A 72,089-nucleotide genomic window follows, 5' to 3' on the forward strand; every position below is an offset into this window, starting at 1 on the left:
TACACATTCCGCAGAAGACCACTAAAGATGGTCACAAGGAATTGCAAAGGACCCACCACCAAACAAAGTTTGTAGCGTATACACCAGAGTCGATCCAAGAGCTTAATACACCTAAGAAATTCACAATAAAATGTGTACCCAAAGTCTCTTCATAAGTAAGAGTAATAGTACCTAGAGAATATACCAAAATATAAAGAAATAGTTAAAAAAGGAAAGAAGGATAGTAGAGAGCATTCTCCCAATGGACCTAATGGGATACACACCATGAGGGCTAGTAAATATCAGTCCCCCTATTAACCCATTGGTCCTAGGCAAAGGGTTATACCACATTGTGCACAAGACATGGAACAGTGCAAGAGAAAAAGTAGCATGTAGATCATGGAAAAATGGCATGAAAAATCAATGCAAACCTGTATGGCTCAATAGGACAAAAAAACCAATAGAAGATTCAATAATGACGTGCATGGGGGCGCCTGAACATACCAGGCGTACACAACCTGACAAAAAAAGAGAAAACAAATGGATATAAACTAGTCAAACATGGAGTGGTATCCAGACATGCAACACATACCAAACAGCTCCCATCGAAAAAAGACTATATACAGCGTGGTGACTTCAGGGGACCTAAATTAATAAATCCCTGTCGCTAAAATATAACCCATGCTCATGAAAGGTAAAAGATTGGGATACGACCTCATATGTAATGGCATAGAGGTCCACGCATTTTTGCAAGTGGACACATGCCCATAGGAGGTTAAAGGTTAGGATATGACCTCATGTATGATGGCATAGGAGTCCACGCTATTTCATTGGTGGTCGCCTATATAGTCCATACACTAAATGTAAAATACATACGTGTGTAGTAGCACACTCAATCAAAGGTATTTCACCATATATATAAAGTCCACACAATGTGTGTAAAATACATGTAGGGCACCAAGGTCCGCATAGTGCATACAAGACATCTCAGTGCTAAATAAGGCTAAGTATCTCACCTGACCGGAGTAAACAAGGAAGCAATATCTCTAAAATTCAGCAGCATAATTCAGAGTACATAAGATGTGTCAATGAGCGGCTGACATATGAAAATAATAAAGTTTTGCAACTCACCTTCCCAACTGCAAAGAGAACGCTAAAGCGTGGGAACCCAAACAAGAATAGCAACGGACATGTTTTAAATATCCCTTACAGCCCTGCCTCCCAAGGAGATTAACCAATCAGAAGCTTGCCAGGGCAGAACCACGTGAGAGCACGTCTCGTCTATGGGCAAACAGTCCGTATAGCGGAGTCTAATGGCGGAAATAATGTCAACAAGTGGGCTATCACCTCTTACAGAGGAAAACTTGCAATCTGGTAGTATCTCCATTTTTTCATATCTGGATGAAGATATCAAACGTATACTAAGTAATGTGGAAGGCTGTTGTAAAATCCTAGATGACATAGACAGCACCACTGTTGATTGGAAAGATCTGGATAAAATTGAAAAATACATCATTGATTTGGAACTCCATGGACAGACTCTAGCTGAGTATTACAAAAACAAGAAAATCCCGAGGGGTATAAGGTCACATATCCGTCCTAGCCTTTTCACTGATGATCGTGAATTTTTGTGTCGATTTGAGGGCATTCTCAACAAGTCATCTTTTGATATTATTTTACTATATGTAGAATGGATCTATAAGAAATTACCAGGTTTCAAAACTGAGGCGAGTGAAATCAGGAGGAAAATCTCTGAAAAAACAAATAAAGAGGCATTTGACTTTCAAATAGCATTATTGGAGGATAGTCTAGAAAAATATAAGAAGGAAATCTTGCTAAATAAAAAAGAGAAATTCCAGAGAGATTGCCGAGACTACACTACTGGCTACGTATACAGATGGCAACAAAAAGGTGCCCCAGGTACCCCAGGAGGGGGGAGGGGTCCACGAAAACCACGACGCAGATTTCCAAGACAAGGCGCAGAGCCCTCAAATTCTCCAGCACCATCCTCCGGCTCCTCTTTGTCGGAGTCGTCTTCTTCTTTTTTAGGGGCAGCAGAGCCTCTGCCTTGTCGGCCCCCCAAGAGACGGCAACCCAAACAGATGCAGAGACGAGAATATTACTTCCGGGATCGTACATAGCTCCTGAACTACCAACTGGAAAACCTGACCTTTCACCAGTGATTAATATTTCGGACTATCAGTTGACCCCTGATGAACTGTCTGTATTATCAAAGGGACTTTATTTTAGCCCTACGGCTATTCCTGATTTCTTTTCTTTAGATATTGAGTTTGAAAAATTCTTTAATCAACTGAGATGGAAGAGCTTCTTTTCTAAACAGCCTACGATCACAAGAACTGTACCTAATGTAGCATTGTATGATGCAAAAACACTTAACCTTTCTGTTTCCACAGGTAACAGAGCACCTGAGGGTAATGAACATGTGGAGGCATATATTAAATCTGTTAAAAAAGATCTTGCCAAGTTGGAGGTAGATTTTAAAAAAGGCATTATGCCATATGTTCAACACAACCTCAGCCGGGCTGAAAAGGAAGCGCTGTTCAACCTTAAGAAAAACTCTTCCATTGTAGTGAAACCAGCGGATAAGGGTGGAGCGGTTGTAGTTTTGAACAAAAGCGATTATACATCAGAAATTCTGCGACAGCTTAACGATGAGGGGGTCTATAGAAAATTGGATGTGAACCCTACCTGTATGTTTCTGGAAGAGCTCAAAAGCATTTTGTGTGATGCACTGGATAGTAACATTATTGATCAAAAACTTTTTGAGTATCTGTATATCGACAAACCGGTTACACCAGTCATTTATTGTTTGCCGAAGATACACAAAAGGCTGGATCAGCCACCCGGGAGACCTATTGTGGCTGGTTGCGACTCTGTTTTTAGCCATACTGCTATTTTTTTGGACAAGGTCCTTAGAAAGTATATGCTCAACCAGAAGTCATACATTAGAGACCCATTGGATTTTATCAATCAGATGAGTACGTTAGTTTTACCCCATGAGAATTGTTTATTAATTACATTGGACATAGAGTCATTATATACGTGTATTCCACACACTGAGGGTAAGGCGGCAGTTCGACAGTCACTGTTAGGTGACTTAACAGTGGATGGATTACAGATTGAATTTATCATGTCCCTCCTTGAGTTAGTCCTTGAGAGGATTTTTTTTCTCTTTCAGGACACTTTCTATCTTCAAAAAAGAGGATCCTCTATGGGTTCTAACGTGGCCCCTGTATACGCCAATTTATTCGTGGAGGGGTTTGAGGAGGACTGGGTATACCACAATGACCTTTTTAAGAAACACGCTTGTATTTGGCGTAGATATATTGACGACATTTTTTTGGTCTGGGCGGGGTCCCGGTCATCCTTTGACCTCTTCTACGCAGAACTACAAGGAGCATCTGCTGCATTGAAGTTTACCTTCAGTGCTGACATGACACATATCGCTTTCCTTGACGTTACTGTGTCCAAAAAGGGTCGATTGTTGACCTTTGACCTATTTTCGAAACCTACAGATCGCAATACCCTCCTGGACTTTAACAGTTTCCATCCTAGGGCCCTTCGAGAATCCCTACCTAAATCACAACTCATTCGAGTACGTAGAATTGTTAGTGAGGAACAACAGGTTGAAGGACGCATGTCCGGGATGACAACAAAGTTTGTGGACAGACATTACCCTAAAAAATTGGTCGAACGTATAAAAAGAGATGTTATGAAATGTGAGCGAAGTGATCTGTTGGGAAAGACTCGAAAGAAAGGGGGTAACAACAATCAGGACCGTATGATCTTGGCCACGTCCTTTAGTACACTATCATCTAAAGTTACTGATGTGGTCAGACGACATTGGCCAATTTTGCGCTCCATTAGCTCAGAAATACCTGCATTTAAACAGATGCCTATGGTCGCTTTCAAAAGGGCACAGTCAATACGAGATCATTTGATTAGGGCGGATATAGGCTCCTGTAAAGCTGGAGCTCAGAGAACCCTGGCTCCGGTACGCAGGGGCACGTTCCCCTGCTTACATTGCTCATGTTGTCAATTAGTCTTAAAGGGGAAAAGTATTGACCACCCCATGAGGGGATTTCCAGTTAAATTTTTCCATTATGCCACATGTGATACTGAATATGTAGTTTATGGCATCAAGTGTCCCTGTGGCAAAATGTATGTAGGTGAAACAACTAGAGCGGTCAAGGAACGCATTATTGAGCATAGGTCTAAAATTAATGTGGCCCTGAGACGTGGACTTGATCCATCCCAAATAGACTCCCCGGTTGCCCAACATTTTATTATGGCAGGTCACTCAGCTAACCAACTGAGATTCTGTGTATTGGATGTTGTCCTTCCCCCAACAAGGGGTGGTGATAGGGAACTTATTCTGTTACACAAAGAGGCCCGCTGGATCAGATTTCTACAAACTCTGACTCCAGCTGGACTTAATATTGAATATAGACCACAATAGGTGTTTAATGTTAATGTTTTTCCCTTCTTTCTTTTGTTCCCCTGTAGTGTCCTCTTCTGGTATCTTTTGGAGGTCCTACTTTGGAATGGCCTGAGATCTCTGCTCCCTGGTGGCTCATATCAGAAACATTGGTAATTTTAATTTTGGGGTGGTTTCTGGATGTGTGACACTATATATCTGATGGCTCCCATGTATTCTTGTGTTCTATATTCTCCCAGACCAAGGGCATTTTTAGGATCTTCATGGTATTTTCCCTTTTTTCTTGTAATCCGTGGGCATCCTCATCTATTTCCAGTAGGGGGCATTAAGATATCCTATTAAGTTATTTTTATTGGTATATATAAATATACCTTCTGTGCGGATTATTCCGCATATTGGAGGTGTTTATCTGTATTCAACCCCCTGATGTGGCCCTTTTTTGTATATATTTTGTATATATATCATAGTTGGACTTTGTCCTATTCTATTGCAGCTAATGTAAATATGTCCGTGCTGTATACATACCTTTGTTTGCGCTCCAGCGTTGCTGTTCGCTTCCTGTATAGCCCAGTCTGTTGAGTTGCGCAAGCGTAGGGGTCCTCGGAGACCCAGCGTCACTTCCGGCTGGCGGAGGTGACGCACTTCCGGGGTATTTCCGCCATTAGACTCCGCTATACGGACTGTTTGCCCATAGACGAGACGTGCTCTCACGTGGTTCTGCCCTGGCAAGCTTCTGGTTGGTTAATCTCCTTGGGAGGCAGGGCTGTAAGGGATATTTAAAACATGTCCGTTGCTATTCTTGTTTGGGTTCCCACGCTTTAGCGTTCTCTTTGCAGTTGGGAAGGTGAGTTGCAAAACTTTATTATTTTCATATGTCAGCCGCTCATTGACACATCTTATGTACTCTGAACTATGCTGCTGAATTTTAGAGATATTGCTTCCTTGTTTACTCCGGTCAGGTGAGATACTTAGCCTTATTTAGCACTGAGATGTCTTGTATGCACTATGCGGACCTTGGTGCCCTACATGTATTTTACACACATTGTGTGGACTTTATATATATGGTGAAATACCTTTGATTGAGTGTGCTACTACACACGTATGTATTTTACATTTAGTGTATGGACTATATAGGCGACCACCAATGAAATAGCGTGGACTCCTATGCCATCATACATGAGGTCATATCCTAACCTTTAACCTCCTATGGGCATGTGTCCACTTGCAAAAATGCGTGGACCTCTATGCCATTACATATGAGGTCGTATCCCAATCTTTTACCTTTCATGAGCATGGGTTATATTTTAGCGACAGGGATTTATTAATTTAGGTCCCCTGAAGTCACCACGCTGTATATAGTCTTTTTTCGATGGGAGCTGTTTGGTATGCGTTGCATGTCTGGATACCACTCCATGTTTGACTAGTTTATATCCATTTGTTTTCTCTTTTTTTGTCAGGTTGTGTACGCCTGGTATGTTCAGGCGCCCCCATGCACGTCATTATTGAATCTTCTATTGGTTTTTTTGTCCTATTGAGCCATACAGGTTTGCATTGATTTTTCATGCCATTTTTCCATGATCTACATGCTACTTTTTCTCTTGCACTGTTCCATGTCTTGTGCACAATGTGGTATAACCCTTTGCCTAGGACCAATGGGTTAATAGGGGGACTGATATTTACTAGCCCTCATGGTGTGTATCCCATTAGGTCCATTGGGAGAATGCTCTCTACTATCCTTCTTTCCTTTTTTAACTATTTCTTTATATTTTGGTATATTCTCTAGGTACTATTACTCTTACTTATGAAGAGACTTTGGGTACACATTTTATTGTGAATTTCTTAGGTGTATTAAGCTCTTGGATCGACTCTGGTGTATACGCTACAAACTTTGTTTGGTGGTGGGTCCTTTGCAATTCCTTGTGACCATCTTTAGTGGTCTTCTGAGGAATGTGTATGGTCTAACTTTTAATGTGTTGTTGTTTGCTTCTTTATAGAATTGGGTATCTTGGCCTGATGAAGGGCAGATTCACTGTTACAAAAGCCCGAAACGAACGTGTGTCGTTGCCTTGGAAAAAAACAAATACCCACAAAGTTTCAATTACTCTCTAAGTCAAATTAAGATTTTGTCCATATTTTTGGCTCTATGAGGACCCACTGTCTGATATTCAAGAATCGTGTTTTTATACATTTTCTACTTTTTGATATACCTGTTTTGTATATGTGTCAATAAAGCTTTTTTCATAAGGAACTTTTGGTGATTTTGAGATTGCATCAACTATATAAGTCCTTTTTTTAGAGCAATATGGAAGAGTTAAACATCAGGTATGCAAGTGACAGTTTGCCGGGGTCATGCCTGTGTCAGACTATAGCATAGCCCTCACTGATAAGTAATTACAGCCATAAAACACCTTCCTGTCAATAAATAGCTTCTGAGAGCAGGAAAGAGATAAAAGGGATTAATCGTTAATAGAGTTGAGGTCTGGCATACTGCAATGAAGGTGTCATTGAGCAGAGACAATGAAACTGTAAAAACAAGATTTAAATATAAAATAAAACTGTGAGCTAACAAAAAAATAGTAATTTTTAGGAGGAGGATAGATACAGTTGTTTATTTCATCACATTATTTTCACCTCTGATGTCTTTTAAATGGCTGTGCACCGAAGCTTACCATCCAACCTGATGGAGCTCGAGAGTTGCTGCAAAGAGGAATGGCGGAATCTGGCCAAGGAGAGGTGAGCCAAGGAATCTGGCCAAGGAAAGGTGAGCCAAGGAGAGGTGTGCCAAGGAGAGGTGAGCCAAGGAATCTGGCCAAGGAGAGGTGTGCCAAGGAATCTGGCCAAGGAGAGGTGTGCCAAGGAATCTGGGCAAGGAGAGGTGAGCCAAGGAATCTGGCCAAGGAGAGGTGTGCCAAGGAGAGGTGAGCCAAGGAATCTGGCCAAGGAGAGGTGAGCCAAGGAGAGGTGAGCCAAGGAGAGGTGTGCCAAGGAGAGGTGAGCCAAGGAGAGGTGAGCCAAGGAATCTGGCCAAGTAGAGGTGTGCCAAGGAATCTGGCCAAGGAGAGGTGAGCCAAGGAATCTGGCCAAGGAGAGGTGTGCCAAGGAATCTGGCCAAGGAGAGGTGAGCCAAGGAATCTGGCCAAGGAGAGGTGTGCCAAGGAATCTGGCCAAGGAGAGGTGTGCCAAGGAATCTGGCCAAGGAGAGGTGAGCCAAGGAATCTGGCCAAGGAGAGGTGAGCCAAGGAATCTGGCCAAGGAGGGGTGTGCCAAGGAATCTGGCCAAGGAGGGGTGTGCCAAGGAATCTGGCCAAGGAGAAGTGAGCCAAGGAATCTGGCCAAGGAGAGGTGTGCCAAGGAATCTGGCCAAGGAGAGGTGAGCCAAGGAATCTGGCCAAGGAGAGGTGTGCCAAGGAATCTGGCCAAGGAGAGGTGTGCCAAGGAATCTGGCCAAGGAGAGGTGTGCCAAGGAATCTGGCCAAGGAGAGGTGTGCCAAGGAATCTGGCCAAGGAGAGGTGTGCCAAGGAGAGGTGTGCCAAGGAATCTGGCCAAGGAGAGGTGAGCCAAGGAATCTGGCCAAGGAGGGGTGTGCCAAGGAATCTGGACAAGGAGGGGTGTGCCAAGGAATCTGGCCAAGGAGGGGTGTGCCAAGGAATCTGGCCAAGGAGAGGTGAGCCAAGGAATCTGGCCAAGGAGAGGTGAGCCAAGGAATCTGGCCAAGGAGAGGTGTGCCAAGGAATCTGGCCAAGGAGAGGTGAGCCAAGGAGTCTGGCCAAGGAGAGGTGTGCCAAGGAATCTGGCCAAGGAGAGGTGAGCCAAGGAATCTGGCCAAGGAGAGGTGTGCCAAGGAATCTGGCCAAGGAGAGGTGTGCCAAGGAGAGGTGTGCCAAGGAATCTGGCCAAGGAGAGGTGAGCCAAGCAATCTGGCCAAGAAGAGGTGAGTCAAGGAATCTGGCCAAGGAGAGGTGAGCCAAGGAATCTGGCCAAGTAGAGGTGTGCCAAGGAATCTGGCCAAGGAGAGGTGAGCCAAGGAATCTGGCCAAGGAGAGGTGTGCCAAGGAATCTGGCCAAGGAGAGGTGAGCCAAGGAATCTGGCCAAGGAGAGGTGTGCCAAGGAATCTGGCCAAGGAGAGGTGTGCCAAGGAATCTGGCCAAGGAGAGGTGAGCCAAGGAATCTGGCCAAGGAGAGGTGAGCCAAGGAATCTGGCCAAGGAGGGGTGTGCCAAGGAATCTGGCCAAGGAGGGGTGTGCCAAGGAATCTGGCCAAGGAGAAGTGAGCCAAGGAATCTGGCCAAGGAGAGGTGTGCCAAGGAATCTGGCCAAGGAGAGGTGAGCCAAGGAATCTGGCCAAGGAGAGGTGTGCCAAGGAATCTGGCCAAGGAGAGGTGTGCAAAGGAATCTGGCCAAGGAGAGGTGTGCCAAGGAATCTGGCCAAGGAGAGGTGTGCCAAGGAATCTGGCCAAGGAGAGGTGTGCCAAGGAGAGGTGTGCCAAGGAATCTGGCCAAGAAGAGGTGAGCCAAGGAATCTGGCCAAGGAGGGGTGTGCCAAGGAATCTGGCCAAGGAGGGGTGTGCCAAGGAATCTGGCCAAGGAGGGGTGTGCCAAGGAATCTGGCCAAGGAGAGGTGAGCCAAGGAATCTGGCCAAGGAGAGGTGAGCCAAGGAATCTGGCCAAGGAGAGGTGTGCCAAGGAATCTGGCCAAGGAGAGGTGAGCCAAGGAGTCTGGCCAAGGAGAGGTGTGCCAAGGAATCTGGCCAAGGAGAGGTGAGCCAAGGAATCTGGCCAAGGAGAGGTGTGCCAAGGAATCTGGCCAAGGAGAGGTGTGCCAAGGAGAGGTGTGCCAAGGAATCTGGCCAAGGAGAGGTGAGCCAAGGAATCTGGCCAAGGAGAGGTGAGCCAAGGAATCTGGCCAAGGAGAGGTGAGCCAAGGAATCTGGCCAAGGAGAGGTGTGCTAAGGAATCTGGCCAAGGAGAGGTGAGCCAAGGAATCTGGCCAAGGAGAGGTGAGCCAAGGAATCTGGCCAAGGAGAGGTGAGCCAAGGAATCTGGCCAAGGAGAGGTGAGCCAAGGAATCTGGCCAAGGAGAGGTGAGCCAAGGAATCTGGCCAAGGAGAGGTGTGCCAAGGAATCTGGCCAAGGAGAGGTGAGCCAGGGAATCTGGCCAAGGAGAGGTGAGCCAGGGAATCTGGCCAAGGAGAGGTGAGCCAAGAAATCTGGCCAAGGAGAGGTGAGCCAGGGAATCTGGCCAAGGAGAGGTGAGCCAGGGAATCTGGCCAAGGAGAGGTGAGCCAGGGAATCTGGCCAAGGAAAGGTGAGCCAGGGAATCTGGCCAAGGAGAGGTGAGCCAAGGAATCTGGCCAAGGAGAGGTGAGCCAAGGAATCTGGCCAAGGAGAGGTGAGCCAAGGAATCTGGCCAAGGAGAGGTGTGCCAAGGAATCTGGCCAAGGAGAGGTGAGCCAGGGAATCTGGCCAAGGAGAGGTGAGCCAGGGAATCTGGCCAAGGAGAGGTGAGCCAAGAAATCTGGCCAAGGAGAGGTGAGCCAGGAAATCTGGCCAAGGAGAGGTGAGCCAGGGAATCTGGCCAAGGAGAGGTGAGCCAGGGAATCTGGCCAAGGAGAGGTGAGCCAGGGAATCTGGCCAAGGAGAGGTGAGCCAAGGAATCTGGCCAAGGAGGGGTGAGCCAAGGAATCTGGCCAAGGAGAGGTGAGCCAGGCTTGTGGCATCAGAGTCGCAAACACTTCAGGCTGAAATTGCTGACAAAGTATTGAGCAAAGGCTGCGAATACTTTTTTTTTTTTTATTACTAATAAATAAGCTGTAAGGAAACTTTCATGTTGTCATTATGGGGTGTTGCGTGTGGAATTCTGAGGGAAAAAATGATGGAAGCCATTTTGGAAAAAGAGAAACATAAAACATGGGAAGAGTGATGCGTTGTGAATACATTCCGGACGCACTGCATCGGTTACTACAGCTTCCTGTTCCCGATGAGAGAGGCAATGTCTGTGTATGGTTCCTCATGTCATTACCTAGCTACTGCCCTGTTACTGCATCCAGTTACTACAGCTTCCTGTTCCCGATGAGAGATGCAATGTCTGTGTATGGTTCCTCATGTCATTACCTAGCTACTGCCCTGTTACTGCATCGGTTACTACAGCTTCCTGTTCCCGATGAGAGATGCAATGTCTGTGTATGGTTCCTCATGTCATTACCTAGCTACTGCCCTGTTACTGCATCCAGTTACTACAGGTTCCTGTTCCCGATGAGAGATGCATTGTCTGTGTATGGTTCCTCATTTCATTACCCAGCTACTGCCCTGTTACTGCATCCAGTTACTACAGCTTCCTGTTCCCGATGAGAGATGCAATGTCTGTGTATGGTTCCTCATGTCATTACCTAGCTACTGCCCTGTTACTGCATCGGTTACTACAGCTTCCTGTTCCCGATGAGAGATGCAATGTCTGTGTATGGTTCCTCATGTCATTACCCAGCTACTGCCCTGTTACTGCATCCAGTTACTACAGGTTCCTGTTCCCGATGAGAGATGCAATGTCTGTGTATGGTTCCTCATGTCATTACCTAGCTACTGCCCTGTTACTGCATCCAGTTACTACAGCTTCCTGTTCCTGATGAGAGATGCAATGTCTGTGTATGGTTCCTCATATCATTACCTAGCTACTGCCCTGTTACTGCATCCAGTTACTACAGGTTCCTGTTCCTGATGAGAGATGCAATGTCTGTGTATGGTTCCTCATATCATTACCTAGCTACTGCCCTGTTACTGCATCCAGTTACTACAGCTTCCTGTTCCTGATGAGAGATGCAATGTCTGTGTATGGTTCCTCATGTCATTACCTAGCTACTGCCCTGTTACTGCATCCAGTTACTACAGGTTCCTGTTCCTGATGAGAGATGCAATGTCTGTGTATAGTTCCTCATGTCATTACCTAGCTACTGCCCTGTTACTGCATCGGTTACTACAGCTTCCTGTTCCCGATGAGAGAGGCAATGTCTGTGTATGGTTCCTCATGTCATTACCTAGCTACTGCCCTGTTACTGCATCCAGTTACTACAGCTTCCTGTTCCTGATGAGAGATGCAATGTCTGTGTATGGTTCCTCATGTCATTACCTAGCTACTGCCCTGTTACTGCATCCAGTTACTACAGGTTCCTGTTCCTGATGAGAGATGCAATGTCTGTGTATGGTTCCTCATGTCATTACCTAGCTACTGCCCTGTTACTGCATCCAGTTACTACAGGTTCCTGTTCCTGATGAGAGAGCAATGTCTGTGTATGGTTCCTCATGTCATTACCTAGCTACTGCCCTGTTACTGCATCCAGTTACTACAGCTTCCTGTTCCTGATGAGAGATGCAATGTCTGTGTATGGTTCCTCATGTCATTACCTAGCTACTGCCCTGTTACTGCATCCAGTTACTACAGGTTCCTGTTCCTGATGAGAGATGCAATGTCTGTGTATGGTTCCTCATGTCATTACCTAGCTACTGCCCCGTTACTGCATCCAGTTACTACAGGTTCCTGTTCCTGATGAGAGATGCAATGTCTGTGTATGGTTCCTCATGTCATTACCTAGCTACTGCCCTGTTACTGCATCCAGTTACTACAGCTTCCTGTTCCTGATGAGAGATGCAATGTCTGTGTATGGTTCCTCATGTCATTACCTAGCTACTGCCCTGTTACTGCATCCAGTTACTACAGCTTCCTGTTCCTGATGAGAGATGCAATGTCTGTGTATGGTTCCTCATGTCATTACCTAGCTACTGCCCTGTTACTGCATCCAGTTACTACAGCTTCCTGTTCCCGATGAGAGATGCAATGTCTGTGTATGGTTCCTCATGTCATTACCTAGCTACTGCCCTGTTACTGCATCCAGTTACTACAGGTTCCTGTTCCTGATGAGAGATGCAATGTCTGTGTATGGTTCCTCATGTCATTATCTAGCTACTGCCCTGTTACTGCATCCGGTTACTACAGCTTCCTGTTCCTGATGAGAGATGCAATGTCTGTGTATGGTTCCTCAAGTCATTACCTAGCTACTGCCCTGTTACTGCATCCAGTTACTACAGGTTCCTGTTCCTGATGAGAGATGCAATGTCTGTGTATGGTTCCTCATATCATTACCTAGCTACTGCCCTGTTACTGCATCCAGTTACTACAGGTTCCTGTTCCTGATGAGAGATGCAATGTCTGTGTATGGTTCCTCATATCATTACCTAGCTACTGCCCTGTTACTGCATCCAGTTACTACAGCTTCCTGTTCCCAATGAGAGATGCAATGTCTGTGTATGGTTCCTCATGTCATTACCTAGCTACTGCCCTGTTACTGCATCCAGTTACTACAGCTTCCTGTTCCTGATGAGAGATGCAATGTCTGTGTATGGTTCCTCATGTCATTACCTAGCTACTGCCCTGTTACTGCATCCAGTTACTACAGGTTCCTGTTCCTGATGAGAGAGCAATGTCTGTGTATGGTTCCTCATGTCATTACCTAGCTACTGCCCTGTTACTGCATCCAGTTACTACAGGTTCCTGTTCCTGATGAGAGAGCAATGTCTGTGTATGGTTCCTCATGTCATTACCTAGCTACTGCCCTGTTACTGCATCCAGTTACTACAGCTTCCTGTTCCTGATGAGAGATGCAATGTCTGTGTATGGTTCCTCAAGTCATTACCTAGCTACTGCCCTGTTACTGCATCCAGTTACTACAGGTTCCTGTTCCAGATGAGAGATGCAATGTCTGTGTATGGTTCCTCATGTCATTACCTAGCTACTGCCCTGTTACTGCATCCAGTTACTACAGGTTCCTGTTCCCGATGAGAGATGCAATGTCTGTGTATGGTTCCTCATGTCATTACCTAGCTACTGCCCTGTTACTGCATCCAGTTACTACAGGTTCCTGTTCCTGATGAGAGATGCAATGTCTGTGTATGGTTCCTCATGTCATTACCTAGCTACTGCCCTGTTACTGCATCGGTTACTACAGGTTCCTGTTCCCGATGAGAGATGCAATGTCTGTGTATGGTTCCTCATGTCATTACCTAGCTACTGCCCTGTTACTGCATCCAGTTACTACAGGTTCCTGTTCCTGATGAGAGAGCAATGTCTGTGTATGGTTCCTCATGTCATTACCTAGCTACTGCCCTGTTACTGCATCCAGTTACTACAGCTTCCTGTTCCTGATGAGAGATGCAATGTCTATGTATGGTTCCTCGTGTCAGTACCTAGCTACTGCCCTGTTACTGCATCCAGTTACTACAGGTTCCTGTTCCTGATGAGAGATGCAATGTCTGTGTATGGTTCCTCATGTCATTACCTAGCTACTGCCCTGTTACTGCATCGGTTACTACAGGTTCCTGTTCCCGATGAGAGATGCAATGTCTGTGTATGGTTCCTCATGTCATTACCTAGCTACTGCCCTGTTACTGCATCCAGTTACTACAGCTTCCTGTTCCTGATGAGAGATGCAATGTCTGTGTATGGTTCCTCATGTCATTACCTAGCTACTGCCCTGTTACTGCATCCAGTTACTACAGCTTCCTGTTCCTGATGAGAGATGCAATGTCTGTGTATGGTTCCTCATGTCATTACCTAGCTACTGCCCTGTTACTGCATCCAGTTACTACAGGTTCCTGTTCCCGATGAGAGAGGCAATGTCTGTGTATGGTTCCTCATGTCATTACCTAGCTGCTGCCCTGTTACTGCATCCAGTTACTACAGGTTCCTGTTCCTGATGAGAGATGCAATGTCTGTGTATGGTTCCTCATGTCATTACCTAGCTACTGCCCTGTTACTGCATCCAGTTACTACAGCTTCCTGTTCCTGATGAGAGATGCAATGTCTGTGTATGGTTCCTCATGTCATTACCTAGCCACTGCCCTGTTACTGCATCCAGTTACTACAGCTTCCTGTTCCCGATGAGAGATGCAATGTCTGTGTATGGTTCCTCATGTCATTACCTAGTTACTGCCCTGTTACTGCATCCAGTTACTACAGCTTCCTGTTCCTGCTGAAGGATGCAATGTCTGTGTATGGTTCCTCATGTCATTACCTAGCTACTGCCCTGTTACTGCATCCAGTTACTACAGCTTCCTGTTCCTGATGAGAGATGCATTGTCTGTGTATGGTTCCTCATGTCATTACCTAGCTACTGCCCTGTTACTGCATCCAGTTACTACAGGTTCCTGTTCCCGATGAGAGATGCAATGTCTGTGTATGGTTCCTCATGTCATTACCCAGCTACTGCCCTGTTACTGCATCCAGTTACTACAGGTTCCTGTTCCCGATGAGAAATGCAATGTCTGTGTATGGTTCCTCATGTCATTACCAAGCTACTGCCCTGTTACTGCATCCAGTTACTACAGCTTCCTGTTCCCGATGAGAAATGCAATGTCTGTGTATGGTTCCTCATGTCATTACCCAGCTACTGCCCTGTTACTGCATCCAGTTACTACAGGTTCCTGTTCCCGATGAGAGGTGCAATGTCTGTGTATGGTTCCTCATATCATTACCTAGCTACTGCCCTGTTACTGCATCCGGTTACTACAGGTTCCTGTTCCCGATGAGAGATGCAATGTCTGTGTATGGTTCCTCATGTCATTACCTAGCTACTGCCCTGTTACTACATCCAGTTACTATAGCTTCCTTTTTCTGATGAGAGATGCAATGTCTGTGTATGGTTCCTCATGTCATTACCTAGCTACTGCCCTGTTACTGCATCCAGTTACTACAGCTTCCTGTTCCTGATGAGAGAGCAATGTCTGTGTATGGTTCCTCATGTCATTACCTAGCTACTGCCCTGTTACTGCATCCAGTTACTACAGGTTCCTGTTCCTGATGAGAGATGCAATGTCTGTGTATGGTTCCTCATGTCATTACCTAGCTACTGTCCTGTTACTGCATCGGTTACTACAGCTTCCTGTTCCTGATGAGAGATGCAATGTCTGTGTATGGTTCCTCATGTCATTACCTAGCTACTGCCCTGTTACTGCATCCAGTTACTACAGCTTCCTGTTACTGATGAGAGATGCATTGTCTGTGTATGGTTCCCCATGTCATTACCTAGCTACTGCCCTGTTACTGCATCGGTTACTAAAGGTTCCTGTTCCCGATGAGAGATGCAATGTCTGTGTATGGTTCCTCATGTCATTACCTAGCTACTGCCCTGTTACTGCATCCAGTTACTACAGGTTCCTGTTCCTGATGAGAGATGCAATGTCTGTGTATGATTCCTCATGTCATTACCTAGCTACTGCCCTGTTACTGCATCCAGTTACTACAGCTTCCTGTTCCTGATGAGAGAGCAATGTCTGTGTATGGTTCCTCATGTCATTACCTAGCTACTGCCCTGTTACTGCATCCAGTTACTACAGCTTCCTGTTCCCGATGAGAGATGCAATGTCTGTGTATGGTTCCTCATGTCATTACCTAGCTACTGCCCTGTTACTGCATCCAGTTACTACAGGTTCCTGTTCCTGATGAGAGATGCAATGTCTGTGTATGGTTCCTCATGTCATTACCTAGCTACTGCCCTGTTACTGCATCCAGTTACTACAGGTTCCTGTTCCTGATGAGAGATGCAATGTCTGTGTATGGTTCCTCATGTCATTACCTAGCTACTGCCCTGTTACTGCATCCAGTTACTACAGGTTCCTGTTCCTGATGAGAGATGCATTGTCTGTGTATGGTTCCTCATGTCATTACCTAGCTACTGTCCTGTTACTGCATCGGTTACTACAGCTTCCTGTTCCTGATGAGAGATGCAATGTCTGTGTATGGTTCCTCATGTCATTACCTAGCTACTGCCCTGTTACTGCATCGGTTACTACAGGTTCCTGTTCCTGCTGAAGGATGCAATGTCTGTGTATGGTTCCTCATGTCATTACCTAGCTACTGCCCTGTTACTGCATCGGTTACTACAGGTTCCTGTTCCTGCTGAAGGATGCAATGTCTGTGTATGGTTCCTCATGTCATTACCTAGCTATTGCCCTGTTACTGCATCCAGTTACTACAGCTTCCTGTTCCCGATGAGAGATGCAATGTCGGTGTATGGTTCCTCATGTCATTACCTAGCTACTGCCCTGTTACTGCATCGGTTACTACAGCTTCCTGTTCCCGATGAGAGAGGCAATGTCGGTGTATGGTTCCTCATGTCATTACCTAGCTACTGCCCTGTTACTGCATCCAGTTACTACAGGTTCCTGTTCCTGATGAGAGATGCAATGTCTGTGTATGGTTCCTCATGTCATTACCTAGCTACTGCCCTGTTACTGCATCGGTTACTACAGCTTCCTGTTCCTGATGAGAGATGCAATGTCTGTGTATGGTTCCTCATGTCATTACCTAGCTACTGCCCTGTTACTGCATCCAGTTACTACAGGTTTCTGTTCCTGATGAGAGATGCATTGTCTGTGTATGGTTCCTCATGTCATTACCTAGCTACTGCCCTGTTACTGCATCGGTTACTACAGCTTCCTGTTCCCGATGAGAGATGCAATGTCTGTGTATGGTTCCTCATGTCATTACCTAGCTACTGCCCTGTTACTGCATCCAGTTACTACAGCTTCCTGTTCCTGATGAGAGATGCAATGTCTGTGTATGGTTCCTCAAGTCATTACCTAGCTACTGCCCTGTTACTGCATCCAGTTACTACAGGTTCCTGTTTCCGATGAGAGATGCAATGTCTGTGTATGGTTCCTCATGTCATTACCTAGCTACTGCCCTGTTACTGCATCCAGTTACTACAGCTTCCTGTTCCTGATGAGAGATGCAATGTCTGTGTATGGTTCCTCAAGTCATTACCTAGCTACTGCCCTGTTACTGCATCCAGTTACTACAGGTTCCTGTTCCCGATGAGAGATGCAATGTCTGTGTATGGTTCCTCATGTCATTACCTAGCTACTGCCCTGTTACTGCATCCAGTTACTACAGCTTCCTGTTCCCGATGAGAGATGCAATGTCTATGTATGGTTCCTCGTGTCAGTACCTAGCTACTGCCCTGTTACTGCATCCAGTTACTACAGGTTCCTGTTCCTGATGAGAGATGCAATGTCTGTGTATGGTTCCTCATGTCATTACCTAGCTACTGCCCTGTTACTGCATCAGTTACTACAGCTTCCTGTTCCTGATGAGAGATGCAATGTCTGTGTATGGTTCCTCATGTCATTACCTAGCTACTGCCCTGTTACTGCATCCAGTTACTACAGGTTCCTGTTCCTGATGAGAGATGCAATGTCTGTGTATGGTTCCTGATGTCATTACCTAGCTACTGCCCTGTTACTGCATCCAGTTACTACAGCTTCCTGTTCCTGATGAGAGATGCAATGTCTGTGTATGGTTCCTCATGTCATTACCTAGCTACTGCCCTGTTACTGCATCCAGTTACTACAGGTTCCTGTTCCCGATGAGAGATGCAATGTCTGTGTATGGTTCCTCATGTCATTACCTAGCTACTGCCCTGTTACTGCATCCAGTTACTACAGCTTCCTGTTCCTGATGAGAGATGCATTGTCTGTGTATGGTTCCTCATGTCATTACCTTGCTACTGCCCTGTTACTGCATCCGTTACTACAGGTTCCTGTTCCCGATGAGAGATGCAATGTCTGTGTATGGTTCCTCATGTCATTACCTAGCTACTGCCCTGTTACTGCATCCAGTTACTACAGCTTCCTGTTCCTGAAGAGAGATGCAATGTCTGTGTATGGTTCCTCATGTCATTACCTAGCTACTGCCCTGTTACTACAGCTTCCTCATCCTGATGAGAGATGCAATGTCTGTGTATGGTTCCTCATGTCATTACCTAGCTACTGCCCTGTTACTGCATCCAGTTACTACAGGTTCCTGTTCCCGATGAGAGATGCAATGTCTGTGTATGGTTCCTCATATCATTACCTAGCTACTGCCCTGTTACTGCATCCAGTTACTACAGCTTCCTGTTCCCGATGAGAGATGCAATGTCTGTGTATGGTTCCTCATGTCATTACCTAGCTACTGCCCTGTTACTGCATCCAGTTACTACAGGTTCCTGTTCCCGATGAGAGATGCAATGTCTGTGTATGGTTCCTCATGTCATTACCTAGCTACTGCCCTGTTACTGCATCCAGTTACTACAGGTTCCTGTTCCTGATGAGAGATGCAATGTCTGTGTATGGTTCCTCATGTCATTACCTAGCTACTGCCCAGTTACTGTATCCAGTTACTACAGCTTCCTCTTCCTGATGAGAGATCCAATGTCTGTGTATGGTTCCTCATATCATTACCTAGCTACTGCCCTGTTACTGCATCCAGTTACTACAGGTTCCTGTTCCCGATGAGAGATACAATGTCTGTGTATGGTTCCTCATGTCATTACCTAGCTACTGCCCTGTTACTGCATCCAGTTACTACAGGTTCCTGATGAGAGATGCAATGTCTGTGTATGGTTCCTCATGTCATTACCTAGCTACTGCCCTGTTACTGCATCGGTTACTACAGCTTCCTGTTCCTGATGAGAGATGCAATGTCTGTGTATGGTTCCTCATGTCATTACCTAGCTACTGCCCTGTTACTGCATCCAGTTACTACAGGTTCCTTTTCCTGATGAGAGATGCAATGTCTGTGTATGGTTCCTCATGTCATTACCTAGCTACTGCCCTGTTACTGCATCCAGTTACTACAGGTTCCTGTTCCTGATGAGAGATGCAATGTCTGTGTATGGTTCCTCATATCATTACCTAGCTACTGCCCTGTTACTGCATCCAGTTACTACAGGTTCCTGTTGAGAGATGCAATGTCTGTGTATGGTTCCTCATATTATTACCTAGCTACTGCCCTGTTACTGCATCGGTTACTACAGCTTCCTCTTCCCGATGAGAGATGCAATGTCTGTGTATGGTTCCTCATGTCATTACCTAGCTACTGCCCTGTTACTGCATCCAGTTACTACAGGTTCCTCTTCCTGATGAGAGATGCAATGTCTGTGTATGGTTCCTCATGTCATTACCTAGCGACTGCCCTGTTACTGCATCCAGTTACTACAGCTTCCTGTTCCCGATGAGAGATGCAATGTCTGTGTATGGTTCCTCATGTCATTACCTAGCTACTGCCCTGTTACTGCATCCAGTTACTACAGGTTCCTGTTCCCGATGAGAGATGCAATGTCTGTGTATGGTTCCTCATGTCATTACCTAGCTACAGCCCTGTTACTGCATCCAGTTACTACAGGTTCCTGTTCCCGATGAGAGATGCAATGTCTGTGTATGGTTCCTCATGTCATTACCTAGCTACTGCCCTGTTACTGCATCCAGTTACTACAGGTTCCTGTTCCTGATGAGAGATGCAATGTCTGTGTATGGTTCCTCATGTCATTACCTAGCTACTGCCCTGTTACTGCATCCAGTTACTACAGCTTCCTGTTCCCGATGAGAGATGCAATGTCTGTGTATGGTTCCTCATGTCATTACCTAGCTACTGCCCTGTTACTGCATCCAGTTACTACAGGTTCCTGTTCCCGATGAGAGATGCAATGTCTGTGTATGGTTCCTCATGTCATTACCTAGCTACTGCCCTGTTACTGCATCCCGTTACTACAGCTTCCTGTTCCTGATGAGAGATGCATTGTCTGTGTATGGTTCCTCATGTCATTACCTTGCTACTGCCCTGTTACTGCATCCGTTACTACAGGTTCCTGTTCCCGATGAGAGATGCAATGTCTGTGTATGGTTCCTCATGTCATTACCTAGCTACTGCCCTGTTACTGCATCCAGTTACTACAGCTTCCTGTTCCTGATGAGAGATGCAATGTCTGTGTATGGTTCCTCATGTCATTACCTAGCTACTGCCCTGTTACTGCATCCAGTTACTACAGCTTCCTCATCCTGATGAGAGATGCAATGTCTGTGTATGGTTCCTCATGTCATTACCTAGCTACTGCCCTGTTACTGCATCCAGTTACTACAGGTTCCTGTTCCCGATGAGAGATGCATTGTCTGTGTATGGTTCCTCATGTCATTACCTAGCTACTGCCCTGTTACTGCATCCAGTTACTACAGCTTCCTGTTCCCGATGAGAGATGCAATGTCTGTGTATGGTTCCTCATGTCATTACCTAGCTACTGCCCTGTTACTGCATCCAGTTACTACAGGTTCCTGTTCCCGATGAGAGATGCATTGTCTGTGTATGGTTCCTCATGTCATTACCTAGCTACTGCCCTGTTACTGCATCCAGTTACTACAGATTCCTGTTCCCGATGAGAGATGCATTGTCTGTGTATGGTTCCTCATGTCATTACCTAGCTACTGCCCTGTTACTGCATCCAGTTACTACAGGTTCCTGTTCCCGATGAGAGATGCATTGTCTGTGTATGGTTCCTCATGTCATTACCTAGCTACTGCCCTGTTACTGCATCCAGTTACTACAGGTTCCTGTTCCTTATGAGAGATGCAATGTCTGTGTATGGTTCCTCATGTCATTACCTAGCTACTGCCCTGTTACTGCATCCAGTTACTACAGGTTCCTGTTCCTGATGAGAGATGCAATGTCTGTGTATGGTTCCTCATGTCCGTACCTAGCTACTGCCCTGTTACTGCATCGGTTACTACAGCTTCCTGTTCCCGATGAGAGGTGCAATGTCTGTGTATGGTTCCTCAAGTCATTACCTAGCTACTGCCCTGTTACTGCATCCAGTTACTACAGGTTCCTGTTCCCGATGAGAGATGCAATGTCTGTGTATGGTTCCTCATGTCATTACCTAGCTACTGCCCTGTTACTGCATCCAGTTACTACAGGTTCCTGTTCCTGATGAGAGATGCAATGTCTGTGTATGGTTCCTCATGTCATTACCTAGCTACTGCCCTGTTACTGCATCCAGTTACTACAGGTTCCTGTTCCCGATGAGAGATGCAATGTCTGTGTATGGTTCCTCATGTCATTACCTAGCTACTGCCCTGTTACTGCATCCAGTTACTACAGCTTCCTGTTCCCGATGAGAGATGCAATGTCTGTGTATGGTTCCTCATGTCATTACCTAGCTACTGCCCTGTTACTGCATCCGTTACTACAGGTTCCTGTTCCTGATGAGAGATGTAATGTCTGTGTATGGTTCCTCATGTCATTACCTAGCTACTGCCCTGTTACTGCATCGGTTACTACAGGTTCCTGTTCCTGATGAGAGATGCAATGTCTGTGTATGGTTCCTCAAGTCATTACCTAGCTACTGCCCTGTTACTGCATCCAGTTACTACAGGTTCCTGTTCCTGATGAGAGATGCAATGTCTGTGTATGGTTCCTCATGTCATTACCTAGCTACTGCCCTGTTACTGCATCCAGTTACTACAGCTTCCTGTTCCCGATGAGAGATGCAATGTCTGTGTATGGTTCCTCATGTCATTACCTAGCTACTGCCCTGTTACTGCATCCAGTTACTACAGGTTCCTGTTCCCGATGAGAGATACAATGTCTGTGTATGGTTCCTCATGTCATTACCTAGCTACTGCCCTGTTACTGCATCAAGTTACTACAGGTTCCTGTTCCCGATGAGAGATGCAATGTCTGTGTATGGTTCCTCATGTCATTACCTAGCTACTGCCCTGTTACTGCATCCAGTTACTACAGCTTCCTGTTCCCGATGAGAGATGCAATGTCTGTGTATGGTTCCTCATGTCATTACCTAGCTACTGCCCTGTTACTGCATCCAGTTACTACAGGTTCCTGTTCCCGATGAGAGATGCAATGTCTGTGTATGGTTCCTCATGTCATTACCTAGCTACTGCCCTGTTACTGCATCCAGTTACTACAGGTTCCTGTTCCTGATGAGAGAGGCAATGTCTGTGTATGGTTCCTCATGTCATTACCTAGCTACTGCCCTGTTACTGCATCCGTTACTACAGGTTCCTGTTCCTGATGAGAGATGCAATGTCTGTGTATGGTTCCTCATAGCATTACCTAGCTACTGCCCTGTTACTGCATCCAGTTACTACAGCTTCCTGTTCCTGATGAGAGATGCAATGTCTGTGTATGGTTCCTCATGTCATTACCTAGCTACTGCCCTGTTGCTGCATCCAGTTACTACAGCTTCCTGTTCCCGATGAGAGATGCAATGTCTGTGTATGGTTCCTCATGTCATTACCTAGCTACTGCCCTGTTACTGCATCCAGTTACTACAGGTTCCTGTTCCTGATGAGAGATGCATTGTCTGTGTATGGTTCCTCATGTCATTACCTAGCTACTGCCCTGTTACTGCATCCAGTTACTACAGCTTCCTGTTCCAGATGAGAGATGCAATGTCGGTGTATGGTTCCTCATGTCATTACCTAGCTACTGCCCTGTTACTGCATCCAGCTACTACAGGTTCCTGTTCCCGATGAGAGATGCAATGTCTGTGTATGGTTCCTCATGTCATTACCTAGCTACTGCCCTGTTACTGCATCCAGTTACTACAGGTTCCTGTTCCTGATGAGAGATGCAATGTCTGTGTATGGTTCCTCATGTCATTACCTAGCTACTGCCCAGTTACTGTATCCAGTTACTACAGCTTCCTCTTCCTGATGAGAGATCCAATGTCTGTGTATGGTTCCTAATGTCATTACCTAGCTACTGCCCTGTTACTGCATCCAGTTACTACAGGTTCCTGTTCCTGATGAGAGATGCAATGTCTGTGTATGGTTCCTCATATCATTACCTAGCTACTGCCCTGTTACTGCATCCAGTTCCTACAGGTTCCTGTTCCCGATGAGAGATACAATGTCTGTGTATGGTTCCTCATGTCATTACCTAGCTACTGCCCTATTACTGCATCCAGTTACTACAGGTTCCTGTTTAGAGATGCAATGTCTGTGTATGGTTCCTCATGTCATTACCTAGCTACTGCCCTGTTACTGCATCGGTTACTACAGCTTCCTGTTCCTGATGAGAGATGCAATGTCTGTGTATGGTTCCTCATGTCATTACCTAGCTACTGCCCTGTTACTGCATCCAGTTACTACAGGTTCCTGTTCCTGATGAGAGATGCAATGTCTGTGTATGGTTCCTCATGTCATTACCTAGCTACTGCCCTGTTACTGCATCCAGTTACTACAGGTTCCTGTTCCTGATGAGAGATGCAATGTCTGTGTATGGTTCCTCATATCATTACCTAGCTACTGCCCTGTTACTGCATCCAGTTACTACAGGTTCCTGTTGAGAGATGCAATGTCTGTGTATGGTTCCTCATGTCATTACCTAGCTACTGCTCTGTTACTGCATCCAGTTACTACAGGTTCCTGTTCCTGATGAGAGATGCAATGTCTGTGTATGGTTCCTCATGTCCGTACCTAGCTACTGCCCTGTTACTGCATCGGTTACTACAGCTTCCTGTTCCCGATGAGAGGTGCAATGTCTGTGTATGGTTCCTCAAGTCATTACCTAGCTACTGCCCTGTTACTGCATCCAGTTACTACAGGTTCCTGTTCCCGATGAGAGATGCAATGTCTGTGTATGGTTCCTCATGTCATTACCTAGCTACTGCCCTGTTACTGCATCCAGTTACTACAGGTTCCTGTTCCTGATGAGAGATGCAATGTCTGTGTATGGTTCCTCATGTCATTACCTAGCTACTGCCCTGTTACTGCATCCAGTTACTACAGGTTCCTGTTCCCGATGAGAGATGCAATGTCTGTGTATGGTTCCTCATGTCATTACCTAGCTACTGCCCTGTTACTGCATCCAGTTACTACAGCTTCCTGTTCCCGATGAGAGATGCAATGTCTGTGTATGGTTCCTCATGTCATTACCTAGCTACTGCCCTGTTACTGCATCCGTTACTACAGGTTCCTGTTCCTGATGAGAGATGTAATGTCTGTGTATGGTTCCTCATGTCATTACCTAGCTACTGCCCTGTTACTGCATCGGTTACTACAGGTTCCTGTTCCTGATGAGAGATGCAATGTCTGTGTATGGTTCCTCAAGTCATTACCTAGCTACTGCCCTGTTACTGCATCCAGTTACTACAGGTTCCTGTTCCTGATGAGAGATGCAATGTCTGTGTATGGTTCCTCATGTCATTACCTAGCTACTGCCCTGTTACTGCATCCAGTTACTACAGCTTCCTGTTCCCGATGAGAGATGCAATGTCTGTGTATGGTTCCTCATGTCATTACCTAGCTACTGCCCTGTTACTGCATCCAGTTACTACAGGTTCCTGTTCCCGATGAGAGATACAATGTCTGTGTATGGTTCCTCATGTCATTACCTAGCTACTGCCCTGTTACTGCATCAAGTTACTACAGGTTCCTGTTCCCGATGAGAGATGCAATGTCTGTGTATGGTTCCTCATGTCATTACCTAGCTACTGCCCTGTTACTGCATCCAGTTACTACAGCTTCCTGTTCCCGATGAGAGATGCAATGTCTGTGTATGGTTCCTCATGTCATTACCTAGCTACTGCCCTGTTACTGCATCCAGTTACTACAGGTTCCTGTTCCCGATGAGAGATGCAATGTCTGTGTATGGTTCCTCATGTCATTACCTAGCTACTGCCCTGTTACTGCATCCAGTTACTACAGGTTCCTGTTCCTGATGAGAGATGTAATGTCTGTGTATGGTTCCTCATGTCATTACCTAGCTACTGCCCTGTTACTGCATCCAGTTACTACAGGTTCCTGTTCCCGATGAGAGATGCAATGTCTGTGTATGGTTCCTCATGTCATTACCTAGCTACTGCCCTGTTACTGCATCCAGTTACTACAGGTTCCTGTTCCTGATGAGAGAGGCAATGTCTGTGTATGGTTCCTCATGTCATTACCTAGCTACTGCCCTGTTACTGCATCCGTTACTACAGGTTCCTGTTCCTGATGAGAGATGCAATGTCTGTGTATGGTTCCTCATAGCATTACCTAGCTACTGCCCTGTTACTGCATCCAGTTACTACAGCTTCCTGTTCCTGATGAGAGATGCAATGTCTGTGTATGGTTCCTCATGTCATTACCTAGCTACTGCCCTGTTGCTGCATCCAGTTACTACAGCTTCCTGTTCCCGATGAGAGATGCAATGTCTGTGTATGGTTCCTCATGTCATTACCTAGCTACTGCCCTGTTACTGCATCCAGTTACTACAGGTTCCTGTTCCTGATGAGAGATGCATTGTCTGTGTATGGTTCCTCATGTCATTACCTAGCTACTGCCCTGTTACTGCATCCAGTTACTACAGCTTCCTGTTCCAGATGAGAGATGCAATGTCGGTGTATGGTTCCTCATGTCATTACCTAGCTACTGCCCTGTTACTGCATCCAGTTACTACAGGTTCCTGTTCCCGATGAGAGATGCAATGTCTGTGTATGGTTCCTCATGTCATTACCTAGCTACTGCCCTGTTACTGCATCCAGTTACTACAGGTTCCTGTTCCTGATGAGAGATGCAATGTCTGTGTATGGTTCCTCATGTCATTACCTAGCTACTGCCCAGTTACTGTATCCAGTTACTACAGCTTCCTCTTCCTGATGAGAGATCCAATGTCTGTGTATGGTTCCTAATGTCATTACCTAGCTACTGCCCTGTTACTGCATCCAGTTACTACAGGTTCCTGTTCCTGATGAGAGATGCAATGTCTGTGTATGGTTCCTCATATCATTACCTAGCTACTGCCCTGTTACTGCATCCAGTTCCTACAGGTTCCTGTTCCCGATGAGAGATACAATGTCTGTGTATGGTTCCTCATGTCATTACCTAGCTACTGCCCTATTACTGCATCCAGTTACTACAGGTTCCTGTTCCCGATGAGAGATGCAATGTCTGTGTATGGTTCCTCATGTCATTACCTAGCTACTGCCCTGTTACTGCATCCAGTTACTACAGGTTCCTCTTCCTGATGAGAGATGCAATGTCTGTGTATGGTTCCTCATGTCATTACCTAGCTACTGCCCTGTTACTGCATCCAGTTACTACAGCTTCCTGTTCCCGATGAGAGATACAATGTCTGTGTATGGTTCCTCATGTCATTACCTAGCTACTGCCCTGTTACTGCATCCAGTTACTACAGCTTCCTGTTCCCGATGAGAGATACAATGTCTGTGTATGGTTCCTCATGTCATTACCTAGCTACTGCCCTATTACTGCATCCAGTTACTACAGGTTCCTGTTCCTGATGAAAGATGCAATGTCTGTGTATGGTTCCTCATATCATTACCTAGCTACTGCCCTGTTACTGCATCCAGTTACTACAGGTTCCTGTTCCTGATGAGAGATGCAATGTCTGTGTATGGTTCCTCATGTCATTACCTAGCTACTGCCCTGTTACTGCATCCAGTTACTACAGGTTCCTGTTCCCGATGAGAGATGCAATGTCTGTGTATGGTTCCTCATGTCATTACCTAGCTACTGCCCTGTTACTGCATCCAGTTACTACAGCTTCCTGTTCCTGATGAGAGATGCAATGTCTGTGTATGGTTCCTCATGTCATTACCTAGCTACTGCCCTGTTACTGCATCCAGTTATTACAGCTTCCTGTTCCCGATGAGAGATGCAATGTCTGTGTATGGTTCCTCATGTCATTACCTAGCTACTGCCCTGTTACTGCATCCAGTTACTACAGGTTCCTGTTCCTGATGAGAGATGCAATGTCTGTGTATGGTTCCTCATATTATTACCTAGCTACTGCCCTGTTACTGCATCGGTTACTACAGCTTCCTCTTCCCGATGAGAGATGCAATGTCTGTGTATGGTTCCTCATGTCATTACCTAGCTACTGCCCTGTTACTGCATCCAGTTACTACAGGTTCCTCTTCCTGATGAGAGATGCAATGTCTGTGTATGGTTCCTCATGTCATTACCTAGCGACTGCCCTGTTACTGCATCCAGTTACTACAGCTTCCTGTTCCCGATGAGAGATGCAATGTCTGTGTATGGTTTCTCATGTCATTACCTAGCTACTGCCCTGTTACTGCATCCAGTTACTACAGGTTCCTGTTCCCGATGAGAGATGCAATGTCTGTGTATGGTTCCTCATGTCATTACCTAGCTACTGCCCTGTTACTGCATCCAGTTACTACAGGTTCCTGTTGCTGATGAAAGATGCAATGTCTGTGTATGGTTCCTCATATCATTACCTAGCTACTGCCCTGTTACTGCATCCAGTTACTACAGGTTCCTGTTCCTGATGAGAGATGCAATGTCTGTGTATGGTTCCTCATGTCATTACCTAGCTACTGCCCTGTTACTGCATCCAGTTACTACAGGTTCCTGTTCCTGATGAGAGATGCAATGTCTGTGTATGGTTCCTCATGTCATTACCTAGCTACTGCCCTGTTACTGCATCCAGTTATTACAGCTTCCTGTTCCCGATGAGAGATGCAATGTCTGTGTATGGTTCCTCATGTCATTACCTAGCTACTGCCCTGTTACTGCATCCAGTTACTACAGGTTCCTGTTCCTGATGAGAGATGCAATGTCTGTGTATGGTTCCTCATATTATTACCTAGCTACTGCCCTGTTACTGCATCGGTTACTACAGCTTCCTCTTCCCGATGAGAGATGCAATGTCTGTGTATGGTTCCTCATGTCATTACCTAGCTACTGCCCTGTTACTGCATCCAGTTACTACAGGTTCCTCTTCCTGATGAGAGATGCAATGTCTGTGTATGGTTCCTCATGTCATTACCTAGCGACTGCCCTGTTACTGCATCCAGTTACTACAGCTTCCTGTTCCCGATGAGAGATGCAATGTCTGTGTATGGTTTCTCATGTCATTACCTAGCTACTGCCCTGTTACTGCATCCAGTTACTACAGGTTCCTGTTCCTGATGAGAGATGCAATGTCTGTGTATGGTTTCTCATGTCATTACCTAGCTACTGCCCTGTTACAGCATCCAGTTACTACAGGTTCCTGTTCCCGATGAGAGATGCAATGTCTGTGTATGGTTCCTCATGTCATTACCTAGCTACTGCCCTGTTACTGCATCCAGTTACTACAGGTTCCTGTTCCTGATGAGAGATGCAATGTCTGTGTATGGTTCCTCATGTCATTACCTAGCTACTGCTCTGTTACTGGCTGCATCCAGTTACTACAGGTTCCTGTTCCTGATGAAAGATGCAATGTCTGTGTATGGTTCCTCATGTCATTACCTAGCTACTGCCCTGTTACTGCATCCAGTTACTACAGGTTCCTGTTCCTGATGAGAGATGCAATGTCTGTGTATGGTTCCTCATGTCATTACCTAGCTACTGCCCTGTTACTGCATCCAGTTACTACAGGTTCCTGTTCCTGATGAGAGATGCAATGTCTGTGTATGGTTCCTCATGTCATTACCTAGCTACTGCCCTGTTACTGCATCCAGTTACTACAGGTTCCTGTTCCCGATGAGAGATGCATTGTCTGTGTATGGTTCCTCATGTCATTACCTAGCTACTGCCCTGTTACTGCATCCAGTTACTACAGCTTCCTGTTCCCGATGAGAGATGCAATGTCTGTGTATGGTTCCTCATGTCATTACCTAGCTACTGCCCTGTTACTGCATCCAGTTACTACAGCTTCCTGTTCCCGATGAGAAATGCAATGTCTGTGTATGGTTCCTCATGTCATTACCTAGCTACTGCCCTGTTACTGCATCCAGTTATTACAGCTTCCTGTTCCCGATGAGAAATGCAATGTCTGTGTATGGTTCCTCATGTCATTACCTAGCTACTGCCCTGTTACTGCATCCAGTTACTACAGGTTCCTGTTCCTGATGAGAGATGCAATGTCTGTGTATGGTTCCTCATATTATTACCTAGCTACTGCCCTGTTACTGCATCGGTTACTACAGCTTCCTCTTCCCGATGAGAGATGCAATGTCTGTGTATGGTTCCTCATGTCATTACCTAGCTACTGCCCTGTTACTGCATCCAGTTACTACAGGTTCCTCTTCCTGATGAGAGATGCAATGTCTGTGTATGGTTCCTCATGTCATTACCTAGCGACTGCCCTGTTACTGCATCCAGTTACTACAGCTTCCTGTTCCCGATGAGAGATGCAATGTCTGTGTATGGTTTCTCATGTCATTACCTAGCTACTGCCCTGTTACTGCATCCAGTTACTACAGGTTCCTGTTCCCGATGAGAGATGCAATGTCTGTGTATGGTTTCTCATGTCATTACCTAGCTACTGCCCTGTTACTGCATCCAGTTACTACAGGTTCCTGTTCCCGATGAGAGATGCATTGTCTGTGTATGGTTCCTCATGTCATTACCTAGCTACTGCCCTGTTACTGCATCGGTTACTACAGCTTCCTGTTCCTGATGAGAGATGTAATGTCTGTGTATGGTTCCTCATGTCATTACCTAGCTACTGCCCTGTTACTGCATCCAGTTACTACAGCTTCCTGTTCCTGATGAGAGATGCAATGTCTGTGTATGGTTCCTCATATCATTACCTAGCTACTGCCCTGTTACTGCATCCAGTTACTACAGGTTCCTGTTCCTGATGAGAGATGCAATGTCTGTGTATGGTTCCTCATATCATTACCTAGCTACTGCCCTGTTACTGCATCCAGTTACTACAGCTTCCTGTTCCTGATGAGAGATGCAATGTCTGTGTATGGTTCCTCATGTCATTACCTAGCTACTGCCCTGTTACTGCATCCAGTTACTAAGGGTTCCTGTTCCTGATGAGAGATGCAATGTCTGTGTATAGTTCCTCATGTCATTACCTAGCTACTGCCCTGTTACTGCATCGGTTACTACAGCTTCCTGTTCCCGATGAGAGAGGCAATGTCTGTGTATGGTTCCTCATGTCATTACCTAGCTACTGCCCTGTTACTGCATCCAGTTACTACAGGTTCCTGTTCCTGATGAGAGATGCAATGTCTGTGTATGGTTCCTCATGTCATTACCTAGCTACTGCCCTGTTACTGCATCCAGTTACTACAGGTTCCTGTTCCTGATGAGAGAGCAATGTCTGTGTATGGTTCCTCATGTCATTACCTAGCTACTGCCCTGTTACTGCATCCAGTTACTACAGCTTCCTGTTCCTGATGAGAGATGCAATGTCTGTGTATGGTTCCTCATGTCATTACCTAGCTACTGCCCTGTTACTGCATCCAGTTACTACAGCTTCCTGTTCCCGATGAGAGATGCAATGTCTGTGTATGGTTCCTCATGTCATTACCTAGCTACTGCCCTGTTACTGCATCCAGTTACTACAGCTTCCTGTTCCTGATGAGAGATGCAATGTCTGTGTATGGTTCCTCATGTCATTATCTAGCTACTGCCCTGTTACTGCATCCGGTTACTACAGCTTCCTGTTCCTGATGAGAGATGCAATGTCTGTGTATGGTTCCTCAAGTCATTACCTAGCTACTGCCCTGTTACTGCATCCAGTTACTACAGGTTCCTGTTCCTGATGAGAGATGCAATGTCTGTGTATGGTTCCTCATATCATTACCTAGCTACTGCCCTGTTACTGCATCCAGTTACTACAGGTTCCTGTTCCTGATGAGAGATGCAATGTCTGTGTATGGTTCCTCATGTCATTACCTAGCTACTGCCCTGTTACTGCATCCAGTTACTACAGGTTCCTGTTCCCGATGAGAGATGCAATGTCTGTGTATGGTTCCTCATATCATTACCTAGCTACTGCCCTGTTACTGCATCCAGTTACTACAGGTTCCTGTTCCTGATGAGAGATGCAATGTCTGTGTATGGTTCCTCATGTCATTACCTAGCTACTGCCCTGTTACTGCATCCAGTTACTACAGCTTCCTGTTCCCGATGAGAGATGCAATGTCTGTGTATGGTTCCTCATATCATTACCTAGCTACTGCCCTGTTACTGCATCTAGTTACTACAGCTTCCTGTTCCCAATGAGAGATGCAATGTCTGTGTATGGTTCCTCATGTCATTACCTAGCTACTGCCCTGTTACTGCATCCAGTTACTACAGGTTCCTGTTCCTGATGAGAGAGCAATGTCTGTGTATGGTTCCTCATGTCATTACCTAGCTACTGCCCTGTTACTGCATCCAGTTACTACAGCTTCCTGTTCCTGATGAGAGATGCAATGTCTGTGTATGGTTCCTCAAGTCATTACCTAGCTACTGCCCTGTTACTGCATCCAGTTACTACAGGTTCCTGTTCCAGATGAGAGATGCAATGTCTGTGTATGGTTCCTCATGTCATTACCTAGCTACTGCCCTGTTACTGCATCCAGTTACTACAGCTTCCTGTTCCCGATGAGAGATGCAATGTCTATGTATGGTTCCTCGTGTCAGTACCTAGCTACTGCCCTGTTACTGCATCCAGTTACTACAGGTTCCTGTTCCTGATGAGAGATGCAATGTCTGTGTATGGTTCCTCATGTCATTACCTAGCTACTGCCCTGTTACTGCATCGGTTACTACAGGTTCCTGTTCCCGATGAGAGATGCAATGTCTGTGTATGGTTCCTCATGTCATTACCTAGCTACTGCCCTGTTACTGCATCCAGTTACTACAGGTTCCTGTTCCTGATGAGAGAGCAATGTCTGTGTATGGTTCCTCATGTCATTACCTAGCTACTGCCCTGTTACTGCATCCAGTTACTACAGCTTCCTGTTCCTGATGAGAGATGCAATGTCTGTGTATGGTTCCTCAAGTCATTACCTAGCTACTGCCCTGTTACTGCATCCAGTTACTACAGGTTCCTGTTCCAGATGAGAGATGCAATGTCTGTGTATGGTTCCTCAAGTCATTACCTAGCTACTGCCCTGTTACTGCATCCAGTTACTACAGCTTCCTGTTCCCGATGAGAGATGCAATGTCTATGTATGGTTCCTCGTGTCAGTACCTAGCTACTGCCCTGTTACTGCATCCAGTTACTACAGGTTCCTGTTCCTGAGGAGAGATGCAATGTCTGTGTATGGTTCCTCATGTCATTACCTAGCTACTGCCCTGTTACTGCATCGGTTACTACAGGTTCCTGTTCCCGATGAGAGATGCAATGTCTGTGTATGGTTCCTCATGTCATTACCTAGCTACTGCCCTGTTACTGCATCCAGTTACTACAGCTTCCTGTTCCTGATGAGAGATGCAATGTCTGTGTATGGTTCCTCATGTCATTACCTAGCTACTGCCCTGTTACTGCATCCAGTTACTACAGCTTCCTGTTCCTGATGAGAGATGCAATGTCTGTGTATGGTTCCTCATGTCATTACCTAGCTGCTGCCCTGTTACTGCATCCAGTTACTACAGGTTCCTGTTCCTGATGAGAGATGCAATGTCTGTGTATGGTTCCTCATGTCATTACCTAGCTACTGCCCTGTTACTGCATCCAGTTACTACAGCTTCCTGTTCCTGATGAGAGATGCAATGTCTGTGTATGGTTCCTCATGTCATTACCTAGCCACTGCCCTGTTACTGCATCCAGTTACTACAGCTTCCTGTTCCCGATGAGAGATGCAATGTCTGTGTATGGTTCCTCATGTCATTACCTAGTTACTGCCCTGTTACTGCATCCAGTTACTACAGCTTCCTGTTCCTGCTGAAGGATGCAATGTCTGTGTATGGTTCCTCATGTCATTACCTAGCTACTGCCCTGTTACTGCATCCAGTTACTACAGCTTCCTGTTCCTGATGAGAGATGCATTGTCTGTGTATGGTTCCTCATGTCATTACCTAGCTACTGCCCTGTTACTGCATCCGGTTACTACAGGTTCCTGTTCCCGATGAGAGATGCAATGTCTGTGTATGGTTCCTCATGTCATTACCTAGCTACTGCCCTGTTACTACATCCAGTTACTATAGCTTCCTTTTTCTGATGAGAGATGCAATGTCTGTGTATGGTTCCTCATGTCATTACCTAGCTACTGCCCTGTTACTGCATCCAGTTACTACAGCTTCCTGTTCCTGATGAGAGAGCAATGTCTGTGTATGGTTCCTCATGTCATTACCTAGCTACTGCCCTGTTACTGCATCCAGTTACTACAGGTTCCTGTTCCTGATGAGAGATGCAATGTCTGTGTATGGTTCCTCATGTCATTACCTAGCTACTGTCCTGTTACTGCATCGGTTACTACAGCTTCCTGTTCCTGATGAGAGATGCAATGTCTGTGTATGGTTCCTCATGTCATTACCTAGCTACTGCCCTGTTACTGCATCCAGTTACTACAGCTTCCTGTTCCTGATGAGAGATGCATTGTCTGTGTATGGTTCCCCATGTCATTACCTAGCTACTGCCCTGTTACTGCATCGGTTACTAAAGGTTCCTGTTCCCGATGAGAGATGCAATGTCTGTGTATGGTTCCTCATGTCATTACCTAGCTACTGCCCTGTTACTGCATCCAGTTACTACAGGTTCCTGTTCCTGATGAGAGATGCAATGTCTGTGTATGATTCCTCATGTCATTACCTAGCTACTGCCCTGTTACTGCATCCAGTTACTACAGCTTCCTGTTCCTGATGAGAGAGCAATGTCTGTGTATGGTTCCTCATGTCATTACCTAGCTACTGCCCTGTTACTGCATCCAGTTACTACAGCTTCCTGTTCCCGATGAGAGATGCAATGTCTGTGTATGGTTCCTCATGTCATTACCTAGCTACTGCCCTGTTACTGCATCCAGTTACTACAGGTTCCTGTTCCTGATGAGAGATGCAATGTCTGTGTATGGTTCCTCATGTCATTACCTAGCTACTGCCCTGTTACTGCATCCAGTTACTACAGGTTCCTGTTCCTGATGAGAGATGCAATGTCTGTGTATGGTTCCTCATGTCATTACCTAGCTACTGCCCTGTTACTGCATCCAGTTACTACAGGTTCCTGTTCCTGATGAGAGATGCATTGTCTGTGTATGGTTCCTCATGTCATTACCTAGCTACTGTCCTGTTACTGCATCGGTTACTACAGCTTCCTGTTCCTGATGAGAGATGCAATGTCTGTGTATGGTTCCTCATGTCATTACCTAGCTACTGCCCTGTTACTGCATCGGTTACTACAGGTTCCTGTTCCTGCTGAAGGATGCAATGTCTGTGTATGGTTCCTCATGTCATTACCTAGCTACTGCCCTGTTACTGCATCGGTTACTACAGGTTCCTGTTCCTGCTGAAGGATGCAATGTCTGTGTATGGTTCCTCATGTCATTACCTAGCTATTGCCCTGTTACTGCATCCAGTTACTACAGCTTCCTGTTCCCGATGAGAGATGCAATGTCGGTGTATGGTTCCTCATGTCATTACCTAGCTACTGCCCTGTTACTGCATCGGTTACTACAGCTTCCTGTTCCCGATGAGAGAGGCAATGTCGGTGTATGGTTCCTCATGTCATTACCTAGCTACTGCCCTGTTACTGCATCCAGTTACTACAGGTTCCTGTTCCTGATGAGAGATGCAATGTCTGTGTATGGTTCCTCATGTCATTACCTAGCTACTGCCCTGTTACTGCATCGGTTACTACAGCTTCCTGTTCCTGATGAGAGATGCAATGTCTGTGTATGGTTCCTCATGTCATTACCTAGCTACTGCCCTGTTACTGCATCCAGTTACTACAGGTTTCTGTTCCTGATGAGAGATGCATTGTCTGTGTATGGTTCCTCATGTCATTACCTAGCTACTGCCCTGTTACTGCATCGGTTACTACAGCTTCCTGTTCCCGATGAGAGATGCAATGTCTGTGTATGGTTCCTCATGTCATTACCTAGCTACTGCCCTGTTACTGCATCCAGTTACTACAGCTTCCTGTTCCTGATGAGAGATGCAATGTCTGTGTATGGTTCCTCAAGTCATTACCTAGCTACTGCCCTGTTACTGCATCCAGTTACTACAGGTTCCTGTTTCCGATGAGAGATGCAATGTCTGTGTATGGTTCCTCATGTCATTACCTAGCTACTGCCCTGTTACTGCATCCAGTTACTACAGCTTCCTGTTCCTGATGAGAGATGCAATGTCTGTGTATGGTTCCTCAAGTCATTACCTAGCTACTGCCCTGTTACTGCATCCAGTTACTACAGGTTCCTGTTCCCGATGAGAGATGCAATGTCTGTGTATGGTTCCTCATGTCATTACCTAGCTACTGCCCTGTTACTGCATCCAGTTACTACAGCTTCCTGTTCCCGATGAGAGATGCAATGTCTATGTATGGTTCCTCGTGTCAGTACCTAGCTACTGCCCTGTTACTGCATCCAGTTACTACAGGTTCCTGTTCCTGATGAGAGATGCAATGTCTGTGTATGGTTCCTCATGTCATTACCTAGCTACTGCCCTGTTACTGCATCAGTTACTACAGCTTCCTGTTCCTGATGAGAGATGCAATGTCTGTGTATGGTTCCTCATGTCATTACCTAGCTACTGCCCTGTTACTGCATCCAGTTACTACAGGTTCCTGTTCCTGATGAGAGATGCAATGTCTGTGTATGGTTCCTGATGTCATTACCTAGCTACTGCCCTGTTACTGCATCCAGTTACTACAGCTTCCTGTTCCTGATGAGAGATGCAATGTCTGTGTATGGTTCCTCATGTCATTACCTAGCTACTGCCCTGTTACTGCATCCAGTTACTACAGGTTCCTGTTCCCGATGAGAGATGCAATGTCTGTGTATGGTTCCTCATGTCATTACCTAGCTACTGCCCTGTTACTGCATCCAGTTACTACAGCTTCCTGTTCCTGATGAGAGATGCATTGTCTGTGTATGGTTCCTCATGTCATTACCTTGCTACTGCCCTGTTACTGCATCCGTTACTACAGGTTCCTGTTCCCGATGAGAGATGCAATGTCTGTGTATGGTTCCTCATGTCATTACCTAGCTACTGCCCTGTTACTGCATCCAGTTACTACAGCTTCCTGTTCCTGAAGAGAGATGCAATGTCTGTGTATGGTTCCTCATGTCATTACCTAGCTACTGCCCTGTTACTACAGCTTCCTCATCCTGATGAGAGATGCAATGTCTGTGTATGGTTCCTCATGTCATTACCTAGCTACTGCCCTGTTACTGCATCCAGTTACTACAGGTTCCTGTTCCCGATGAGAGATGTAATGTCTGTGTATGGTTCCTCATGTCATTACCTAGCTACTGCCCTGTTACTGCATCCAGTTACTACAGCTTCCTGTTCCCGATGAGAGATGCAATGTCTGTGTATGGTTCCTCATGTCATTACCTAGCTACTGCCCTGTTACTGCATCCAGTTACTACAGGTTCCTGTTCCCGATGAGAGATGCAATGTCTGTGTATGGTTCCTCATGTCATTACCTAGCTACTGCCCTGTTACTGCATCCAGTTTCTACAGGTTCCTGTTCCTGATGAGAGATGCAATGTCTGTGTATGGTTCCTCATGTCATTACCTAGCTACTGCCCAGTTACTGTATCCAGTTACTACAGCTTCCTCTTCCTGATGAGAGATCCAATGTCTGTGTATGGTTCCTAATGTCATTACCTAGCTACTGCCCTGTTACTGCATCCAGTTACTACAGGTTCCTGTTCCTGATGAGAGATGCAATGTCTGTGTATGGTTCCTCATATCATTACCTAGCTACTGCCCTGTTACTGCATCCAGTTACTACAGGTTCCTGTTCCCGATGAGAGATACAATGTCTGTGTATGGTTCCTCATGTCATTACCTAGCTACTGCCCTGTTACTGCATCCAGTTACTACAGGTTCCTGATGAGAGATGCAATGTCTGTGTATGGTTCCTCATGTCATTACCTAGCTACTGCCCTGTTACTGCATCGGTTACTACAGCTTCCTGTTCCTGATGAGAGATGCAATGTCTGTGTATGGTTCCTCATGTCATTACCTAGCTACTGCCCTGTTACTGCATCCAGTTACTACAGGTTCCTGTTCCTGATGAGAGATGCAATGTCTGTGTATGGTTCCTCATGTCATTACCTAGCTACTGCCCTGTTACTGCATCCAGTTACTACAGGTTCCTGTTGAGAGATGCAATGTCTGTGTATGGTTCCTCATATTATTACCTAGCTACTGCCCTGTTACTGCATCGGTTACTACAGCTTCCTCTACCCGATGAGAGATGCAATGTCTGTGTATGGTTCCTCATGTCATTACCTAGCTACTGCCCTGTTACTGCATCCAGTTACTACAGGTTCCTGTTCCCGATGAGAGATGTAATGTCTGTGTATGGTTCCTCATGTCATTACCTAGCTACTGCCCTGTTACTGCATCCAGTTACTACAGCTTCCTGTTCCCGATGAGAGATGCAATGTCTGTGTATGGTTCCTCATGTCATTACCTAGCTACTGCCCTGTTACTGCATCCAGTTACTACAGGTTCCTGTTCCCGATGAGAGATGCAATGTCTGTGTATGGTTCCTCATGTCATTACCTAGCTACTGCCCTGTTACTGCATCCAGTTTCTACAGGTTCCTGTTCCTGATGAGAGATGCAATGTCTGTGTATGGTTCCTCATGTCATTACCTAGCTACTGCCCAGTTACTGTATCCAGTTACTACAGCTTCCTCTTCCTGATGAGAGATCCAATGTCTGTGTATGGTTCCTAATGTCATTACCTAGCTACTGCCCTGTTACTGCATCCAGTTACTACAGGTTCCTGTTCCTGATGAGAGATGCAATGTCTGTGTATGGTTCCTCATATCATTACCTAGCTACTGCCCTGTTACTGCATCCAGTTACTACAGGTTCCTGTTCCCGATGAGAGATACAATGTCTGTGTATGGTTCCTCATGTCATTACCTAGCTACTGCCCTGTTACTGCATCCAGTTACTACAGGTTCCTGATGAGAGATGCAATGTCTGTGTATGGTTCCTCATGTCATTACCTAGCTACTGCCCTGTTACTGCATCGGTTACTACAGCTTCCTGTTCCTGATGAGAGATGCAATGTCTGTGTATGGTTCCTCATGTCATTACCTAGCTACTGCCCTGTTACTGCATCCAGTTACTACAGGTTCCTGTTCCTGATGAGAGATGCAATGTCTGTGTATGGTTCCTCATGTCATTACCTAGCTACTGCCCTGTTACTGCATCCAGTTACTACAGGTTCCTGTTGAGAGATGCAATGTCTGTGTATGGTTCCTCATATTATTACCTAGCTACTGCCCTGTTACTGCATCGGTTACTACAGCTTCCTCTTCCCGATGAGAGATGCAATGTCTGTGTATGGTTCCTCATGTCATTACCTAGCTACTGCCCTGTTACTGCATCCAGTTACTACAGGTTCCTCTTCCTGATGAGAGATGCAATGTCTGTGTATGGTTCCTCATGTCATTACCTAGCGACTGCCCTGTTACTGCATCCAGTTACTACAGCTTCCTGTTCCCGATGAGAGATGCAATGTCTGTGTATGGTTCCTCATGTCATTACCTAGCTACTGCCCTGTTACTGCATCCAGTTACTACAGGTTCCTGTTCCCGATGAGAGATGCAATGTCTGTGTATGGTTCCTCATGTCATTACCTAGCTACAGCCCTGTTACTGCATCCAGTTACTACAGGTTCCTGTTCCCGATGAGAGATGCAATGTCTGTGTATGGTTCCTCATGTCATTACCTAGCTACTGCCCTGTTACTGCATCCAGTTACTACAGGTTCCTGTTCCTGATGAGAGATGCAATGTCTGTGTATGGTTCCTCATGTCATTACCTAGCTACTGCCCTGTTACTGCATCCAGTTACTACAGCTTCCTGTTCCCGATGAGAGATGCAATGTCTGTGTATGGTTCCTCATGTCATTACCTAGCTACTGCCCTGTTACTGCATCCAGTTACTACAGGTTCCTGTTCCCGATGAGAGATGCAATGTCTGTGTATGGTTCCTCATGTCATTACCTAGCTACTGCCCTGTTACTGCATCCCGTTACTACAGCTTCCTGTTCCTGATGAGAGATGCATTGTCTGTGTATGGTTCCTCATGTCATTACCTTGCTACTGCCCTGTTACTGCATCCGTTACTACAGGTTCCTGTTCCCGATGAGAGATGCAATGTCTGTGTATGGTTCCTCATGTCATTACCTAGCTACTGCCCTGTTACTGCATCCAGTTACTACAGCTTCCTGTTCCTGATGAGAGATGCAATGTCTGTGTATGGTTCCTCATGTCATTACCTAGCTACTGCCCTGTTACTGCATCCAGTTACTACAGCTTCCTCATCCTGATGAGAGATGCAATGTCTGTGTATGGTTCCTCATGTCATTACCTAGCTACTGCCCTGTTACTGCATCCAGTTACTACAGGTTCCTGTTCCCGATGAGAGATGCAATGTCTGTGTATGGTTCCTCATGTCATTACCTAGCTACTGCCCTGTTACTGCATCCAGTTACTACAGCTTCCTGTTCCCGATGAGAGATGCAATGTCTGTGTATGGTTCCTCATGTCATTACCTAGCTACTGCCCTGTTACTGCATCCAGTTACTACAGCTTCCTGTTCCCGATGAGAGATGCAATGTCTGTGTATGATTCCTAATGTCATTACCTAGCTACTGCCCTGTTACTGCATCCAGTTACTACAGGTTCCTGTTCCCGATGAGAGATGCATTGTCTGTGTATGGTTCCTCATGTCATTACCTAGCTACTGCCCTGTTACTGCATCCAGTTACTACAGCTTCCTGTTCCCGATGAGAGATGCAATGTCTGTGTATGGTTCCTCATGTCATTACCTAGCTACTGCCCTGTTACTGCATCCAGTTACTACAGGTTCCTGTTCCCGATGAGAGATGCATTGTCTGTGTATGGTTCCTCATGTCATTACCTAGCTACTGCCCTGTTACTGCATCCAGTTACTACAGATTCCTGTTCCCGATGAGAGATGCATTGTCTGTGTATGGTTCCTCATGTCATTACCTAGCTACTGCCCTGTTACTGCATCCAGTTACTACAGGTTCCTGTTCCCGATGAGAGATGCATTGTCTGTGTATGGTTCCTCATGTCATTACCTAGCTACTGCCCTGTTACTGCATCCAGTTACTACAGGTTCCTGTTCCTTATGAGAGATGCAATGTCTGTGTATGGTTCCTCATGTCATTACCTAGCTACTGCCCTGTTACTGCATCCAGTTACTACAGGTTCCTGTTCCTGATGAGAGATGCAATGTCTGTGTATGGTTCCTCATGTCCGTACCTAGCTACTGCCCTGTTACTGCATCGGTTACTACAGCTTCCTGTTCCCGATGAGAGGTGCAATGTCTGTGTATGGTTCCTCAAGTCATTACCTAGCTACTGCCCTGTTACTGCATCCAGTTACTACAGGTTCCTGTTCCCGATGAGAGATGCAATGTCTGTGTATGGTTCCTCATGTCATTACCTAGCTACTGCCCTGTTACTGCATCCAGTTACTACAGGTTCCTGTTCCTGATGAGAGATGCAATGTCTGTGTATGGTTCCTCATGTCATTACCTAGCTACTGCCCTGTTACTGCATCCAGTTACTACAGGTTCCTGTTCCCGATGAGAGATGCAATGTCTGTGTATGGTTCCTCATGTCATTACCTAGCTACTGCCCTGTTACTGCATCCAGTTACTACAGCTTCCTGTTCCCGATGAGAGATGCAATGTCTGTGTATAGTTCCTCATGTCATTACCTAGCTACTGCCCTGTTACTGCATCCGTTACTACAGGTTCCTGTTCCTGATGAGAGATGTAATGTCTGTGTATGGTTCCTCATGTCATTACCTAGCTACTGCCCTGTTACTGCATCGGTTACTACAGGTTCCTGTTCCTGATGAGAGATGCAATGTCTGTGTATGGTTCCTCAAGTCATTACCTAGCTACTGCCCTGTTACTGCATCCAGTTACTACAGGTTCCTGTTCCTGATGAGAGATGCAATGTCTGTGTATGGTTCCTCATGTCATTACCTAGCTACTGCCCTGTTACTGCATCCAGTTACTACAGCTTCCTGTTCCCGATGAGAGATGCAATGTCTGTGTATGGTTCCTCATGTCATTACCTAGCTACTGCCCTGTTACTGCATCCAGTTACTACAGGTTCCTGTTCCCGATGAGAGATACAATGTCTGTGTATGGTTCCTCATGTCATTACCTAGCTACTGCCCTGTTACTGCATCAAGTTACTACAGGTTCCTGTTCCCGATGAGAGATGCAATGTCTGTGTATGGTTCCTCATGTCATTACCTAGCTACTGCCCTGTTACTGCATCCAGTTACTACAGCTTCCTGTTCCCGATGAGAGATGCAATGTCTGTGTATGGTTCCTCATGTCATTACCTAGCTACTGCCCTGTTACTGCATCCAGTTACTACAGGTTCCTGTTCCCGATGAGAGATGCAATGTCTGTGTATGGTTCCTCATGTCATTACCTAGCTACTGCCCTGTTACTGCATCCAGTTACTACAGGTTCCTGTTCCTGATGAGAGAGGCAATGTCTGTGTATGGTTCCTCATGTCATTACCTAGCTACTGCCCTGTTACTGCATCCGTTACTACAGGTTCCTGTTCCTGATGAGAGATGCAATGTCTGTGTATGGTTCCTCATAGCATTACCTAGCTACTGCCCTGTTACTGCATCCAGTTACTACAGCTTCCTGTTCCTGATGAGAGATGCAATGTCTGTGTATGGTTCCTCATGTCATTACCTAGCTACTGCCCTGTTGCTGCATCCAGTTACTACAGCTTCCTGTTCCCGATGAGAGATGCAATGTCTGTGTATGGTTCCTCATGTCATTACCTAGCTACTGCCCTGTTACTGCATCCAGTTACTACAGGTTCCTGTTCCTGATGAGAGATGCATTGTCTGTGTATGGTTCCTCATGTCATTACCTAGCTACTGCCCTGTTACTGCATCCAGTTACTACAGCTTCCTGTTCCAGATGAGAGATGCAATGTCGGTGTATGGTTCCTCATGTCATTACCTAGCTACTGCCCTGTTACTGCATCCAGCTACTACAGGTTCCTGTTCCCGATGAGAGATGCAATGTCTGTGTATGGTTCCTCATGTCATTACCTAGCTACTGCCCTGTTACTGCATCAAGTTACTACAGGTTCCTGTTCCTGATGAGAGATGCAATGTCTGTGTATGGTTCCTCATGTCATTACCTAGCTACTGCCCAGTTACTGTATCCAGTTACTACAGCTTCCTCTTCCTGATGAGAGATCCAATGTCTGTGTATGGTTCCTAATGTCATTACCTAGCTACTGCCCTGTTACTGCATCCAGTTACTACAGGTTCCTGTTCCTGATGAGAGATGCAATGTCTGTGTATGGTTCCTCATATCATTACCTAGCTACTGCCCTGTTACTGCATCCAGTTCCTACAGGTTCCTGTTCCCGATGAGAGATACAATGTCTGTGTATGGTTCCTCATGTCATTACCTAGCTACTGCCCTATTACTGCATCCAGTTACTACAGGTTCCTGATGAGAGATGCAATGTCTGTGTATGGTTCCTCATGTCATTACCTAGCTACTGCCCTGTTACTGCATCGGTTACTACAGCTTCCTGTTCCTGATGAGAGATGCAATGTCTGTGTATGGTTCCTCATGTCATTACCTAGCTACTGCCCTGTTACTGCATCCAGTTACTACAGGTTCCTGTTCCTGATGAGAGATGCAATGTCTGTGTATGGTTCCTCATGTCATTACCTAGCTACTGCCCTGTTACTGCATCCAGTTACTTTAGGTTCCTGTTCCTGATGAGAGATGCAATGTCTGTGTATGGTTCCTCATATCATTACCTAGCTACTGCCCTGTTACTGCATCCAGTTACTACAGGTTCCTGTTGAGAGATGCAATGTCTGTGTATGGTTCCTCATGTCATTACCTAGCTACTGCTCTGTTACTGCATCCAGTTACTACAGGTTCCTGTTCCTGATGAGAGATGCAATGTCTGTGTATGGTTCCTCATGTCCGTACCTAGCTACTGCCCTGTTACTGCATCGGTTACTACAGCTTCCTGTTCCCGATGAGAGGTGCAATGTCTGTGTATGGTTCCTCAAGTCATTACCTAGCTACTGCCCTGTTACTGCATCCAGTTACTACAGGTTCCTGTTCCCGATGAGAGATGCAATGTCTGTGTATGGTTCCTCATGTCATTACCTAGCTACTGCCCTGTTACTGCATCCAGTTACTACAGGTTCCTGTTCCTGATGAGAGATGCAATGTCTGTGTATGGTTCCTCATGTCATTACCTAGCTACTGCCCTGTTACTGCATCCAGTTACTACAGGTTCCTGTTCCCGATGAGAGATGCAATGTCTGTGTATGGTTCCTCATGTCATTACCTAGCTACTGCCCTGTTACTGCATCCAGTTACTACAGCTTCCTGTTCCCGATGAGAGATGCAATGTCTGTGTATGGTTCCTCATGTCATTACCTAGCTACTGCCCTGTTACTGCATCCGTTACTACAGGTTCCTGTTCCTGATGAGAGATGTAATGTCTGTGTATGGTTCCTCATGTCATTACCTAGCTACTGCCCTGTTACTGCATCGGTTACTACAGGTTCCTGTTCCTGATGAGAGATGCAATGTCTGTGTATGGTTCCTCAAGTCATTACCTAGCTACTGCCCTGTTACTGCATCCAGTTACTACAGGTTCCTGTTCCTGATGAGAGATGCAATGTCTGTGTATGGTTCCTCATGTCATTACCTAGCTACTGCCCTGTTACTGCATCCAGTTACTACAGCTTCCTGTTCCCGATGAGAGATGCAATGTCTGTGTATGGTTCCTCATGTCATTACCTAGCTACTGCCCTGTTACTGCATCCAGTTACTACAGGTTCCTGCTCCCGATGAGAGATACAATGTCTGTGTATGGTTCCTCATGTCATTACCTAGCTACTGCCCTGTTACTGCATCAAGTTACTACAGGTTCCTGTTCCCGATGAGAGATGCAATGTCTGTGTATGGTTCCTCATGTCATTACCTAGCTACTGCCCTGTTACTGCATCCAGTTACTACAGCTTCCTGTTCCCGATGAGAGATGCAATGTCTGTGTATGGTTCCTCATGTCATTACCTAGCTACTGCCCTGTTACTGCATCCAGTTACTACAGGTTCCTGTTCCCGATGAGAGATGCAATGTCTGTGTATGGTTCCTCATGTCATTACCTAGCTACTGCCCTGTTACTGCATCCAGTTACTACAGGTTCCTGTTCCTGATGAGAGAGGCAATGTCTGTGTATGGTTCCTCATGTCATTACCTAGCTACTGCCCTGTTACTGCATCCGTTACTACAGGTTCCTGTTCCTGATGAGAGATGCAATGTCTGTGTATGGTTCCTCATAGCATTACCTAGCTACTGCCCTGTTACTGCATCCAGTTACTACAGCTTCCTGTTCCTGATGAGAGATGCAATGTCTGTGTATGGTTCCTCATGTCATTACCTAGCTACTGCCCTGTTGCTGCATCCAGTTACTACAGCTTCCTGTTCCCGATGAGAGATGCAATGTCTGTGTATGGTTCCTCATGTCATTACCTAGCTACTGCCCTGTTACTGCATCCAGTTACTACAGGTTCCTGTTCCTGATGAGAGATGCATTGTCTGTGTATGGTTCCTCATGTCATTACCTAGCTACTGCCCTGTTACTGCATCCAGTTACTACAGCTTCCTGTTCCAGATGAGAGATGCAATGTCGGTGTATGGTTCCTCATGTCATTATCTAGCTACTGCCCTGTTACTGCATCCAGTTACTACAGGTTCCTGTTCCCGATGAGAGATGCAATGTCTGTGTATGGTTCCTCATGTCATTACCTAGCTACTGCCCTGTTACTGCATCCAGTTACTACAGGTTCCTGTTCCTGATGAGAGATGCAATGTCTGTGTATGGTTCCTCATGTCATTACCTAGCTACTGCCCAGTTACTGTATCCAGTTACTACAGCTTCCTCTTCCTGATGAGAGATCCAATGTCTGTGTATGGTTCCTAATGTCATTACCTAGCTACTGCCCTGTTACTGCATCCAGTTACTACAGGTTCCTGTTCCTGATGAGAGATGCAATGTCTGTGTATGGTTCCTCATATCATTACCTAGCTACTGCCCTGTTACTGCATCCAGTTCCTTCAGGTTCCTGTTCCCGATGAGAGATACAATGTCTGTGTATGGTTCCTCATGTCATTACCTAGCTACTGCCCTATTACTGCATCCAGTTACTACAGGTTCCTGATGAGAGATGCAATGTCTGTGTATGGTTCCTCATGTCATTACCTAGCTACTGCCCTGTTACTGCATCGGTTACTACAGCTTCCTGTTCCTGATGAGAGATGCAATGTCTGTGTATGGTTCCTCATGTCATTACCTAGCTACTGCCCTGTTACTGCATCCAGTTACTACAGGTTCCTGTTCCTGATGAGAGATGCAATGTCTGTGTATGGTTCCTCATGTCATTACCTAGCTACTGCCCTGTTACTGCATCCAGTTACTACAGGTTCCTGTTCCTGATGAGAGATGCAATGTCTGTGTATGGTTCCTCATATCATTACCTAGCTACTGCCCTGTTACTGCATCCAGTTACTACAGGTTCCTGTTGAGAGATGCAATGTCTGTGTATGGTTCCTCATGTCATTACCTAGCTACTGCTCTGTTACTGCATCCAGTTACTACAGGTTCCTGTTCCTGATGAAAGATGCAATGTCTGTGTATGGTTCCTCATATCATTACCTAGCTACTGCCCTGTTACTGCATCCAGTTACTACAGGTTCCTGTTCCTGATGAGAGATGCAATGTCTGTGTATGGTTCCTCATGTCATTACCTAGCTACTGCCCTGTTACTGCATCCAGTTATTACAGCTTCCTGTTCCCGATGAGAGATGCAATGTCTGTGTATGGTTCCTCATGTCATTACCTAGCTACTGCCCTGTTACTGCATCCAGTTACTACAGGTTCCTGTTCCTGATGAGAGATGCAATGTCTGTGTATGGTTCCTCATATTATTACCTAGCTACTGCCCTGTTACTGCATCGGTTACTACAGCTTCCTCTTCCCGATGAGAGATGCAATGTCTGTGTATGGTTCCTCAAGTCATTACCTAGCTACTGCCCTGTTACTGCATCCAGTTACTACAGCTTCCTGTTCCTGATGAGAGATGCAATGTCTGTGTATGGTTTCTCATGTCATTACCTAGCTACTGCCCTGTTACTGCATCCAGTTACTACAGGTTCCTGTTCCCGATGAGAGATGCAATGTCTGTGTATGGTTCCTCATGTCATTACCTAGCTACTGCCCTGTTACTGCATCCAGTTACTACAGGTTCCTGTTCCCGATGAGAGATGCAATGTCTGTGTATGGTTCCTCATGTCATTACCTAGCTACTGCCCTGTTACTGCATCCAGTTACTACAGGTTCCTCTTCCTGATGAGAGATGCAATGTCTGTGTATGGTTCCTCATGTCATTACCTAGCGACTGCCCTGTTACTGCATCCAGTTACTACAGCTTCCTGTTCCCGATGAGAGATGCAATGTCTGTGTATGGTTTCTCATGTCATTACCTAGCTACTGCCCTGTTACTGCATCCAGTTACTACAGGTTCCTGTTCCCGATGAGAGATGCAATGTCTGTGTATGGTTCCTCATATCATTACCTAGCTACTGCCCTGTTACTGCATCCAGTTACTACAGGTTCCTGTTCCCGATGAGAGATGCAATGTCTGTGTATGGTTCCTCATATCATTACCTAGCTACTGCCCTGTTACTGCATCCAGTTACTACAGGTTCCTGTTCCTGATGAGAGATGCAATGTCTGTGTATGGTTCCTCATGTCATTACCTAGCTACTGCCCTGTTACTGCATCCAGTTACTACAGGTTCCTGTTCCTGATGAGAGATGCAATGTCTGTGTATGGTTCCTCATGTCATTACCTAGCTACTGCCCTGTTACTGCATCCAGTTATTACAGCTTCCTGTTCCCGATGAGAGATGCAATGTCTGTGTATGGTTCCTCATGTCATTACCTAGCTACTGCCCTGTTACTGCATCCAGTTACTACAGGTTCTTGTTCCTGATGAGAGATGCAATGTCTGTGTATGGTTCCTCATATTATTACCTAGCTACTGCCCTGTTACTGCATCGGTTACTACAGCTTCCTCTTCCCGATGAGAGATGCAATGTCTGTGTATGGTTCCTCATGTCATTACCTAGCTACTGCCCTGTTACTGCATCCAGTTACTACAGGTTCCTCTTCCTGATGAGAGATGCAATGTCTGTGTATGGTTCCTCATGTCATTACCTAGCGACTGCCCTGTTACTGCATCCAGTTACTACAGCTTCCTGTTCCCGATGAGAGATGCAATGTCTGTGTATGGTTTCTCATGTCATTACCTAGCTACTGCCCTGTTACTGCATCCAGTTACTACAGCTTCCTGTTCCCGATGAGAGATGCAATGTCTGTGTATGGTTTCTCATGTCATTACCTAGCTACTGCCCTGTTACAGCATCCAGTTACTACAGGTTCCTGTTCCCGATGAGAGATGCAATGTCTGTGTATGGTTCCTCATGTCATTACCTAGCTACTGCCCTGTTACTGCATCCAGTTACTACAGGTTCCTGTTCCTGATGAGAGATGCAATGTCTGTGTATGGTTCCTCATGTCATTACCTAGCTACTGCTCTGTTACTGCATCCAGTTACTACAGGTTCCTGTTCCTGATGAAAGATGCAATGTCTGTGTATGGTTCCTCATGTCATTACCTAGCTACTGCCCTGTTACTGCATCCAGTTACTACAGGTTCCTGTTCCTGATGAGAGATGCAATGTCTGTGTATGGTTCCTCATGTCATTACCTAGCTACTGCCCTGTTACTGCATCCAGTTACTACAGGTTCCTGTTCCTGATGAGAGATGCAATGTCTGTGTATGGTTCCTCATGTCATTACCTAGCTACTGCCCTGTTACTGCATCCAGTTATTACAGCTTCCTGTTCCCGATGAGAAATGCAATGTCTGTGTATGGTTCCTCATGTCATTACCTAGCTACTGCCCTGTTACTGCATCCAGTTACTACAGGTTCCTGTTCCTGATGAGAGATGCAATGTCTGTGTATGGTTCCTCATATTATTACCTAGCTACTGCCCTGTTACTGCATCGGTTACTACAGCTTCCTCTTCCCGATGAGAGATGCAATGTCTGTGTATGGTTCCTCATGTCATTACCTAGCTACTGCCCTGTTACTGCATCCAGTTACTACAGGTTCCTCTTCCTGATGAGAGATGCAATGTCTGTGTATGGTTCCTCATGTCATTACCTAGCGACTGCCCTGTTACTGCATCCAGTTACTACAGCTTCCTGTTCCCGATGAGAGATGCAATGTCTGTGTATGGTTTCTCATGTCATTACCTAGCTACTGCCCTGTTACTGCATCCAGTTACTACAGGTTCCTGTTCCCGATGAGAGATGCAATGTCTGTGTATGGTTCCTCATGTCATTACCTAGCTACTGCCCTGTTACTGCATCCAGTTACTACAGGTTCCTGTTGCTGATGAAAGATGCAATGTCTGTGTATGGTTCCTCATATCATTACCTAGCTACTGCCCTGTTACTGCATCCAGTTACTACAGGTTCCTCTTCCTGATGAGAGATGCAATGTCTGTGTATGGTTCCTCATGTCATTACCTAGCTACTGCCCTGTTACTGCATCCAGTTACTACAGGTTCCTGTTCCTGATGAGAGATGCAATGTCTGTGTATGGTTCCTCATGTCATTACCTAGCTACTGCCCTGTTACTGCATCCAGTTATTACAGCTTCCTGTTCCCGATGAGAGATGCAATGTCTGTGTATGGTTCCTCATGTCATTACCTAGTTACTGCCCTGTTACTGCATCCAGTTACTACAGGTTCCTGTTCCTGATGAGAGATGCAATGTCTGTGTATGGTTCCTCATATTATTACCTAGCTACTGCCCTGTTACTGCATCGGTTACTACAGCTTCCTCTTCCCGATGAGAGATGCAATGTCTGTGTATGGTTCCTCATGTCATTACCTAGCGACTGCCCTGTTACTGCATCCAGTTACTACAGCTTCCTGTTCCCGATGAGAGATGCAATGTCTGTGTATGGTTTCTCATGTCATTACCTAGCTACTGCCCTGTTACTGCATCCAGTTACTACAGCTTCCTGTTCCCGATGAGAGATGCAATGTCTGTGTATGGTTTCTCATGTCATTACCTAGCTACTGCCCTGTTACTGCATCCAGTTACTACAGGTTCCTGTTCCTGATGAGAGATGTAATGTCTGTGTATGGTTCCTCATGTCATTACCTAGCTACTGCCCTGTTACAGCATCCAGTTACTACAGGTTCCTGTTCCCGATGAGAGATGCAATGTCTGTGTATGGTTCCTCATGTCATTACCTAGCTACTGCCCTGTTACTGCATCCAGTTACTACAGGTTCCTGTTCCTGATGAGAGATGCAATGTCTGTGTATGGTTCCTCATGTCATTACCTAGCTACTGCCCTGTTACTGCATCCAGTTACTACAGCTTCCTGTTCCCGATGAGAGATGCAATGTCTGTGTATGGTTCCTCATGTCATTACCTAGCTACTGCCCTGTTACTGCATCCAGTTACTACAGGTTCCTGTTCCCGATGAGAGATGCAATGTCTGTGTATGGTTCCTCATGTCATTACCTAGCTACTGCCCTGTTATTGCATCCAGTTACTACAGCTTCCTGTTCCCGATGAGAGATGCAATGTCTGTGTATGGTTCCTCATGTCATTACCTAGCTACTGCCCTGTTACTGCATCCAGTTACTACAGGTTCCTGTTCCTGATGAGAGATGCAATGTCTGTGTATGGTTCCTCATGTCATTACCTAGCTACTGCCCTGTTACTGCATCCAGTTACTACAGCTTCCTGTTCCCGATGAGAGATGCAATGTCTGTGTATGGTTCCTCATGTCATTACCTAGCTACTGCCCTGTTACTGCATCCATTTACTACAGGTTCCTGTTCCCGATGAGAGATGCAATGTCTGTGTATGGTTCCTCATGTCATTACCTAGCTACTGCCCTGTTACTGCATCCAGTTACTACAGCTTCCTGTTCCTGATGAGAGATGCATTGTCTGTGTATGGTTCCTCATGTCATTACCTTGCTACTGCCCTGTTACTGCATCCGTTACTACAGGTTCCTGTTCCCGATGAGAGATGCAATGTCTGTGTATGGTTCCTCATGTCATTACCTAGCTACTGCCCTGTTACTGCATCCAGTTACTACAGCTTCCTGTTCCTGATGAGAGATGCAATGTCTGTGTATGGTTCCTCATGTCATTACCTAGCTACTGCCCTGTTACTACAGCTTCCTCATCCTGATGAGAGATGCAATGTCTGTGTATGGTTCCTCATGTCATTACCTAGCTACTGCCCTGTTACTGCATCCAGTTACTACAGGTTCCTGTTCCCGATGAGAGATGCAATGTCTGTGTATGGTTCCTCATATCATTACCTAGCTACTGCCCTGTTACTGCATCCAGTTACTACAGCTTCCTGTTCCCGATGAGAGATGCAATGTCTGTGTATGGTTCCTCATGTCATTACCTAGCTACTGCCCTGTTACTGCATCCAGTTACTACAGGTTCCTGTTCCCGATGAGAGATGCAATGTCTGTGTATGGTTCCTCATGTCATTACCTAGCTACTGCCCTGTTACTGCATCCAGTTACTACAGGTTCCTGTTCCTGATGAGAGATGCAATGTCTGTGTATGGTTCCTCATGTCATTACCTAGCTACTGCCCAGTTACTGTATCCAGTTACTACAGCTTCATCTTCCTGATGAGAGATCCAATGTCTGTGTATGGTTCCTAATGTCATTACCTAGCTACTGCCCTGTTACTGCATCCAGTTACTACAGGTTCCTGTTCCTGATGAGAGATGCAATGTCTGTGTATGGTTCCTCATATCATTACCTAGCTACTGCCCTGTTACTGCATCCAGTTACTACAGGTTCCTGTTCCCGATGAGAGATACAATGTCTGTGTATGGTTCCTCATGTCATTACCTAGCTACTGCCCTGTTACTGCATCCAGTTACTACAGGTTCCTGATGAGAGATGCAATGTCTGTGTATGGTTCCTCATGTCATTACCTAGCTACTGCCCTGTTACTGCATCGGTTACTACAGCTTCCTGTTCCTGATGAGAGATGCAATGTCTGTGTATGGTTCCTCATGTCATTACCTAGCTACTGCCCTGTTACTACAGGTTCCTGTTCCTGATGAGAGATGCAATGTCTGTGTATGGTTCCTCATGTCATTACCTAGCTACTGCCCTGTTACTGCATCCAGTTACTACAGGTTCCTGTTCCTGATGAGAGATGCAATGTCTGTGTATGGTTCCTCATATCATTACCTAGCTACTGCCCTGTTACTGCATCCAGTTACTACAGGTTCCTGTTGAGAGATGCAATGTCTGTGTATGGTTCCTCATGTCATTACCTAGCTACTGCTCTGTTACTGCATCCAGTTACTACAGATTCCTGTTCCTGATGAAAGATGCAATGTCTGTGTATGGTTCCTCATATCATTACCTAGCTACTGCCCTGTTACTGCATCCAGTTACTACAGGTTCCTGTTCCTGATGAGAGATGCAATGTCTGTGTATGGTTCCTCATGTCATTACCTAGCTACTGCCCTGTTACTGCATCCAGTTATTACAGCTTCCTGTTCCCGATGAGAGATGCAATGTCTGTGTATGGTTCCTCATGTCATTACCTAGCTACTGCCCTGTTACTGCATCCAGTTACTACAGGTTCCTGTTCCTGATGAGAGATGCAATGTCTGTGTATGGTTCCTCATATTATTACCTAGCTACTGCCCTGTTACTGCATCGGTTACTACAGCTTCCTCTTCCCGATGAGAGATGCAATGTCTGTGTATGGTTCCTCATGTCATTACCTAGCTACTGCCCTGTTACTGCATCCAGTTACTACAGGTTCCTCTTCCTGATGAGAGATGCAATGTCTGTGTATGGTTCCTCATGTCATTACCTAGCGACTGCCCTGTTACTGCATCCAGTTACTACAGCTTCCTGTTCCCGATGAGAGATGCAATGTCTGTGTATGGTTTCTCATGTCATTACCTAGCTACTGCCCTGTTACTGCATCCAGTTACTACAGGTTCCTGTTCCCGATGAGAGATGCAATGTCTGTGTATGGTTCCTCATGTCATTACCTAGCTACTGCCCCGTTACTGCATCCAGTTACTACAGGTTCCTGTTCCTGATGAGAGATGCAATGTCTGTGTATGGTTCTTAATGTCATTACCTAGCTACTGCCCTGTTACTGCATCCAGTTACTACAGCTTCCTGTTCCCGATGAGAGATGCAATGTCTGTGTATGGTTCCTCATGTCATTACCTAGCTACTGCCCTGTTACTGCATCCAGTTACTACAGGTTCCTGTTCCCGATGAGAGATGCAATGTCTGTGTATGGTTCCTCATGTCATTACCTAGCTACTGCCCTGTTACTGCATCCAGTTACTACAGCTTCCTGTTCCTGATGAGAGATGCATTGTCTGTGTATGGTTCCTCATGTCATTACCTTGCTACTGCCCTGTTACTGCATCCGTTACTACAGGTTCCTGTTCCCGATGAGAGATGCAATGTCTGTGTATGGTTCCTCATGTCATTACCTAGCTACTGCCCTGTTACTGCATCCAGTTACTACAGCTTCCTCATCCTGATGAGAGATGCAATGTCTGTGTATGGTTCCTCATGTCATTACCTAGCTACTGCCCTGTTACTGCATCCAGTTACTACAGGTTCCTGTTCCCGATGAGAGATGCAATGTCTGTGTATGGTTCCTCATGTCATTACCTAGCTACTGCCCTGTTACTGCATCCAGTTACTACAGGTTCCTGTTCCCGATGAGAGATGCAATGTCTGTGTATGGTTCCTCATGTCATTACCTAGCTACTGCCCTGTTACTGCATCCAGTTACTACAGCTTCCTCATCCTGATGAGAGATGCAATGTCTGTGTATGGTTCCTCATGTCATTACCTAGCTACTGCCCTGTTACTGCATCCAGTTACTACAGGTTCCTGTTCCCGATGAGAGATGCAATGTCTGTGTATGGTTCCTCATGTCATTACCTAGCTACTGCCCTGTTACTGCATCCAGTTACTACAGGTTCCTGTTCCCGATGAGAGATGCAATGTCTGTGTATGGTTCCTCATGTCATTACCTAGCTACTGCCCTGTTACTGCATCCAGTTACTACAGCTTCCTCATCCTGATGAGAGATGCAATGTCTGTGTATGGTTCCTCATGTCATTACCTAGCTACTGCCCTGTTACTGCATCCAGTTACTACAGGTTCCTGTTCCCGATGAGAGATGCAATGTCTGTGTATGGTTCCTCATGTCATTACCTAGCTACTGCCCTGTTACTGCATCCAGTTACTACAGGTTCCTGTTCCCGATGAGAGATGCAATGTCTGTGTATGGTTCCTCATGTCATTACCTAGCTACTGCCCTGTTACTGCATCCAGTTACTAGAGCTTCCTGTTCCCGATGAGAGATGCAATGTCTGTGTATGGTTCCTCATGTCATTACCTAGCTACTGCCCTGTTACTGCATCCAGTTACTACAGATTCCTGTTCCCGATGAGAGATGCATTGTCTGTGTATGGTTCCTCATGTCATTACCTAGCTACTGCCCTGTTACTGCATCCAGTTACTACAGCTTCCTGTTCCCGATGAGAGATGCAATGTCTGTGTATGATTCCTCATGTCATTACCTAGCTACTGCCCTGTTACTGCATCCAGTTACTACAGGTTCCTGTTCCCGATGAGAGATGCAATGTCTGTGTATGGTTCCTCATGTCATTACCTAGCTACTGCCCTGTTACTGCATCCAGTTACTACAGCTTCCTGTTCCTGATGAGAGATGCAATGTCTGTGTATGGTTCCTCATGTCATTACCTAGCTACTGCCCTGTTACTGCATCCAGTTACTACAGCTTCCTCATCCTGATGAGAGATGCAATGTCTGTGTATGGTTCCTCATGTCATTACCTAGCTACTGCCCTGTTACTGCATCCAGTTACTACAGGTTCCTGTTCCCGATGAGAGATGCAATGTCTGTGTATGGTTCCTCATGTCATTACCTAGCTACTGCCCTGTTACTGCATCCAGTTACTACAGCTTCCTGTTCCCGATGAGAGATGCAATGTCTGTGTATGGTTCCTCATGTCATTACCTAGCTACTGCCCTGTTACTGCATCCGTTACTACAGGTTCCTGTTCCTGATGAGAGATGTAATGTCTGTGTATGGTTCCTCATGTCATTACCTAGCTACTGCCCTGTTACTGCATCGGTTACTACAGGTTCCTGTTCCTGATGAGAGATGCAATGTCTGTGTATGGTTCCTCAAGTCATTACCTAGCTACTGCCCTGTTACTGCATCCAGTTACTACAGGTTCCTGTTCCTGATGAGAGATGCAATGTCTGTGTATGGTTCCTCATGTCATTACCTAGCTACTGCCCTGTTACTGCATCCAGTTACTACAGCTTCCTGTTCCCGATGAGAGATGCAATGTCTGTGTATGGTTCCTCATGTCATTACCTAGCTACTGCCCTGTTACTGCATCCAGTTACTACAGGTTCCTGTTCCCGATGAGAGATACAATGTCTGTGTATGGTTCCTCATGTCATTACCTAGCTACTGCCCTGTTACTGCATCAAGTTACTACAGGTTCCTGTTCCCGATGAGAGATGCAATGTCTGTGTATTGTACCTCATGTCATTACCTAGCTACTGCCCTGTTACTGCATCCAGTTACTACAGGTTCCTGTTCCCGATGAGAGATGCATTGTCTGTGTATGGTTCCTCATGTCATTACCTAGCTACTGCCCTGTTACTGCATCCAGTTACTACAGGTTCCTGTTCCCGATGAGAGATGCAATGTCTGTGTATGGTTCCTCATGTCATTACCTAGCTACTGCCCTGTTACTGCATCCAGTTACTACAGCTTCCTGTTCCCGATGAGAGATGCAATGTCTGTGTATGGTTCCTCATGTCATTACCTAGCTACTGCCCTGTTACTGCATCCAGTTACTACAGGTTCCTGTTCCCGATGAGAGATGCAATGTCTGTGTATGGTTCCTCATGTCATTACCTAGCTACTGCCCTGTTACTGCATCCAGTTACTACAGGTTCCTGTTCCCGATGAGAGATGCAATGTCTGTGTATGGTTCCTCATGTCATTACCTAGCTACTGCCCTGTTACTGCATCCAGTTACTACAGGTTCCTGTTCCTGATGAGAGAGGCAATGTCTGTGTATAGTTCCTCATGTCATTACCTAGCTACTGCCCTGTTACTGCATCCGTTACTACAGGTTCCTGTTCCTGATGAGAGATGCAATGTCTGTGTATGGTTCCTCATAGCATTACCTAGCTACTGCCCTGTTACTGCATCCAGTTACTACAGCTTCCTGTTCCTGATGAGAGATGCAATGTCTGTGTATGGTTCCTCATGTCATTACCTAGCTACTGCCCTGTTGCTGCATCCAGTTACTACAGCTTCCTGTTCCCGATGAGAGATGCAATGTCTGTGTATGGTTCCTCATGTCATTACCTAGCTACTGCCCTGTTACTGCATCGAGTTACTACAGGTTCCTGTTCCTGATGAGAGATGCATTGTCTGTGTATGGTTCCTCATGTCATTACCTAGCTACTGCCCTGTTACTGCATCCAGTTACTACAGCTTCCTGTTCCAGATGAGAGATGCAATGTCGGTGTATGGTTCCTCATGTCATTACCTAGCTACTGCCCTGTTACTGCATCCAGTTACTACAGGTTCCTGTTCCCGATGAGAGATGCAATGTCTGTGTATGGTTCCTCATGTCATTACCTAGCTACTGCCCTGTTACTGCAGCCAGTTACTACAGGTTCCTGTTCCCGATGAGAGATGCAATGTCTGTGTATGGTTCCTCATGTCATTACCTAGCTACTGCCCTGTTACTGCATCCAGTTACTACAGCTTCCTGTTCCTTATGAGAGGTGCATTGTCTGTGTATGGTTCCTCATGTCATTACCTAGCTACTGCCCTGTTACTGCATCCAGTTACTACAGGTTCCTGTTCCTGATGAGAGATGCAATGTCTGTGTATGGTTCCTCATATCATTACCTAGCTACTGCCCTGTTACTGCATCCAGTTACTACAGGTTCCTGTTCCTGATGAGAGATGCAATGTCTGTGTATGGTTCCTCATGTCATTACCTAGCTACTGCCCAGTTACTGTATCCAGTTACTACAGCTTCCTCTTCCTGATGAGAGATCCAATGTCTGTGTATGGTTCCTAATGTCATTACCTAGCTACTGCCCTGTTACTGCATCCAGTTACTACAGGTTCCTGTTCCTGATGAGAGATGCAATGTCTGTGTATGGTTCCTCATATCATTACCTAGCTACTGCCCTGTTACTGCATCCAGTTACTACAGGTTCCTGTTCCCGATGAGAGATACAATGTCTGTGTATGGTTCCTCATGTCATTACCTAGCTACTGCCCTATTACTGCATCCAGTTACTACAGGTTCCTGATGAGAGATGCAATGTCTGTGTATGGTTCCTCATGTCATTACCTAGCTACTGCCCTGTTACTGCATCGGTTACTACAGCTTCCTGTTCCTGATGAGAGATGCAATGTCTGTGTATGGTTCCTCATGTCATTACCTAGCTACTGCCCTGTTACTGCATCCAGTTACTACAGGTTCCTGTTCCTGATGAGAGATGCAATGTCTGTGTATGGTTCCTCATGTCATTACCTAGCTACTGCCCTGTTACTGCATCCAGTTACTACAGGTTCCTGTTCCTGATGAGAGATGCAATGTCTGTGTATGGTTCCTCATATCATTACCTAGCTACTGCCCTGTTACTGCATCCAGTTACTACAGGTTCCTGTTGAGAGATGCAATGTCTGTGTATGGTTCCTCATGTCATTACCTAGCTACTGCTCTGTTACTGCATCCAGTTACTACAGGTTCCTGTTCCTGATGAAAGATGCAATGTCTGTGTATGGTTCCTCATATCATTACCTAGCTACTGCCCTGTTACTGCATCCAGTTACTACAGGTTCCTGTTCCTGATGAGAGATGCAATGTCTGTGTATGGTTCCTCATGTCATTACCTAGCTACTGCCCTGTTACTGCATCCAGTTATTACAGCTTCCTGTTCCCGATGAGAGATGCAATGTCTGTGTATGGTTCCTCATGTCATTACCTAGCTACTGCCCTGTTACTGCATCCAGTTACTACAGGTTCCTGTTCCTGATGAGAGATGCAATGTCTGTGTATGGTTCCTCATATTATTACCTAGCTACTGCCCTGTTACTGCATCGGTTACTACAGCTTCCTCTTCCCGATGAGAGATGCAATGTCTGTGTATGGTTCCTCATGTCATTACCTAGCTACTGCCCTGTTACTGCATCCAGTTACTACAGGTTCCTCTTCCTGATGAGAGATGCAATGTCTGTGTATGGTTCCTCATGTCATTACCTAGCGACTGCCCTGTTATTGCATCCAGTTACTACAGCTTCCTGTTCCCGATGAGAGATGCAATGTCTGTGTATGGTTTCTCATGTCATTACCTAGCTACTGCCCTGTTACTGCATCCAGTTACTACAGGTTCCTGTTCCCGATGAGAGATGCAATGTCTGTGTATGGTTCCTCATGTCATTACCTAGCTACTGCCCTGTTACTGCATCCAGTTACTACAGCTTCCTGTTCCCGATGAGAGATGCAATGTCTGTGTATGGTTCCTCATGTCATTACCTAGCTACTGCCCTGTTACTGCATCCAGTTACTACAGGTTCCTGTTCCTGATGAGAGATGCAATGTCTGTGTATGGTTCCTCATGTCATTACCTAGCTACTGCCCTGTTACTGCATCCAGTTACTACAGCTTCCTGTTCCCGATGAGAGATGCAATGTCTGTGTATGGTTCCTCATGTCATTACCTAGCTACTGCCCTGTTACTGCATCCAGTTACTACAGGATCCTGTTCCCGATGAGAGATGCAATGTCTGTGTATGGTTCCTCATGTCATTACCTAGCTACTGCCCTGTTACTGCATCCAGTTACTACAGCTTCCTGTTCCTGATGAGAGATGCATTGTCTGTGTATGGTTCCTCATGTCATTACCTTGCTACTGCCCTGTTACTGCATCCGTTACTACAGGTTCCTGTTCCCGATGAGAGATGCAATGTCTGTGTATGGTTCCTCATGTCATTACCTAGCTACTGCCCTGTTACTGCATCCAGTTACTACAGCTTCCTGTTCCTGATGAGAGATGCAATGTCTGTGTATGGTTCCTCATGTCATTACCTAGCTACTGCCCTGTTACTGCATCCAGTTACTACAGCTTCCTTATCCTGATGAGAGATGCAATGTCTGTGTATGGTTCCTCATGTCATTACCTAGCTACTGCCCTGTTACTGCATCCAGTTACTACAGGTTCCTGTTCCCGATGAGAGATGCAATGTCTGTGTATGGTTCCTCATGTAATTACCTAGCTACTGCCCTGTTACTGCATCCAGTTACTACAGCTTCCTGTTCCCGATGAGAGATGCAATGTCTGTGTATGGTTCCTCATGTCATTACCTAGCTACTGCCCTGTTACTGCATCCAGTTACTACAGATTCCTGTTCCCGATGAGAGATGCATTGTCTGTGTATGGTTCCTCATGTCATTACCTAGCTACTGCCCTGTTACTGCATCCAGTTACTACAGCTTCCTGTTCCCGATGAGAGATGCAATGTCTGTGTATGATTCCTCATGTCATTACCTAGCTACTGCCCTGTTACTGCATCCAGTTACTACAGGTTCCTGTTCCCGATGAGAGATGCAATGTCTGTGTATGGTTCCTCATGTCATTACCTAGCTACTGCCCTGTTACTGCATCCAGTTACTACAGGTTCCTGTTCCTGATGAGAGATGCAATGTCTGTGTATGGTTCCTCATGTCATTACCTAGCTACTGCCCTGTTACTGCATCCAGTTACTACAGCTTCCTCATCCTGATGAGAGATGCAATGTCTGTGTATGGTTCCTCATGTCATTACCTAGCTACTGCCCTGTTACTGCATCCAGTTACTACAGGTTCCTGTTCCCGATGAGAGATGCAATGTCTGTGTATGGTTCCTCATGTCATTACCTAGCTACTGCCCTGTTACTGCATCCAGTTACTACAGCTTCCTGTTCCCGATGAGAGATGCAATGTCTGTGTATGGTTCCTCATGTCATTACCTAGCTACTGCCCTGTTACTGCATCCGTTACTACAGGTTCCTGTTCCTGATGAGAGATGTAATGTCTGTGTATGGTTCCTCATGTCATTACCTAGCTACTGCCCTGTTACTGCATCGGTTACTACAGGTTCCTGTTCCTGATGAGAGATGCAATGTCTGTGTATGGTTCCTCAAGTCATTACCTAGCTACTGCCCTGTTACTGCATCCAGTTACTACAGGTTCCTGTTCCTGATGAGAGATGCAATGTCTGTGTATGGTTCCTCATGTCATTACCTAGCTACTGCCCTGTTACTGCATCCAGTTACTACAGCTTCCTGTTCCCGATGAGAGATGCAATGTCTGTGTATGGTTCCTCATGTCATTACCTAGCTACTGCCCTGTTACTGCATCCAGTTACTACAGGTTCCTGTTCCCGATGAGAGATACAATGTCTGTGTATGGTTCCTCATGTCATTACCTAGCTACTGCCCTGTTACTGCATCAAGTTACTACAGGTTCCTGTTCCCGATGAGAGATGCAATGTCTGTGTATGGTTCCTCATGTCATTACCTAGCTACTGCCCTGTTACTGCATCAAGTTACTACAGGTTCCTGTTCCCGATGAGAGATGCAATGTCTGTGTATGGTTCCTCATGTCATTACCTAGCTACTGCCCTGTTACTGCATCCAGTTACTACAGGTTCCTGTTCCCGATGAGAGATGCATTGTCTGTGTATGGTTCCTCATGTCATTACCTAGCTACTGCCCTGTTACTGCATCCAGTTACTACAGGTTCCTGTTCCCGATGAGAGATGCAATGTCTGTGTATGGTTCCTCATGTCATTACCTAGCTACTGCCCTGTTACTGCATCCAGTTACTACAGCTTCCTGTTCCCGATGAGAGATGCAATGTCTGTGTATGGTTCCTCATGTCATTACCTAGCTACTGCCCTGTTACTGCATCCAGTTACTACAGGTTCCTGTTCCCGATGAGAGATGCAATGTCTGTGTATGGTTCCTCATGTCATTACCTAGCTACTGCCCTGTTACTGCATCCAGTTACTATAGGTTCCTGTTCCCGATGAGAGATGCAATGTCTGTGTATGGTTCCTCATGTCATTACCTAGCTACTGCCCTGTTACTGCATCCAGTTACTACAGGTTCCTGTTCCTGATGAGAGAGGCAATGTCTGTGTATGGTTCCTCATGTCATTACCTAGCTACTGCCCTGTTACTGCATCCGTTACTACAGGTTCCTGTTCCTGATGAGAGATGCAATGTCTGTGTATGGTTCCTCATAGCATTACCTAGCTACTGCCCTGTTACTGCATCCAGTTACTACAGCTTCCTGTTCCTGATGAGAGATGCAATGTCTGTGTATGGTTCCTCATGTCATTACCTAGCTACTGCCCTGTTGCTGCATCCAGTTACTACAGCTTCCTGTTCCCGATGAGAGATGCAATGTCTGTGTATGGTTCCTCATGTCATTACCTAGCTACTGCCCTGTTACTGCATCCAGTTACTACAGGTTCCTGTTCCTGATGAGAGATGCATTGTCTGTGTATGGTTCCTCATGTCATTACCTAGCTACTGCCCTGTTACTGCATCCAGTTACTACAGCTTCCTATTCCAGATGAGAGATGCAATGTCTGTGTATGGTTCCTCATGTCATTACCTAGCTACTGCCCTGTTACTGCATCCAGTTACTACAGGTTCCTGTTCCCGATGAGAGATGCAATGTCTGTGTATGGTTCCTCATGTCATTACCAAGCTACTGCCCTGTTACTGCATCCAGTTACTACAGGTTCCTGTTCCTGATGAGAGATGCAATGTCTGTGTATGGTTCCTCATGTCATTACCTAGCTACTGCCCAGTTACTGTATCCAGTTACTACAGCTTCCTCTTCCTGATGAGAGATCCAATGTCTGTGTATGGTTCCTAATGTCATTACCTAGCTACTGCCCTGTTACTGCATCCAGTTACTACAGGTTCCTGTTCCTGATGAGAGATGCAATGTCTGTGTATGGTTCCTCATATCATTACCTAGCTACTGCCCTGTTACTGCATCCAGTTACTACAGGTTCCTGTTCCCGATGAGAGATACAATGTCTGTGTATGGTTCCTCATGTCATTACCTAGCTACTGCCCTATTACTGCATCCAGTTACTACAGGTTCCTGTTCCTGATGAGAGATGCAATGTCTGTGTATGGTTCCTCATGTCATTACCTAGCTACTGCCCTGTTACTGCATCCAGTTACTACAGCTTCCTGTTCCCGATGAGAGATGCAATGTCTGTGTATGGTTCCTCATGTCATTACCTAGCTACTGCCCTGTTACTGCATCCAGTTATTACAGCTTCCTGTTCCCGATGAGAGATGCAATGTCTGTGTATGGTTCCTCATGTCATTACCTAGCTACTGCCCTGTTACTGCATCCAGTTACTACAGGTTCCTGTTCCTGATGAGAGATGCAATGTCTGTGTATGGTTCCTCATGTTATTACCTAGCTACTGCCCTGTTACTGCATCCAGTTACTACAGCTTCCTGTTCCTGATGAGAGATGCAATGTCTGTGTATGGTTCCTCATGTCATTACCTAGCTACTGCCCTGTTACTGCATCCAGTTACTACAGCTTCCTGTTCCTGATGAGAGAGGCAATGTCTGTGTATGGTTCCTCATGTCATTACCTAGCTACTGCCCTGTTACTGCATCGGTTACTACAGCTTCCTGTTCCTGATGAGAGATGCAATGTCTGTGTATGGTTCCTCATGTCATTACCTAGCTACTGCCCTGTTACTGCATCCAGTTACTACAGGTTCCTGTTCCTGATGAGAGATGCAATGTCTGTGTATGGTTCCTCATGTCATTACCTAGCTACTGCCCTGTTACTGCATCCAGTTACTACAGGTTCCTGTTCCTGATGAGAGATGCAATGTCTGTGTATGGTTCCTCATATCATTACCTAGCTACTGCCCTGTTACTGCATCCAGTTACTACAGGTTCCTGTTCCTGATGAGAGATGCAATGTCTGTGTATGGTTCCTCATGTCATTACCTAGCTACTGCCCTGTTACTGCATCCAGTTACTACAGGTTCCTGTTGCTGATGAAAGATGCAATGTCTGTGTATGGTTCCTCATGTCATTACCTAGCTACTGCCCTGTTACTGCATCCAGTTACTACAGGTTCCTGTTCCTGATGAGAGATGCAATGTCTGTGTATGGTTCCTCATGTCATTACCTAGCTACTGCCCTGTTACTGCATCCAGTTACTACAGGTTCCTGTTCCTGATGAGAGATGCAATGTCTGTGTATGGTTCCTCATGTCATTACCTAGCTACTGCCCTGTTACTGCATCCAGTTATTACAGCTTCCTGTTCCCGATGAGAGATGCAATGTCTGTGTATGGTTCCTCATGTCATTACCTAGCTACTGCCCTGTTACTGCATCCAGTTACTACAGGTTCCTGTTCCTGATGAGAGATGCAATGTCTGTGTATGGTTCCTCATATTATTACCTAGCTACTGCCCTGTTACTGCATCGGTTACTACAGCTTCCTCTTCCCGATGAGAGATGCAATGTCTGTGTATGGTTCCTCATGTCATTACCTAGCTACTGCCCTGTTACTGCATCCAGTTACTACAGGTTCCTCTTCCTGATGAGAGATGCAATGTCTGTGTATGGTTCCTCATGTCATTACCTAGCGACTGCCCTGTTACTGCATCCAGTTACTACAGCTTTCTGTTCCCGATGAGAGATGCAATGTCTGTGTATGGTTTCTCATGTCATTACCTAGCTACTGCCCTGTTACTGCATCCAGTTACTACAGCTTCCTGTTCCTGATGAGAGATGCAATGTCTGTGTATGGTTCCTCATGTCATTACCTAGCTACTGCCCTGTTACTGCATCGGTTACTACAGCTTCCTGTTCCTGATGAGAGATGCAATGTCTGTGTATGGTTCCTCATGTCATTACCTAGCTACTGCCCTGTTACTGCATCCAGTTACTACAGCTTCCTGTTCCCGATGAGAGATGCAATGTCTGTGTATGGTTCCTCATGTCATTACCTAGCTACTGCCCTGTTATTGCATCCAGTTACTACAGCTTCCTGTTCCCGATGAGAGATGCAATGTCTGTGTATGGTTCCTCATGTCATTACCTAGCTACTGCCCTGTTACTGCATCCAGTTACTACAGGTTCCTGTTCCTGATGAGAGATGCAATGTCTGTGTATGGTTCCTCATGTCATTACCTAGCTACTGCCCTGTTACTGCATCCAGTTACTACAGCTTCCTGTTCCTGATGAGAGAGGCAATGTCTGTGTATGGTTCCTCATGTCATTACCTAGCTACTGCCCTGTTACTGCATCGGTTACTACAGCTTCCTGTTCCTGATGAGAGATGCAATGTCTGTGTATGGTTCCTCATGTCATTACCTAGCTACTGCCCTGTTACTGCATCCAGTTACTACAGGTTCCTGTTCCTGATGAGAGATGCAATGTCTGTGTATGGTTCCTCATGTCATTACCTAGCTACTGCCCTGTTACTGCATCCAGTTACTACAGGTTCCTGTTCCTGATGAGAGATGCAATGTCTGTGTATGGTTCCTCATATCATTACCTAGCTACTGCCCTGTTACTGCATCCAGTTACTACAGGTTCCTGTTCCTGATGAGAGATGCAATGTCTGTGTATGGTTCCTCATGTCATTACCTAGCTACTGCCCTGTTACTGCATCCAGTTACTACAGGTTCCTGTTGCTGATGAAAGATGCAATGTCTGTGTATGGTTCCTCATGTCATTACCTAGCTACTGCCCTGTTACTGCATCCAGTTACTACAGGTTCCTGTTCCTGATGAGAGATGCAATGTCTGTGTATGGTTCCTCATGTCATTACCTAGCTACTGCCCTGTTACTGCATCCAGTTACTACAGGTTCCTGTTCCTGATGAGAGATGCAATGTCTGTGTATGGTTCCTCATGTCATTACCTAGCTACTGCCCTGTTACTGCATCCAGTTATTACAGCTTCCTGTTCCCGATGAGAGATGCAATGTCTGTGTATGGTTCCTCATGTCATTACCTAGCTACTGCCCTGTTACTGCATCCAGTTACTACAGGTTCCTGTTCCTGATGAGAGATGCAATGTCTGTGTATGGTTCCTCATATTATTACCTAGCTACTGCCCTGTTACTGCATCGGTTACTACAGCTTCCTCTTCCCGATGAGAGATGCAATGTCTGTGTATGGTTCCTCATGTCATTACCTAGCTACTGCCCTGTTACTGCATCCAGTTACTACAGGTTCCTCTTCCTGATGAGAGATGCAATGTCTGTGTATGGTTCCTCATGTCATTACCTAGCGACTGCCCTGTTACTGCATCCAGTTACTACAGCTTTCTGTTCCCGATGAGAGATGCAATGTCTGTGTATGGTTTCTCATGTCATTACCTAGCTACTGCCCTGTTACTGCATCCAGTTACTACAGCTTCCTGTTCCTGATGAGAGATGCAATGTCTGTGTATGGTTCCTCATGTCATTACCTAGCTACTGCCCTGTTACTGCATCGGTTACTACAGCTTCCTGTTCCTGATGAGAGATGCAATGTCTGTGTATGGTTCCTCATGTCATTACCTAGCTACTGCCCTGTTACTGCATCCAGTTACTACAGCTTCCTGTTCCCGATGAGAGATGCAATGTCTGTGTATGGTTCCTCATGTCATTACCTAGCTACTGCCCTGTTATTGCATCCAGTTACTACAGCTTCCTGTTCCCGATGAGAGATGCAATGTCTGTGTATGGTTCCTCATGTCATTACCTAGCTACTGCCCTGTTACTGCATCCAGTTACTACAGGTTCCTGTTCCTGATGAGAGATGCAATGTCTGTGTATGGTTCCTCATGTCATTACCTAGCTACTGCCCTGTTACTGCATCCAGTTACTACAGCTTCCTGTTCCCGATGAGAGATGCAATGTCTGTGTATGGTTCCTCATGTCATTACCTAGCTACTGCCCTGTTACTGCATCCAGTTACTACAGGTTCCTGTTCCCGATGAGAGGTGCAATGTCTGTGTATGGTTCCTCATGTCATTACCTAGCTACTGCCCTGTTACTGCATCCAGTTACTACAGCTTCCTGTTCCCGATGAGAGATGCAATGTCTGTGTATGGTTCCTCATGTCATTACCTAGCTACTGCCCTGTTACTACAGCTTCCTCATCCTGATGAGAGATGCAATGTCTGTGTATGGTTCCTCATGTCATTACCTAGCTACTGCCCTGTTACTGCATCCAGTTACTACAGGTTCCTGTTCCCGATGAGAGATGCAATGTCTGTGTATGGTTCCTCATGTCATTACCTAGCTACTGCCCTGTTACTGCATCCAGTTACTACAGCTTCCTGTTCCTGATGAGAGATGCAATGTCTGTGTATGGTTCCTCATGTCATTACCTAGCTACTGCCCTGTTACTGCATCCAGTTACTACAGGTTCCTGTTCCCGATGAGAGATGCAATGTCTGTGTATGGTTCCTCATGTCATTACCTAGCTACTGCCCTGTTACTGCATCCAGTTACTACAGGTTCCTGTTCCTGATGAGAGATGCAATGTCTGTGTATGGTTCCTCATGTCATTACCTAGCTACTGCCCAGTTACTGTATCCAGTTACTACAGCTTCCTCTTCCTGATGAGAGATCCAATGTCTGTGTATGGTTCCTAATGTCATTACCTAGCTACTGCCCTGTTACTGCATCCAGTTACTACAGGTTCCTGTTCCTGATGAGAGATGCAATGTCTGTGTATGGTTCCTCATATCATTACCTAGCTACTGCCCTGTTACTGCATCCAGTTACTACAGGTTCCTGTTCCCGATGAGAGATACAATGTCTGTGTATGGTTCCTCATGTCATTACCTAGCTACTGCCCTGTTACTGCATCCAGTTACTACAGGTTCCTGTTGAGAGATGCAATGTCTGTGTATGGTTCCTCATGTCATTACCTAGCTACTGCTCTGTTACTGCATCCAGTTACTACAGGTTCCTGTTCCTGATGAGAGATGCAATGTCTGTGTATGGTTCCTCATGTCATTACCTAGCTACTGCCCTGTTACTGCATCCAGTTATTACAGCTTCCTGTTCCCGATGAGAGATGCAATGTCTGTGTATGGTTCCTCATGTCTTTACCTAGCTACTGCCCTGTTACTGCATCCAGTTACTACAGGTTCCTGTTCCTGATGAGAGATGCAATGTCTGTGTATGGTTCCTCATGTCATTACCTAGCTACTGCCCTGTTACTGCATCCAGTTACTACAGCTTCCTGTTCCTGATGAGAGATGCAATGTCTGTGTATGGTTCCTCATGTCATTACCTAGCTACTGCCCTGTTACTGCATCCAGTTACTACAGGTTCCTCTTCCTGATGAGAGATGCAATGTCTGTGTATGGTTCCTCATGTCATTACCTAGCTACTGCCCTGTTACTGCATCCAGTTACTACAGCTTCCTGTTCCTGATGAGAGATGCAATGTCTGTGTATGGTTCCTCATGTCATTACCTAGCTACTGCCCTGTTACTGCATCCAGTTACTACAGCTTCCTGTTCCTGATGAGAGATGCAATGTCTGTGTATGGTTCCTCATGTCATTACCTAGCGACTGCCCTGTTACTGCATCCAGTTACTACAGCTTCCTGTTCCCGATGAGAGATGCAATGTCTGTGTATGGTTTCTCATGTCATTACCTAGCTACTGCCCTGTTACTGCATCCAGTTACTACAGGTTCCTGTTCCCGATGAGAGATGCAATGTCTGTGTATGGTTCCTCATGTCATTACCTAGCTACTGCCCTGTTACTGCATCCAGTTACTACAGCTTCCTGTTCCTGATGAGAGATGCAATGTCTGTGTATGGTTCCTCATGTCATTACCTAGCTACTGCCCTGTTACTGCATCCAGTTACTACAGCTTCCTCATCCTGATGAGAGATGCAATGTCTGTGTATGGTTCCTCATGTCATTACCTAGCTACTGCCCTGTTACTGCATCCAGTTACTACAGCTTCCTGTTCCCGATGAGAGATGCAATGTCTGTGTATGATTCCTCATGTCATTACCTAGCTACTGCCCTGTTACTGCATCCAGTTACTACAGCTTCCTGTTCCCGATGAGAGATGCAATGTCTGTGTATGATTCCTCATGTCATTACCTAGCTACTGCCCTGTTACTGCATCCAGTTACTACAGGTTCCTGTTCCCGATGAGAGATGCATTGTCTGTGTATGGTTCCTCATGTCATTACCTAGCTACTGCCCTGTTACTGCATCCAGTTACTACAGCTTCCTGTTCCCGATGAGAGATGCAATGTCTGTGTATGATTCCTCATGTCATTACCTAGCTACTGCCCTGTTACTGCATCCAGTTACTACAGGTTCCTGTTCCCGATGAGAGATGCAATGTCTGTGTATGGTTCCTCATGTCATTACCTAGCTACTGCCCTGTTACTGCATCCAGTTACTACAGGTTCCTGTTCCTGATGAGAGATGCAATGTCTGTGTATGGTTCCTCATGTCATTACCTAGCTACTGCCCTGTTACTGCATCCAGTTACTACAGCTTCCTCATCCTGATGAGAGATGCAATGTCTGTGTATGGTTCCTCATGTCATTACCTAGCTACTGCCCTGTTACTGCATCCAGTTACTACAGGTTCCTGTTCCCGATGAGAGATGCAATGTCTGTGTATGGTTCCTCATGTCATTACCTAGCTACTGCCCTGTTACTGCATCCAGTTACTACAGCTTCCTGTTCCCGATGAGAGATGCAATGTCTGTGTATGGTTCCTCATGTCATTACCTAGCTACTGCCCTGTTACTGCATCCGTTACTACAGGTTCCTGTTCCTGATGAGAGATGTAATGTCTGTGTATGGTTCCTCATGTCATTACCTAGCTACTGCCCTGTTACTGCATCGGTTACTACAGGTTCCTGTTCCTGATGAGAGATGCAATGTCTGTGTATGGTTCCTCAAGTCATTACCTAGCTACTGCCCTGTTACTGCATCCAGTTACTACAGGTTCCTGTTCCTGATGAGAGATGCAATGTCTGTGTATGGTTCCTCATGTCATTACCTAGCTACTGCCCTGTTACTGCATCCAGTTACTACAGCTTCCTGTTCCCGATGAGAGATGCAATGTCTGTGTATGGTTCCTCATGTCATTACCTAGCTACTGCCCTGTTACTGCATCCAGTTACTACAGGTTCCTGTTCCCGATGAGAGATACAATGTCTGTGTATGGTTCCTCATGTCATTACCTAGCTACTGCCCTGTTACTGCATCAAGTTACTACAGGTTCCTGTTCCCGATGAGAGATGCAATGTCTGTGTATGGTTCCTCATGTCATTACCTAGCTACTGCCCTGTTACTGCATCAAGTTACTACAGGTTCCTGTTCCCGATGAGAGATGCAATGTCTGTGTATGGTTCCTCATGTCATTACCTAGCTACTGCCCTGTTACTGCATCCAGTTACTACAGGTTCCTGTTCCCGATGAGAGATGCATTGTCTGTGTATGGTTCCTCATGTCATTACCTAGCTACTGCCCTGTTACTGCATCCAGTTACTACAGGTTCCTGTTCCCGATGAGAGATGCAATGTCTGTGTATGGTTCCTCATGTCATTACCTAGCTACTGCCCTGTTACTGCATCCAGTTACTACAGCTTCCTGTTCCCGATGAGAGATGCAATGTCTGTGTATGGTTCCTCATGTCATTACCTAGCTACTGCCCTGTTACTGCATCCAGTTACTACAGGTTCCTGTTCCCGATGAGAGATGCAATGTCTGTGTATGGTTCCTCATGTCATTACCTAGCTACTGCCCTGTTACTGCATCCAGTTACTATAGGTTCCTGTTCCCGATGAGAGATGCAATGTCTGTGTATGGTTCCTCATGTCATTACCTAGCTACTGCCCTGTTACTGCATCCAGTTACTACAGGTTCCTGTTCCTGATGAGAGAGGCAATGTCTGTGTATGGTTCCTCATGTCATTACCTAGCTACTGCCCTGTTACTGCATCCGTTACTACAGGTTCCTGTTCCTGATGAGAGATGCAATGTCTGTGTATGGTTCCTCATAGCATTACCTAGCTACTGCCCTGTTACTGCATCCAGTTACTACAGCTTCCTGTTCCTGATGAGAGATGCAATGTCTGTGTATGGTTCCTCATGTCATTACCTAGCTACTGCCCTGTTGCTGCATCCAGTTACTACAGCTTCCTGTTCCCGATGAGAGATGCAATGTCTGTGTATGGTTCCTCATGTCATTACCTAGCTACTGCCCTGTTACTGCATCCAGTTACTACAGGTTCCTGTTCCTGATGAGAGATGCATTGTCTGTGTATGGTTCCTCATGTCATTACCTAGCTACTGCCCTGTTACTGCATCCAGTTACTACAGCTTCCTATTCCAGATGAGAGATGCAATGTCGGTGTATGGTTCCTCATGTCATTACCTAGCTACTGCCCTGTTACTGCATCCAGTTACTACAGGTTCCTGTTCCCGATGAGAGATGCAATGTCTGTGTATGGTTCCTCATGTCATTACCAAGCTACTGCCCTGTTACTGCATCCAGTTACTACAGGTTCCTGTTCCTGATGAGAGATGCAATGTCTGTGTATGGTTCCTCATGTCATTACCTAGCTACTGCCCAGTTACTGTATCCAGTTACTACAGCTTCCTCTTCCTGATGAGAGATCCAATGTCTGTGTATGGTTCCTAATGTCATTACCTAGCTACTGCCCTGTTACTGCATCCAGTTACTACAGGTTCCTGTTCCTGATGAGAGATGCAATGTCTGTGTATGGTTCCTCATATCATTACCTAGCTACTGCCCTGTTACTGCATCCAGTTACTACAGGTTCCTGTTCCCGATGAGAGATACAATGTCTGTGTATGGTTCCTCATGTCATTACCTAGCTACTGCCCTATTACTGCATCCAGTTACTACAGGTTCCTGTTCCTGATGAGAGATGCAATGTCTGTGTATGGTTCCTCATGTCATTACCTAGCTACTGCCCTGTTACTGCATCCAGTTACTACAGGTTCCTGTTCCTGATGAGAGAGCAATGTCTGTGTATGGTTCCTCATGTCATTACCTAGCTACTGCCCTGTTACTGCATCCAGTTACTACAGGTTCCTGTTCCTGATGAGAGATGCAATGTCTGTGTATGGTTCCTCATGTTATTACCTAGCTACTGCCCTGTTACTGCATCCAGTTACTACAGCTTCCTGTTCCTGATGAGAGAGGCAATGTCTGTGTATGGTTCCTCATGTCATTACCTAGCTACTGCCCTGTTACTGCATCGGTTACTACAGCTTCCTGTTCCTGATGAGAGATGCAATGTCTGTGTATGGTTCCTCATGTCATTACCTAGCTACTGCCCTGTTACTGCATCGGTTACTACAGGTTCCTGTTCCTGATGAGAGATGCAATGTCTGTGTATGGTTCCTCATGTCATTACCTAGCTACTGCCCTGTTACTGCATCCAGTTACTACAGGTTCCTGTTCCTGATGAGAGATGCAATGTCTGTGTATGGTTCCTCATGTCATTACCTAGCTACTGCCCTGTTACTGCATCGGTTACTACAGCTTCCTGTTCCTGATGAGAGATGCAATGTCTGTGTATGGTTCCTCATGTCATTACCTAGCTACTGCCCTGTTACTGCATCCAGTTACTACAGCTTCCTGTTCCTGATGAGAGAGGCAATGTCTGTGTATGGTTCCTCATGTCATTACCTAGCTACTGCCCTGTTACTGCATCGGTTACTACAGCTTCCTGTTCCTGATGAGAGATGCAATGTCTGTGTATGGTTCCTCATGTCATTACCTAGCTACTGCCCTGTTACTGCATCCAGTTACTACAGGTTCCTGTTCCTGATGAGAGATGCAATGTCTGTGTATGGTTCCTCATGTCATTACCTAGCTACTGCCCTGTTACTGCATCCAGTTACTACAGGTTCCTGTTCCTGATGAGAGATGCAATGTCTGTGTATGGTTCCTCATATCATTACCTAGCTACTGCCCTGTTACTGCATCCAGTTACTACAGGTTCCTGTTCCTGATGAGAGATGCAATGTCTGTGTATGGTTCCTCATGTCATTACCTAGCTACTGCCCTGTTACTGCATCCAGTTACTACAGGTTCCTGTTCCTGATGAGAGATGCAATGTCTGTGTATGGTTCCTCATGTCATTACCTAGCTACTGCCCTGTTACTGCATCCAGTTACTACAGGTTCCTGTTCCTGATGAGAGATGCAATGTCTGTGTATGGTTCCTCATGTCATTACCTAGCTACTGCCCTGTTACTGCATCCAGTTATTACAGCTTCCTGTTCCCGATGAGAGATGCAATGTCTGTGTATGGTTCCTCATGTCATTACCTAGCTACTGCCCTGTTACTGCATCCAGTTACTACAGGTTCCTGTTCCTGATGAGAGATGCAATGTCTGTGTATGGTTCCTCATATTATTACCTAGCTACTGCCCTGTTACTGCATCGGTTACTACAGCTTCCTCTTCCCGATGAGAGATGCAATGTCTGTGTATGGTTCCTCATGTCATTACCTAGCTACTGCCCTGTTACTGCATCCAGTTACTACAGGTTCCTCTTCCTGATGAGAGATGCAATGTCTGTGT

The sequence above is a fragment of the Hyperolius riggenbachi genome, chromosome 4, assembly GCF_040937935.1.
Source record: "Hyperolius riggenbachi isolate aHypRig1 chromosome 4, aHypRig1.pri, whole genome shotgun sequence".
Taxonomy (NCBI): domain Eukaryota; kingdom Metazoa; phylum Chordata; class Amphibia; order Anura; family Hyperoliidae; genus Hyperolius; species Hyperolius riggenbachi.